The sequence below is a fragment of the Oryctolagus cuniculus genome, chromosome 2, assembly GCF_964237555.1.
Source record: "Oryctolagus cuniculus chromosome 2, mOryCun1.1, whole genome shotgun sequence".
Taxonomy (NCBI): domain Eukaryota; kingdom Metazoa; phylum Chordata; class Mammalia; order Lagomorpha; family Leporidae; genus Oryctolagus; species Oryctolagus cuniculus.
Genome location: NC_091433.1, coordinates 191,588,745 through 191,658,506, shown reverse-complemented (window position 1 = coordinate 191,658,506; position 69,762 = coordinate 191,588,745). Strand labels below are relative to the sequence as shown.

Sequence of the window (69,762 nt, the reverse complement as noted above, 5' to 3'; positions counted from 1 at the left end):
TTGGAAAAAAAGGCATTTATTTATTTGAAAGGCAGACAGACACAGAACTCCCATGTACTGAACCCCTCCTCAAATGCCCACAACAGCGGGGACTGCTGGGTCTGGCTGAAGCTGGGAGCAAAGAACTTGGTCCAGGTTGCCCACCTAGGTGGCCGGGACCCGGTCACTTGGGCCATTACTGTTGCTTTCTGGGGTGCGCAGTGTGGAAGCTGGAGTAGGAGCCAGCACTCTGGTGTGGGACGTGGGCATAATTTTTTTTCAATATTTATTTATTTCACCCAAACTGTGTGAACAAACAGTCAACATCACCAGTTGTCAAGTACAGCATAAAAACTATCTTTTATGTAATACCACTTGGAAGTTGGAGCTCTTATGCATTATTGATGGGACTGTAAAATGGTACAAGGCCCATGGAAGACGATACAGAGCTTCTTCAAGGACTTAAAAATAGAACCACCCTAGGATCCAGTCCCACTGCTGGATGGATATCCAAAATAATAGAAGACAGGGTGTGGAGATGCTTGCCCATCCATGTTCACAGAGCAGTCACAGAAGGCAGGACCAGGAAGCCGCCCGAATGTCCAGTGAGGGAAGAATGGAAAAGCAAAGCGGATGAACAAAAACAGAAACACAGTGGAATATTCTTAAAAAGGAAGAAAATGCTGTCACATAGCTACAGCACAGACGAACGTGGAGGACGGACAAGTGACGCAAGCCCGTGGCAAAGACAAAGGCCATGTGGTCCACTTGCGTGAGGCCTCTCAAGCCAAACTCATAGAAACAGCAGAGCGCTGGTTACCAGCCCCTTAATGGGTCCAGAGGTTCAAGCCTGCAGCGTAAAGTTCTGGAGATCCGTTTCACAGCACGAATGTACTTAACACAGTTGAACTGTCCACTAAGTAATTAAGATGGTACGTTTTTAATTTTTTTAACCTCAGTAAAAGACAAAAACCCACCACTTTTCACATTCACCAGAATGGCAAAATAAAAAAGAGTGGGGATAGCAAGTGTTAAGGCTGTGTGTTGATTGCTGGTGGGGATGTTAATTGGCACAGCCGTTTTAAAACAAAGTCTGACATTATAAAATTTGAGCACACATGTGTTCTGTGACCCAGCAGAGCCTACAAAGACTCACCAGAAATGCGTGCATACGTGTATATGACAAGACACGCATCCGAATGTTCGCAGCAGCGTGTTTCGTTATAGCCCCAAACTGGAAACCGCCCACATGCCCGTCGTCAGTAGAATGGATACATCTGCTGCTGTGTGTGCACGCCCCGAAAATGAACGAACGCCACCGGCAACCCGGATGCAGCCACAAATCTGATGTTGGCGAGAGAAGCCAGACACGAAGAATGCAGGGTGCATGATTCTATTTGTGCCAAGTTCACGAACGGCAAAACCAAACCTGTGCTGTTAGAAGTCAGGACAGCGGTTACTGGCGGGAGGAGCAGGGGCCTTGTGAAGTGCTGCGAAGGCTCTGTCTCTTCACCAGGTCACGGAAACACAGCCTCGCTTACTTTGTGGCAACTCAATTTGACTCTTAAAAGTCTGTGCATCTTTCTGTCTGTGTGCTGTACTTCAATAAAAGGGGGGAAAAACAAGAAAAAGCACTTATCTATTTGAAAGGCAGAGTTACAGGGACAGAAGGAGAGGCAGAGAGAGATCTTCCATCCTCTGGTTCACTCCCTAGATGGCCGCAACAGCCAGAGCTGGGCCAATTGGAAGCCAGGAGCCAGGAGTTTCTTCCAGGTCTCCCACACGGGTGCAGGGATCCAAGCACTTGGGCCATCTTCTGCTGCTTTCCCAGGCTCATTAGCAGGGAGCTGGATCAGAAGTGGAGCAGCCGGGACTTGAACTGGCGCCCAAATGGGATGCCAGTGCGGCAGGTGGCGGCTTCACCCACTTCGCCACAGCGCTGGCCCAGGGGGCGTGGGCGCTTTGACCACTAAGCTACATGCCCGGCCCGAGCCAGCCTTTGACCCCGTGTGCGACAGCCTTGAACTTCCCAGAGCCTCTGTTTCTGACATGCCTCCGACGTGCCGTCAGGCAATGGCGGTTTCCGGGTCGGCTGGACTTGGCTCGCCGAGGACCTCCCAAGTCACCTTGTAGATGCCCCAGGACGGACGCTGACTCCGACTTCACATGCTGCCAATTCCCGTGTTTGTTTACCCAGAGCCCCACTTACATTTCATATTTTCCTCTGACCCCGAGCTCCAAGTAATCTTGATTGGCATTTCAGTTTCAATCAGGAAGGGAGTTTGTTAACTGTGGGACTGGAACACAATGATGATCTAATAACACAGTAATCAGGCCGGTGTAATTATTCCTACTCCTTGTGACTATTTTTTTAAAAATAAACTCTGTAGGCAGTGAGTAATTATATACCGGTAGATGTTTTAGTGGCTTAAAAATTTCCCATTTTCTAATTCTAGGTATCTGGTTAGTGTAATGGGCATTTTTATTCATATGCAATAAAAAAGCCAAGTATTTATGGAAATTAAATATGGTATTGAAGCCACGGCTGTTTTAGCTTGTAATTACCGACTATGATAGCCCTGACAATATCCTTCCTGCTGAACTCCCACGTGAATTCAGCTCCCCCAGACCTGGGGAAAGGCAAGGGGTGAAGAGACCACACTTGGGATGGCTCCGAGCCCTGGCTGTGTCACGTACCGGTTGTGCCGTGCAAGGCTTGGGATTTCTCTAACCTTGATTTTCCCGAGATATAAACCCAAACATCTCCACTGGATTGTCAGGAGCAGGGTGGCCATTGCTGTCTGCTTGTCTTAAGCAGATGTCATGCTAAGTTTTCAAAGTTATAGCAAGCTCTCCACCTCCAGGGACTTGGCCGTCTTTCATCAGTCAGCGTAGCCCATAGCCTGTCGTCTACAAAGCTGAACAGATCCTTCCAAGAGGAGGAGGAACCGCTCTCCTAAAATATTACCATGATGGGTAGAGATTGGTGGAACCACGCACGGGTAAGCTCAGCTTCTGCCGAAAGCCCTAACAAACAGAGACTGTGTCTCACCGGCAGGAAGGGCACAGCCTGTGACCTGAATGTTAACGCACGAGCGGTCCGTGTGTTTAGCCAAAGTGGGAGCGTGGCTGAGAGGTTCGGCACCGTGGTGGGAGGGCGGCATGGCCACAGGGCGAGAGCTCTGGTCCGGGTTCCCCTGGTGGAGATGGGGGAGCCGGGCTGCTGTTCCCCAAGGCTGCCGTCTCCTGTGCCTCCACTCGGGGTCTGCGCACTCCCACCCCCACCAGCATTCCGCTTTGGGGTGTTGCTCGCTTGTGTCCAATGTGCACGGGGCCACGTGAGGGGGCGTGCCCGAGGTGAACCGATGGCGGGGGGGGGGACATGGCAGTGGTGAGAAAAGACACACAGAAGTTTCCATCTACACTAAGTCTCTCTGCCGCTCGTGCTCCGCCCCCCCACAGCCCCCCACCTCCTCCCCCTCATTCTCCCTTTTGGAAATGGTGGAAGAGTTTGTTATTTTCAGAACCCCCCAGCTGTGCTGTTTAGATGACCCCCAGGTCGTGCTGGCCATACCCCAGGCCTCATGGTCAGAGACGGGTCAAGGGGCTCCTTTCCACCAGGCCAGCTAAGGGCGTGGCCCCGGCGGCATCGGCTCCAGAGAGCCCCAAATGGCTGAGCTGATCTGACGCATGGCAGACCCCAGCGTGCTGCCGCTCCTGCTCTCCCTCGCTGAGCCAGAAGTCGGGGTCAGCCTGGTGACTGCGCGCAGGGCAAGCTGATGGAGGGCAGCTTGGGAATTTGGGGAATGCCCCGTGTGCCTCAGAGTGCCAGCGTCCCAGCCGCCGCATGTGGCTGACCGGTGTAGCAACCTCTCCCGGATCTGCGTCTCCTCCTTGTCTGCGGCCGCAGGGACTTCTGTCCCGCACTCTGGGCTTCCGAAGACTTTGCTTTGGCCGCGCTGCCGAGAGAATTCACTTTCTGTTTGCAGCCCCGTTTGTAAAAAGGCAATAACTGACCTCTTAATAGCAGCCGTGGAAGCCCCAGCTGGACAGACCCTTCCTACGTGCTGCGAGAGAGGACTGGGAATCAGAGCTTTATACGCAGAGAGATTCGTGACAAGGATGGGAGCAAAATACAGACATTTCGGGACCATTGGGGCCGGGAGGGTTTCTTAGGTGTTCACCCCCATGGAGGGAAATTCTAAAGGAGAAGGATCTTTCTGGATGCTTCCATCTGACACGGAAACAGAGCCAGAGGGCAGAAGAGTTGTTAACTGTGTAAGAGTTGTGTGCAGGTCAAACACAGGTGTGACAGGGAGAGGATGGCTGGCAGAATCCTAAACGCCACAGCTAACATCCAGAAGTGTGCGGTGCTGCAACCTCCATAGACAAGGCACATCGTCTCTGCACAGTTTCAAACCTCTCCTTTCATTATTTGAAAGACAGACCCAGAGAGAGAGAGAGAGAGAGAGAGAGAGAGAGAGAGAAGCAGGGACAGAGAGGGACACACACAGAGATGGAGACAGAGACGTTTCCACCCCTGGTTGTCTCTCCAGAGGCCTGCAACAGCCAGAGCTGGGCCAGCCAAAGCCTGGAGTGCAGGACTCGGCTGGAGTCGCTCGCTCCCGGGGGCGGCAGGGACTTGAGCAATTGCGCCGTCACCGCTGCCTCCCGGGTGAGCACTAGCAGAATGCTGGAACTGGGAGTGGAGCCGGGGCTCAAACCCAGGCCCTCTGACGCCGTGCTTTGACCACTGCGCCGAAGCCCACCCCCAACGTACCTTTATGTCCAACTTCCCGTGGCCTTTTGGGAGCCCCCTCACATGGAATAGCACAGTGCAGGAAAACTGCAGCGCACTGAAGAATAGGTCAAGGGCAAGGAGGTCACATTCATTGACACAGAACGCTGGTCATGGATGTTAATTGTTGAAAACTGACCTACATTTCAGTCTCATGCAGGGCAAAACCCCAGCATTTGTGTGTGAATGCATGCATGTATGTGTTATGTAGATACATATGTATGCATGTGTGTGTATGTGTGTGTCATGTATCAATGTGTGTATGTGCTGTATTTGAATGTGTGTATGGATGTGTTGTGTATGCATGTGCTGTGTATGTGTGTTATGTATGACTATGTGTGTATGTATGAATGTATAAGTAGGTATTGTGTTTGAATGCGTATGTATGTATGTGTTGTATAGCTATATGTGTATGTTATATATGAATGTGTATGTATGGATGTGTTGTGTATGCATGTGTTATTTGTGAATGTGTATGTATGTATGTGTTGTATTTGAATGCGTGTGTATGTGTGTGTTGTATATGCATGTGTTATGCATGTGTGTTATGTATGAATGTGATGCCTTGTGTATGTGTGTTATGTATGAATGTGTGTGTATGTGTGTGTTATGTATGAATGTGTGTGTATGTGTCTGCTGTATTTGAATGTGTGTATGTGTGTGTTGTATATGATTGTGTGTGGGGGGGTGGAATTTGACAAGTTGACCCCAAAGTCCCTATGGACAAGTATAGCCGAAATAAATTTGAGAAAAGCAAGGTGGGAAAACAAACCCTGCCAGGTAACAGAATCTGGTAAAAACTTCACGTACGCAGGACAAGGTGGTCTTGGGCCAGGGTGTAACAATAAGCCGAGGGGACAGAGCATAGGCACGGAAGCAGAGCGGGCAAATACAGGAAGGTGATTTTGGGCAAATCCAGCAGCGGCGGCTGGTGCGGGGCGTGTGGCGATAAGCATGGCAGCTGACCCACTGTGCCACAACGCCGGAGCCGGCAGCGGGACTGGAACAGGCACTCTCAGATGGGATGCGGGAGTGGCGGGCGGCGGCTCCACTGTCGCGCCCCACGCCGGCCCCATCTCTGGTTCTCACACTGTGGGTGTTTGTGGCACAGGCGGACTTCACAAGCTACACACTTGCTGTCAGCATCCTCCTGCGTCTGCCTCTGTCTCTGATGCCTCTCCTACCTCCTCGGCAGTCACAGGCGGCCACCACTGCGCCTTCTGGGCGGGTCTGGCTGCGCCCCGGAACCGCTCTGTGCTGACTGCGGAGCGGGATCCGCGTGCACACCTTGCACAGTGTTCGCGGTCCGCACAGCTGAGCTGAGGACCTGGTGGTGCCAAGGCCAGCGCGAGACCCGGAGACAGGAAGCAGCACCCTCCGGAGGCCGCCTGCAGCTTCCCCACAACGTCCGAAGCAGGAAGCTGCCCGTGCCCTTCTAGAGCCGCCGGGACCCCTCGGGTGCAGAGTGGTCTCTCCAGGGCAGCGCCTGGCCCTGCTGGGCCCTGGGAGACGCCTCGTCTGACAGATGAATCACCAGAGTTGCGAGGAGGGGACGAGAATGGAACACAGATCCCGTCTTACCTATGGTTGTCAAGGTTACGGAGCCTCGTGTTTCTTAGTAACCACTCCTCCCAAAATAGCCTCCGTTGGTGCCAGCCAGCGACTGCCTCCTGCGTCCCAGGCATCCTGCTCGCTGTTGAGAAGAGGCGGCCCCTTCCTGTGTGCTAAGGTGACGCCAAGCACACACCAGCTTTCCCCGTGTGAGCCGCACCTCCAGTCCACGGAGGAGAAAGTGGGCCTGGGGGGCGGAAGCAGCTCGTCCACTGCTGGTGCCAAGTTCATGGTTAGCTACGTGGGGCAGCGGGTGTCTGGGGTGTGCGAAGCATTGGGCCAGAAAGGAAAGTCAGAGGAAAACGGTTCCGCTGTGGCTCCCACATCTCACGGCCCACAGCCCAGCCGGGAAGCAACCCACGGAGGGCGCTGCCTATGTGGCAGAGGCCACGTGCTGTGGACAGGACCATGCCCCTCTGCCCACACCGAGGGGGCAGGGTCCAGAGGGCAGGGGGGTGTGACCAGTCTCCTCAGGAGGAGGAGCCGGCCCTGAGATGCTGGGGGTCTGGGTGTCCAGCAGGCAGCTGAGAAAGGTCAGGGCTGGAGACGGGACGTGAAAGGGGCAGGTGGTTTAGGGCCATGACGACAGAGGAGAGAGATCTTCTATCTGCTGGCTCATTCCCCAGATGGCCCCAACAGCCAGGGCCTCTGGGTCTCCCACATGGGTACAGGGTTCTAAACCGCTTTCCCAGGCCATTAGCAGGGGGGTAGATGGGAAGTGGAACAACCAGGACTCGAACCAGCGCCCAGGGATGCTGGCATCACAGGTGGTGACTTACCCTCCGGACCACAGCACAGCTCAGAAGAGAGTAGTGGTCTTTGATACTGGTATCGTTACTAAATCATATGGGGAAGAGAGGCCTGGTGACCCTAGAGCACGAGTGACATGGGACCCCTTGTCCAAAGAAGCCTGCCCCTGTCAGTGTCCCCCCGACCCCGGGGCCACCGCGGGGCTCACACTGGGTTCCCTGGGTCATTGGGAGGACAGGCAGAGCGCGCAGCAGGCGGCAGGGGGCTGGCAGGGGGCCTCAGGCCGCCCAGCTCTCCTCTGGACGGGGCACAGCATGCACCGTGTGGAGTGGGATCGGGTCCAGAAGGAAGCAGGAGTGGAGCCAAGCAGCTGCCCGCCACGGGTGACTGGCAGCCGGCAGCCGCCTCACTTGGCCAGGCTCCCCTGGGAAGAAGAAAGCCCCGAGACGGCAGGGAGGGAGTGGGGGATGGGCCCCTCGCTGCAAGAAGTGGGGAGGGGTGGGGGGAGAAGTTAGGGCAATCCGCTGTGGCCCACACAGCCAAAGGACTCCAGTGATGGAGTTTTTAAATGAATAATTGATTTGCGAGGAGGGGAGAGAGAGGGAGAGCGAGCAGTCTCATCCACTGGCTCCCTCCCCTGGTGCCTGCAGCAGCTGGGCTTGGGGAGGGGGCTAAAGGGGAAGCTGGGAATCAGTCCAGGTCTCCCCTGTGGGTGCGGGCAGCCGGTGGAAGACGCCATGGCCGCATCCAGGGTGTGCAGCAGCCGGAAGTCAAAGTCAGGGGCCAGAGCCGGGTCCGAATCCAGGTGCGCCGGCGGGGGTCTTGGTCTTCACCACGAGGCCAAGCACCCGCCGGAGAAACACTCTCCTCGCGGTCAAGTTCACGGGTGTTTAGAAGTCAGGAAGGCACGTGTCTGCAGTGGTTCTGGGATTTCTTTGCTTGGTTCCCAAGCATCTATCAGAGTGAAGGAAGCAAATTCTATTATTAAACCACTTAGAGATTTAGAAGACAATGTGCTTGGGCTTGAATGGTATAATTAGATATTGGGGAAAAACATTTCTAAGAGAATCCCATATAAGTCTTAATGGTTTCCTTTGGTCTCACTTGAAAAAAAAAAGAGAGAGAGAGAGAGATCGCGCCCTGAGCTCAGCGGCTTCGTGCGTTTTGTAGAAAAGCAAAGCACTTCTATTTGCAGCGGGATGCTTTATGCACCATTTCAAAATATAGATCCGAGCCTCCGTTTCTGGCCTCCCGTCTGCTGGGAGGGCTGGGCCGCTCTCTGCGTTTGAAGAAGGCCGTGTGCGCTTGCTTGCAAGAGCTGACGCCTGCCAGAGGCTGCGCCCCTTTCAGTCTTGCCTGAGATTCCTCAAATGTATTTCGAGTTGCATTTTTGTTGCTACAGAAGCGGAGGCTTCAGGAGGCGGGGAGGTTGGGGTGAGGACAGAGATGGGGAGCTCGCAGCAGGGTCTGGAGAGAGCGGGGTTGGGGCTTCCCATCCCGACTCTGCTTGCTCCACTGTTGGATGGAGCTAGGACAGGTGTCAGTCCCCTGAGAGGGCCAGCCGCTCCCCAGGGCCAGGTGCACTGTCCCCAACACGCGGCTGCAAGCCAGCGGGGACTGAATCACACAGTCACCAGGGGCCTGGGGCGGGGCAGGAGCGGAAGTGCACCCTTCTCCCCTCTCTCCTTCCTCCGCCTCCTCCTGCTCCCCCTCCTCCCCCAGCCTTATTTTTGTGTCGCTTCCCTCCATGGCTGCTGTTCAAATAGCTCTCATTATTTAGTTGTCATCTTGCATGTAATTGTTTGCCCATGAATTGATTCGCTTGTTAACAAAATTAGTTCCAACATACGCACTTGCAGTGTACAAAATAGGACGTCTAGCTGTGGCGTTGGCGTGGGACTGGAGACCGAGAAAGGCACTCTGGGTGGCTGGTCACTCAGCAAGTCTGGTGACATCCCCCCCCACCCTCCCACCCCCTGTTCTGGTGCAGATCCTGGCTGAGCAATGCCTGGTGCTCACTGGAGAGCTGGGGGTGGGGGGTAGATTCTTGGCAGGATAGATGTTTTCTGGACAAAATGAGACAGCTGCAGCGGGAGAGGGCTGATGACAGCCAGGGTGCTCATGGGGTCTGCAGGTGGGGACAAGGGATTCTCGAAGTTCCTGGGGGGCACTTGCGCCCCGGACATTCTTTACAAGGAAGTGAAACCATAGTACCTAGCTCTTCTATAAAGCTCTGTGGTGTCCTTGGGAGATATTGAAGCCCCCCCTTCTGTAAAGGACCGAGCAGTGGAAAGCTGGGAGTGGGAGTGCGTGGGCGCTCGCTGGATTCACGGCTGCGCTGTTTTGCGTGGGAAAACCGTGCATTTGCCAGCTGAGGCTGCCGGAGTGAAATGGGTGGCTTCAGCGACGGCGGCTGGTCGGCTCGCGGCTGTCGAGGCTCGGAGCCGGAGGTCAGAGCGCCTGCAGGGCTGGGTTCTCCGAGCCCGCTCCCCTGGCTCCCGGACGGCTGCCTGTGTCTCACGCCGCACAGAGGGAGCTCCCAGGTCTCTTCTGCTGCACCCCTGGGACCTCATCAGACCTTGGCGGTCTCCTTGAAGGCCCTCTCCCCAGTACAGCCACAGGGGGAGGGCACGCAAGTCAGGCCATAGCGCATCTCAAGGTTGGGTCTCCCATTAAGGAATCAGCCTGGCCTGCTGCCTGTGACAGAGCGACTTGGGGCATAGGATCAAGCCCTCCAAGCCCAATTCCTGTTCTGTAGAATGGGATAACAAGGCCGCCCCTCCCGGGGGCTGCTGGGAGATTTCCTGGAGGCAGTGGTCGTGAAGCTCCACCCACCTGCCTCCTGGCGACCCTCCTGGGAGTGAGTCCCTGCCGCCCCCACCTGCTCCCCCGAGGGCACCTCTTGGCCGTTTGTGCTTTGCAGGCCGGAAGGTTGAGCAGCTTTGGGCTGTGCCTCTGCTCCCCGCCCTGGAGTCTGCGACGTTGAGACACACATGCAGCGTGGTCTGGTGGGGGACCTGGCGCTCGTCCTCAGCTCCAGGGACAATGGCAATCCCTGACTTTCAGTGTGGTCGAGATAGACTGAAACACGCAGCAGAGTCGCTGCCCCTTCTTGCCCCGCGGCTCTGCATCAACAGGGAATTCTGAGTGCCTGCTGTGTGCCAGGCACTGGAGAAACCAGAGGGAGAGACGGGCTCAGCCCCTGCTCTCGCGGAACCGAGTGGGAAAAAGGGAGACAACAAGCAGATTCTCACAGAGAACGGTGAGAGCGGGGTTTCCTCTTTTTAAGCTGTGTGCAGAGCGGGAAATGTTTCATCGGGAGGGCCCTCGGCCACCAGCTTGGCCATCAGGGAGGGAGGGATTGTCCCAGGCTCACGCAGCCTGGCAGTGCCACCACTGGGCAACTGGACAAGGACACCCGTCGTGGGTGTTGAGGGAAGGGCAGCTGCTGGCCTGCCTTTCCCTCCTGGCACAGGCTGGACCCAGGCAGCGGTGGCCTGCAGGCCCCGGGCAGGCTCTGAGGGGAGCAGGCTGGAAGACAGTGGCTGGGCTGCTGCCTCCTGTCTGCCAGCCGTGCCCGGGCACCCTGCTCGGCGCTCCGGCATTGGATCTCGCTTAGTTCACCCCCCAAACAAGACCCTGCAAGGGGCCCTGGGTCCCTGTCCTCAGGACGGCACGTGCCCGTTAACATAAGCTAGCAGGTGCCAGAGCCCAGGTCCACTGTGTTGGCTGTGCTGCCCCCCGCCCCGGCCTCTGGGGACCCGTGGCACAGAGCAGGTCGGGTGTGGCTCTGCCCGTGGCTCGAGCCCATGCCCACTGAGTGCGGCCTCGCGGCTTCTGCTGTTGCCAGGAAGGCGACCCCCGGAAGGGCCACCCCCGGGCCTGGCCGGCTCCTCCGTTCCAGGAGAGGTGCCCCAGGTTGGGGCGGCTGGAATTCCTGCCCTAAGTCCCTGGCGCCTCGGCAGATGCCAGCTCAGCTTCCAACTATGCATCTGCTGGAGGCCATGCCCTGTTTTGGCGTCCTCCGGGCAGCCATTCCCGGTCTCCGGGAGTCACGGAGCCACTCTGTAACCCCTCGGGTCTGGCTCACAGTGGGAAGAGAATTCCATGTATAACAAACATGTCTGCAGGAATCCGGGGCCTCCTTTGCTGGCGCCGACTCTGCTCCATGAGGACAGGTGCTTGGGGCTGGGGGCTGCAAGGCACCTGCCGGTCCCAGCTTCTCGGGCGCTTGCTTCCGGCCCTGTGGGTAGCATTGAGAGTTTTGCAGTCTGCAGGTCACACGGGGCGGGTACGGCGATGTGAACCAGCCTGGCTGGGTTTAACCACCTGCTCAGGCCTGGCAGGACCAGGACCGACTCTCGCCTGTGTCCCTTTGGAGCTGTGTGGTCTTGGGAGGGTCACGTGCTCCCTCGGCGCCTTGGTTTCCTCTCCTCTGAGCGGAAGGATCGGAGGGCGATACTCACTGGGCCACGGGAACAAACACAGTGGCAGAGGCCCTGTCTCGTCCTCCTCCTCCCTCCCTCTGCCGCCTGGTGTGAGCTGAGCCGCGCACCCCAGGAAGACACGGGGAAACCCCAACCTCCGGCACTCGTGACCTTATTTGGGTTGGATTTTGCAGAAGCGCTCCAGCCGAGATGGGATCGTCCTGGGTTCAGGTGGGCCCTGCATCCAGCGGCTGGTGGTGTCCTTATAAGGACACAGGGCTTCTGAGGCACACGCACAGGGGCGCAGGCCACGTGAGGACAGAGGCGACGCGCCAAGGATTCCCAGCCTCTGCAGGCACCGAGGCTTCTGTTCAGCCTCAGCGCCATGCGGCCCCGCCGGCACCTGCGTGCCGGGGGACTTCCAGCCCGGGGACCGGGAGGGGCTCCATCTCTGTCGCCAGGGCAGCCAGCACACTGAGCTTCCGAGTCCCTCGCGGATGGGAAAGTTGAGGCTGATGTCTGTCCCTGGGCTGGGTGTGAAGGGACCGTGTGGTGTGGGGGAGGCACTGAGCGGACGCACACATGGACTCAGGTGTGGGGGGCACGAGAAATGTGCTACAGAAAAGCGGGGATCCCCACGCTCAGAGCTGAAGGGGCTCTCCAGCCCATTTCACTGACAGGCAGACTGAGCCCGGGGCAACCTGTGGGCAACAGCTAAAGCTACCAACGCCTTCTGTGACAAAAGGTGTGGGTAAGGGTGGTGAGTGGAGCTCTGGCCAGGGCCCTGCGCCTCTGAGCCTCTCTGTGCCAGGCTCCCAGGTTTCTGCAGTCTGTGGATCTGAAGTGGGTCTCCTCCAGGCAGCTGGGTTGGGGCTTGGATCCACAGTCAGTGCTCCGACAGGGGATTGTTTAATCCGTCCACACCTAACGTTACTGTGGACCCACGTATCATTTATTTATTTATTTATTTAAAGACTTATTTATTTACTTGAAAGTCAGAGTTACACAGAAGAGGTCCCAGTCCACTGATTCACTCCCCAAATGGCTGCAATGGCTGGAACTGAGCTGATCCGAAGCCAGGAGCCAGCAGGTTTTCCGGGTCTCCCACATGGGTGCAGGGGCCCAAGGACTTGGGCCATCCTCCACTGCTTTCCCAGGCCACAGCAGAGAGCTGGATCAGAAATGGAGCAGCCAGGACTCGATCCGCGTCTGTATGGGATGCTGGCACCGCAGGCAGAGGCTTAACCTACTAAGCCATGGCGCCAGCCCCTTATTTTTCCCCAAACGCCCACACCTGCCAGGGCTGGGCCAGGCTGAAGCCAGGAGCCTGGAACTCTTGTCTGGGTCTCTCACATGGGTGGCAGGGGCCCAAGTATTTGAGCCGTCCTGGGGCCTCCCACGGTGCAGGAAGCTGGATTGGATGTTGGGTAGTTGCAACCGAGTGGGGACTTTGCCACTGCACCGGACACCCAGCCCTGGCCTCCAGGCTTCCGATGAGAAGTCAGCTGCTGACCACATTCTCTCGCCGCTGTCAAGTTCCTCCTTGGACTTGGCCTTGAGTGCTTTCCTGTGATGTGTGTGTGGATGTCCGTGTGTCCGTCCTGTGTGGTTTGTTCACCGTCTGAGACGCGTGTGTGGATGTCCGTGTGTCCGTCCTGTGTGGTTTGTTCACCGTCTGAGGCGCGTGTGTGGATGTCCGTGTGTCTGTCCTGTGTGGTTTGTTCACCGTCTGAGGCGCGTGTGTGGATGTCCATGTGTCTGTCCTGTGTGGTTTGTTCACCGTCTGAGGCGCGTGTGTGGATGTCCATGTGTCTGTCCTGTGTGGTTTGTTCACCGTCTGAGGTGCGTAGCTAACGCTGTCCCTCAAGCGTGGGAGTTGGTGGCTGTTGTTTCTTGGAATAGCTCTCCTTCCACACCCTTCCCCTCCCGCACCCTGGCAGCCCCAGTACACGTGGGTCACTGATGCACTTACTAGGGTCCTGTATATTTCGGAGGCTCTGTTTACTTTTCTTCTTTTTTTTCTCTGATCCTCAATCTGCATAATCTCCACTGATCCGTCTTTACATGTGGGCCAACGGGGTGAGAGCAAGGGGTGCGCGCACTTCCGGGTCTCTGTCGTAAGGACGGAGCCTGCCTGCCTGCCGGACCTGGTGGTGGAGAGCCAGTGTTTCCAGACAGTGCTGCAGTCTGGGGGGCGGAGGGAGACCAAGAAACCGCTCCCTAAATGACCGCCAGCCCTGGACCACTGCCCACGTTCAGGCCGTTATGTGGAACAGAACCACAGTTGTGCTTTAAGTCGCTGTATTTTGGGGTCTTTGACACAGCAGTTTCGTCTAACGCCTAAGGTGTGGTTGGATATCTAATTATGTATAATATGATTCTGTGCTGGATTCTGTTTAGAATCTGGACATAGACTGCTAAGACTTATAAGACCTTATAGTAGGGGCTGGCGCTGTGGCACAGCAGATAAAGCTCCACCTGCAGTGCTGGCATCCCATGTGGGCGCCGGTTCGAGACCCGGCTGGTCCATTCCCTATTCAGCTCCCTGCTGTGGCCTGGGAAAGCAGTAGAAGATGGCCCACGTGCTTGGGCCCCTGCACCCGCGTGGGAGACCTGGAAGAAGCTCCTGGCTCCTGGCTTTGGATTGGCACAGCTCTGGCCATTGCGGCCATCTGGGGTGTGGACCAGCAGATGGAAGGCCTCTCTCTCTCTGCTTCTGCCCCTCTGTAACTCTGCCTTTCAAGTACATAAATAAATCTTAAAAAAAAAAGACCTTATAGTAGACATATCTTACCCATATTCTTTGGTCTTGAGTTCCTTTTTACATTTTTAAAGACTTTTTATTTATTTGAAAAGCAGAGAAACACACAGACATAAAAACACAGGGGAGAGACAGATCGATCGATCGATCATCTCATCGGCTGGTTCCCTCTCCAAGTGCTTGCAGCAGGGGCTGGAACAAGTCAAAGCTGAGAGAGCTGGCAACTCCGGTGGGTCTCCCACGTGAGCAGCAGGGACTCAGCCACCACCTGCTGCTGTCCAGGCCGTACCTGAGCAGGAAGTGGACCTGGAGCAGGGCTGTAGCTCACACCAGGCGTTCTGATTCGGGGCTGGGCATCCCGAGTGGAGTCTTAATGACTGTGCCCCATGCCTGCCAGTCCTTTCAGTTCAAACCAGAATAGACTCAGATGCAAGACGGCTGAATAGGGAAAAGACCTAACGCGTTAGACGAGGGGGAAATAGAAGAAACGCTGAGACAGTGCCTTCCCCCGGGGGTGCTGGCGAAGCTCGCAGTGGAAATTCTACAGGAGGAGGAGGGCTGCCGGGAGCAGTGTGGGAGGGGTGGACGTGCAGCAACCAGCAGAGGAACCACACACGGTCCCCGCAGCCGCTGAGAAAGGCCGCTGGAGACACTGCCAAGGGAGGGCCTTGCAGACCGCACTGCCTTTGAGTCTGGCCTCGAGCCCTAGTGGGGGATAGGGCACCTGCATGGTCCAGCAAAAAGAAAGCACGTTTGTCTCGCCCCGTACCCACGCAAGGGTGCCCGGTGGGGATAAGATGCCGTTTGACACAAGTAGAGGCTGCGGTAGCTCTTGTGTGCACCTGTGATCGGGGGTTCCACCAGAGGGAAAAATCCACGTTCCCCACTGACTTTGAGTCTAGCTGGGAGGGATAATAGGGGCTGGGCACCCAGGTAGGACTGAGGGGCCCCCAGACTCTCAACATATCCCAGGCTCCGGGGCTCAAACTTCCAAGGCGGAGGAAGACCACAGGCAGCTGGCTCTGGGAACGTCTCTGCTGTCTCTGTGGACAGGACAAGCTCGCCGGGCAGAGTGGATTGTCTGTGACTGTTGCAGCCTTGGGCTCTGTAACTGTGGGAACTCTGACTGCACCATGAGCTCAGGGTGCAGCTGGGTCTCTGGACAGTCATTGTGCCTGGCGCCAGAGGCTCAGAGCCCCCTGACTGCCTGGGGTGGGTCCCTGCAGGGGGATGCACGTTCACACTGAGGACTGCACAGATCCTTTGTGTGGTTCACACGGCAGCATGGGTGGGTGCTGCACCATTGTGCGCCAGCCCCAGGCATCGGTCACCTTGGAAGAGAGGAGGTGAGGGAGTGATTACGCCAACAGAGGTACTGACCATCCCCCCTGATGACAACAGAGGAGAGCTAGCATGTCTGCCATGGGTGCCATTAACAACAGAGGAGAGCTAGCATGCCCGCCATGGGTGCCATTAACAACAGAGGAGAGCTAGCATGCCTGCCATGGGTGCCATCCTGGATGCTCGCCCCACCCCAGAGCACTGACCAAAGCTCCCGGCCACACCCAGCACACACCTCTGGGTATTCACTGAAAGAGCAGACACTCCACTAAGCCACAGAGGCAGAGTTCAAAGATCAAATCCACCAGAGGAGAAAACCATGCATTTCTACAAATGCCTAGAAATAAATGCAGAAATTCCAGAAACAAGAATGAGGAAGACAACAGGACTCCTCCAAAGGAACGCCCCAACCCTTCAATATTAAAATGTGAAGATGAAGAGATGGATGAAATGCCTGAAAAGGAATGCAGCAGAATGATCCTAGGATTACTCAGAGGCAATGAGAAGCAAATTCATGAGGTACAGAAATCCGTACATGACAGGGAGGAAAAAGTTTTCCATGCAATTGAGATTGCGAAGAGAAATCAAACTGAAATACTAGAAATGAAGAATTCAATATGTCAAATAAAAAATACCATGGAAAGCCTTAACAGCAGACTTGGTGAGGCAGAAGAAAGAATATCTGAACAAGAAGACACATCTTTGAAAACAGACCAAAAGAAAAAAAAAAGGAAAAAAGAAAAAAATTAGAAAAATTAAAAACAATACTCAAGATTTATAGGATTCTATCAAATGACCCAACATATGGGTCTTAGGAGTTCCTAAAGGCGTGGAAAGAGAGAATGGATTAGAAAGCCTATTCAATGAAATAATTATAGAAAACCTCCCTAATTTGGAGAAAGGGACCTCCAAGTTCAGGAAGCACACAGAACTCCTAACAGACATGACCAGAAAAGGTCTCCACCACAACACACTGTGGTCAGACTCTCCACAGTAAAACACAAAGGAAAGATTCTCAAATGTGCGGGAGAGAAACACTGTGTTACTCTCAGAGGATCTCCAGTTAGACTCACAGCTGACTTCTCAGCAGAAGCCCTACAGGCTAGGAGACAATGGAGAGCCATGGTCCAAGTCTTAAACACAAAGCTGTCAACCTAGAACACGGTGCCCTGCAAGTCTCTCCTTTATGGATGAAGGTGGGATACAGACTTTGCGTAACTGAGACCAGGTGGAGAAGCCCTGTGGGGAATGTGGTGGGACAGAGCTGGGGAATCTGGAAGAGTCTGACCCAAGGCCTTGCAGCTTGGAAAACCGACAGCAGGACAAAGCCCTCTCACCTCCAGGAAGGCTGTTCTCAAGACAAGAAGTTCAAAGGGCTTGTTAGCCCGGACGTCCACCCCTCTTGTTGGGTCTGGCCATCTGGTGTAGAACTGCACGTGGCGAATACTGTCTTTAGCTAATGGTCACTGGGCTCGGTGTCAGACAACTGCAGAAATCAGAACTGCAGAGCAGGTCAGAGAGGTGGCATCCTCCTAACTCGGAGAGGACCCCCTCCCCGGGCCCTGCTTTCCTGGAATCTCTGTCTTTGTCTTTCTCTCATCACGCGCCGTCCCCTCTTCACTCTGGAAAGTTGCTCGCAGGTCACGGCACATAACAAACAGGAATGGAACGAATTTGTCACCAAACAGCCTTACAAATGATTCTTAAGGATGTGCTGCACACAGACACACAGAAACAGGGTCCTCACTATGAAAGACGGTGAAAGCAGAAAATCTCCCAGTAAAAGTACAAGGGAAATCCAAAGCAAACAATGGGAATATTTATGGGAAAATGGCAGGGCCAAGTCATTACTTATTAATATTAACCTTGAATGTAAATGGCCTCAACTCTCCAGTTAAAAGATACAGACTGGCTGAATGGATTAAAAAACAAAACCCATCTCTTTGCTGCCTGCAAGAAACGCATCTCACCAGCAAAGATACACACAGTCTGGAAGTGAAAAGATGGAAAAAGATATTCCATGCTAACAGAAAGCAGAAGTGAGCAGCTGTAGCCATCCTAATATCAGACAAAATAGACTTTAACATGAAAACTGTTAAGAGAGACCAAGAAGGGCACTATGGGATGATTTAGGGATCAATTCAACAGGAAGACGTGACTATTATAAATGCATATGCACCCAATAGCAGGGTGCCTGGCTGTTTAAAACACATGTTAATGAATTTAATGGGAGACATAGACTCCAATATGATAGCAATGAGGGACTTCAATACCCCACTTTCATCAATAGAGCAACTAACAAGAAAATCAACAAAGAAACAACAGAGCTTATCTGCACTAGGGACCAAATGGACCTAACGATGTCTACAGAGCCTTTCAGCCTGCAGTTGCAGAATACACACTCCTCTCATCAGCGCGTGGAATTTTCTTTAGAACAGACCACATGCCAGGCCGTAAGGCAAGTCTCAGCAAATTCAAAGAAATCAAAATCATACCATGCATCTTCTCTGACCACAATGGATTTAAGCTGGAAATCAGCAACTCAGGAATCCCTAGAATGTATACAAACACGCGGAGACTGAACGTTGTGCTCCTGAATGAACAGTGAATCCCAGAAGCAATCAAAAGGGGAATCAAAACACTCCTGGAAATGAACGCAGATGACAAACAACAAATCAAAACTTATGGGATTCAACAAAAGCAGTGTTAAGAGCTAAGTTTATAGCAATTGGTGCCTATATCAAGAAATTTTTGGGCCGGTGCTGTGGCATAGTAGGCTAATCCTCTGCCTGCTGTGCTGGCATCCCATATAGGGGCCAATTTGTGTCCCAGCTGTTCCTTGTTGGATCCAGCTCTCTGCTTACGGCCTGGGAAAGCAGTGGAGGATGGCCCAAGTGCTTGGGCCCCTGCACCCACGAGGGAGACCTGGAGGAAGCTCCTGACTCCTGGCTTCAGATCAGCCCAGCTCTGACCATCGTGGCCATTTGGGGAGTGAACCAGTGGAGTTCACTGTGAATCCTGAATGGAGTGCTTGGAGGAGCCTCTGTGCTCCAACTTCCCTGTGACGCAGAACGTGGCGCAGGGTCCTGGCTCCTCACTGTCACCCCCATGACACAGAACGCGGTGCAGGTCCTGGCTCCTCACTGTCACCTCCATGCAGTGGTGAAAGGTCCGAGCAAGGGCTGGGGAGCCAGCGGAGCTGTCAGAGTGGCTGCTGCTGCTGCTGCTGCTGCTGCCGGTGCACCTGGGCCAACAGGGCAAGGCTGTGCCACGTGCCGGGCACCTGCTGCGCTCACTGCAGCAGTCAGCAAACAGCCCCGTGTGCGACCCAGAGGTGGACCACCCGCCACCCACAGGCCCACCCACAGGCCCACAAGCAGCTGTCAGTCCAGGAGGTAAGGCGCCCCTCAAACACTGAGCAACACCCCCCCACCTTGTTGACCCCGGGGGCGTGGGCACTGCAGGGCCAGGGCCCACCCTGCTCCACCTGACCTCATCTTAATTTAGCTAATTGCATCATCCACCAGCTTGTTTCCAAAGAAGGCGGAGCTACTGGGCTTAGAAACTAAATGCAGCCTTGGGGAATGCAGCTCAGCCCTGTCCTTGGAACTCCTTGGAAAATGCTCCCCGCCCCCAGGGCCTCAGACCCATTGGTCAGGGCCACTCCCTGGACCCGTGCCCTGGGGAGGCCTCTGGGCAGGCAGGGAGGTCCCTTGAGGTCCCGGGGAAGGCAGGGAGGCCCAGGAGGGGCACTCAGCGGGAGGCTGCGTTTCCGAACGGCACGGGGGAAGGGTCTGGCCCCTGGCAGGGCAGCGTGCGGGGCTCCTGTTCCTGGGTGCCCTCCCCTCCCTGGCTGTCCCGGGTCCCAGGGGCCGCTGTCGGTCAGCAAGAGAGGAGTGGGTCCAGCCATGTCCCTAATCTCTGTGGCTTTGTCCCACTCACCGCCCGGCTCTGTCCTCTGCAGTCACTCCTGAGCCACCCCTCCCCACAGGCACCCAGAGCCAAGGCGGGGGCGGCCCCTTTGGTTTTATTTTGAGGTTTGTGGAAAGCACCCTAAATAGCCTGCAGGTGTGCAAGCAGGATTTCTCCCCTCACCTGGGCTCACAGCGAGGCACCCGCCTCCGCCTGGGCCGCTCCCTTTGCTGCTTCTGGAGAACAGGTTCGAGGACACCCGCAGCTTCCTCTGACCAGGAAAGGCATGGGTTCAAGGTCAGGGGTGGCCAGGGACCTGCTGTGTGACCTTCCCCAAGCTCTTGAACTCTGTTTCCTCCATCATGTGACAGAGCAGGGATCAGCCTGGGTCTGGCCGCCTGCTGTGGTCTGGGGAGACAGCAGGATCCTAACAGCACTGCGGCTCTTCCCAGGCCTCTAGTCTGCGCCGGGGCTCTGACAGCGGCTGGCACTCCAGTTCCAACGCGCGTCCCGAGCCGTGCGAGCGAGCGTCTGTATTTATAGCTCTCTCCATACAAAAATATGCCGGTTAGTCATGCCCTAATCAGAATGAGTTGGTCTAAATGATCTTCCTTTTCTCTCATTTTAATGGTAAACTTTTGCTAAAAGAAAAAAAAGCAGGGAACAGTCTCTGTGTATAATAACGGTAACACTTAAAGGTTTGAAAGTCACAGTGTTCGAGATGTAACTTTCATAAAATGCAGGTGTTCAGTTTTGTGAAACTTGCTAAAGATAGATACTTGGGAAACACCCCAGGGCCCAGACGGAATATCCCCGCCACCCCCAAAAGTGCCCTCTCACCCCCTTGAAGTCAGTCGCTGCTCCCTCCCCCCTCTGGCCACCATTGGTTCATTTTTTCTGAGTGGCAGGTAAATGAGGTCACACGGTGGCCTGCCTGCCTGACATGGTTCACTCTGTGCGGGTCCCCGGGTCACCGCAGGTGCTCTTTCTGTTGCTGAGTCACTCCTTCCATGGTACCCACGTCGGTGCACCTGCTGATGGACACGGACACGCAGCTGCTTCCGGACTGGAGGCTTTGCAAAACCCAGAGGCCTTCCAAAGGCTCATGGTAAACACCTTCTAGCAAAACAAAACCAAAAACAGTGAATGGATTTCAAAATATTTGCACCAAAATAAACTTATCTTTGAATTCCATTTGCCATGAATTTTCCGAGGTACCCCCTCACCGCTCTCCTGGAGTCTTTACCAGACATGCATTCTCTTTCTCCAGGCGTGGGCGGCTGGGCCGTCTGGCTGGGGTGCGGTTGGGGTTTTCACCTGCTGCCTAACGTCCAGGGTGACCTCCTGGAAGCAGCAGGCGACAGTGGCAAGCCTGAGTGCTCACCGTCGTCAGTGTTTCCCGTGTTTATTCGAATATTAGCTGTTCTTACAGGCAAGCAGTGGGGTCTTGTGGGGTTTAACTGATGTTCTCCTGAAGGCTAATGATGTTGAATATCATCCATGTTTCTTGTTCAGTAAGGCATCTATTCAAAGGTTTTACCCAATTTCAAAATTAGCTTGTTTCCTTGAGTTATGAGAAAGTATTTTGGATATAACTGTAGATCAGATATACGTTTACCAATATTTTCTCCCAACCTGTGGATATTTTTTTCAATTTTTTAGATGCCTTTTTTTTTAAGATTTATTTTTTACATGAGAGGCAGAGTTACAGAGAGAGAGAGAGAGAGAGAGAGAGAGAGAGAGGGAGAGGGAGAGAGAGATCCATCCGCTGGTTCACTCCCCAGATGACTGCAATGTCTAGAGCTGTGCTGATCCAAAGCCAGGAGCCAGGAGCTTCTTCCAGGTCTCCCACGTGGGTGCAGGGGCCCAAGCACTTTGTGGGGGAGGCTGAATCCGGAGAGGCCTAGAGGAACTTCCTGAGCCTGCCTCGAATTGGAAAACCTGACTTTAAGTTTCAAATCCCTGGTGGCAAACACCGCAGCCCCAGGGCGCTCTGCCTAAGGATCCTTCAGGTGGTAGAACAGGAGTGGCTAAGAGCCTTGTGCATCACAACACCCCAGCCCTGCCCGCACCTGTGCCATCCGCTCTGTACCCCAGCTGTATACATACCTCCCTGTACAATACAGTGAGACCCTGCTTCCACTGGGCTCCGCACCCCGCCTGAGTGTCCCCCGGGTTTGGGGAAGGCTGAGTGGCGGGTGGCGCACTTCCCCTCCTCGGTCAAGGCAAGCTGCGGGCAGCCAGCCGAATTCTCCGGTGGTGGCGAGGAACAGTCACCGCAGCACTTGGGCCATCTTCTTCTGCTTTCCCAGGCCATAGCAGAGAGCTGGATGGGAAGAGGAGCAGCCAGGACTCACACTGGCGCCCACTGGGATACTGACCCCGCAGGTGGTGGCTTTACCCACTACACCATAGCACCAGCCCCTCTTAGATGCCTTTCAAAGAGAACTTTTTAATTTGGATGAAATTCAATATATCACTTTTTGCCTTATTTGGGTTACTGCTTTTTGTGTCTTACCTGAGAAAATTTTGCCTGATTCTCAGGTCAGAATGACTTTCTGTGATGTTTTGGTCAGAACTTTATAGGTTCAGCTTTATAGTTAGGCCTGTGATGCATTTCAGCTTCTGTATATGGTGTGAGGCACGGGGTTGACGTTCTTTTTTATTTTTTTTCTTTGAGTATAGACGATTGTTCCTGTACCTCTTGTTGGAAAGATTTGTTTTTCTCCTTAAATTACCTTTGTATTTTTAGTAAGAACCAACATACCATGAGATACGTGATCCTGTTTCTGGATTCTCTCTTCTGTCCCATTGATCTATAAGGTTATTGTCTTCATGTAAGTCTGGAGATCAGAGTGTGGTTTTTCTGCGTGGCTTGAACATGGCTCGTCCCTTCTAAAGCTCGGGTTGCAGTTTAACCACCATGGCGAGTCACTGAGAGTGTGGAAGTGTCAGGCTGTGGGGTGTAGAGGGGCGTCTAAAGGAGGTGGCCAGGCTCAGATGAGGTCACATGGGTGTAGACCCCATGGATGCTGGCGGCTTCATAAGAAGGGACAGAAACACACACACGTTCCCCGTCTCTTGTTTTGTGACTCCCTGCTGCAGGAAGACCCCCACCAGACGTGGGCCCCCAACCTTAGACCTCCCTGGGCTACCAGGAACCTCTTTACACCCTCCTTACCCAACCACGAGCGTTTGTTATAGCAACAGACGAGGGATTGGCACATCTCCACTTTGCTCCTCTCTTGCAACCTTGCTTTGCCCCAGTTCTGCTCCGCTGATCTACTGGTCTATGTTTGCACCCGCACCACCCTGGCTCCCTCCTGCAGCTCCGCTGTCAGCCTTGAAGTGGGTAGCGTCAGTCCCCACACGTCGCTCCTCCTTTCAGGATTGTCTTAGCGCTTCTGGGTCTTCTACCTTTCCCAGTGAACTGTCAGTCAGTTTACGGAAAACGACAGACCGCAGTGCTGGGATCTCGGCTGGGATTGCACTGAAAACCCAGATCCAGTGGGGAGACCCGAAGTCTTCACGCCAGAGCCTTCCTCTCCGTGATCATGGGATGGCTCACCATCTATTTAGTTCTTTTATTTCCTCAATCTACTTGGTTGTTTTCCTTATGTAGATATTATGCATATTTTATTAAATGTATGCCTAGGTATTTCATTTTTGGGGTGCAATATGTAAACTGTGTTGATTTTCATTTGCTTACCTGCTCCGGCCTCTTTCCTGGCTCCTGTGGTCTCAGCACCCCTCGGTTCAGATCCCCCCCCACATTTCCTCACACGTCTCTTCCCACCCCCACCACGTGTCCACGTCTGTCTCTGGGTCCACTTGTCCCCTTGCTGTAAGGACGCCAGTCCTATTGCTTTAGGGCCCATCCTAATGAGCTCGTCTCCACTGGATCCAATCTGCAAAGACTCATTTCCAAGTCAGGCCACTTTCTGAGCTACTAGGGGTTAGGACTTCCGCAGATCTTACTTGGGCAACACAATTCAGTCCTTAACACTCTTGGTCTTGGGGTATGTGGCCACATCACCTTTCTAAATTTATTTTCTTACCTGCAAAACTAGGATAATTGTCATCTTTCCAGAATCATTAGGACTGTTAAATTAGGTACCGCAGATAAAGAAACTACACCACCATCAAAGACCACCCCTCCCCTGCATTGTCCAGATGCCGGAAGCCTCTCTCCCTTGTTTGGGGATCTTTCCTAGCGGCTGAGCCGCTGTCCTAAGTGGCATGCAGGGGTTGTGGAGAGAGGAATGGAGCGATGTCGGATGCAGAGCCACTTCCGGCCTGGGGGCGCCAGACGGAGTTTATGCGGTGAAACTCCCCTTGATGTCCAGCGTGAGTCCGGGTGCTGAGGCTGGGGAAGACGTCAGATGGAACAAGGAAGCTAGGGCCATTCGGACAGGAGTGGGCCGGGGCCTCTTTTACAGTACAAAATGAACTTCTTGGGGAAAGTGTGAAGTGAGAGATCGTTTCCAATCCTGTTTCCACTTACTCCACCCTAAGCTCCACTCTCCGTCCTGTAGGCTCCTGTGCGATTACTGTGGCGGGAGGGAGAGTGCCCACTGCGTGCCCAGCACCTTCCCTCCCATTGTCAGCCCCGTTCAGTCGACTTGGGAGTTTGCTGATGAGAAATCTGATGAGAAATCAAGGCTGCTGAGCGTGCAGCGGGGCCTTGAACCTGGGTCTCACTTCCCAGTGCTTTGGGGCCAGTGGGCCGGCTTTTGTGCCCAGCACGCTGCTCTGTGGGGTCTCTGCGTTGTCTCCTTCTGTGTACGCGTTTGAGGGCCTCAAGTGCAGAACCTCATCAGATGCAGTCAGGTCTTGGCTGTGGTGTCTAGCAGAGGTGCATGCTGGGAGGGCTTGCCCAATGTCCGGTGGCGCAGTTAGAGGTGGGGGTGGGGGTGGGTAGATGAACAGATGCAGCAATCAGCATCCTCCCGGTGAGGGTTCTGCCACCAGCCTGTGCAGCCATCCTGGGCCGCCCCAGGAGCCCCAGGCCACGGGCGGGGACCAAGCTCTTCCCTGTAGAAGGGGACTGAGCGGAAGGACAATGAGGGGGAGAGAAACGGATTCCTTGGGAACGCCCTCCTCTCTGACCTGAAGCCGTGCTGGTGCGGTCCCAGCCCCCGAGCCTGCCGTGCCGTGCTCTGGCTCCGGCTCTTTCCCAGGCTTGCTGGGGCAGCGAGGGCTCAGTGCGGGTCGCCGTTGAGAAATCTTTCTGAAGCCGACGGGGCTTCTGTAGGAGGGAGGCACACTTTTTAGCCTTTGTCCCTAGTTACAGCGATTTGAGCCCTGAGCCGTGTTCATTTCAAAGTCAATGTACCCCAGGAGCTGAGCGAGCTCAGCGCCCGAAAGCTGATGGTGTCATTTTTGCAAAAGCCAGACACTGCGTACATCTACCTCACTTCCATTCTAAAAGCGTCAAAACCAGGGTCCTTTGTGAGGCTGGTTATCTGCTGCAGACAAGCAGCCAAACGCTCAGGGAGAGCCGGGCTCTGTCAGTCTGTGTGGCTGATGGTTTTGGGCATCCCCTTAGCTTAGCCCCCGGCGCGCCCTGCACTGCCCGCAGGCTTTGCCTCCAGCATTTCTCAGGAGCCTTGGACTTGCGGGTTTTGTCTCTGTTGGAGGGGTTCCCTCCCAGTGGTGCTGGCTGTATCGCATGCTTGCTTTGCCTGCTGGGTTTTTCTGTGTTCACACACTCTTTCCTCCTGGAGGGCAGGGTCTTGTCTTACACTTTCCTGTGGGCCCCTCGCCGTCTTGCAAGGAGAGTTCCGGGAGAGCTTGCGGGTGGAGGGTGCGTGCATGTGTGTGCAAGCGTAGAAGCACACGCGTGCCGGTCCCAGGGATGGAAGAGTTAAGGAGGCAGCCCCCTGGGAGGCAATCAGCCGACAATTTGTAAGCCCAGCTGCTTGGGGGTGGTGTGGGCGGTTGATGCCAGGACAAAGTCAGCAATTATCATGGAAGAGAATTTATAAGGGGAATCTTGTAGGGGATCAGCCGGGATGACGTTTTCCTCTAACCCCCAAACTCCAGTTTCCTGCCCTGGTTCCCCAGAGAGGGAGAGGGACTGGTTTACACAGAAGGGGAGAGACTCCATACTCAAGGGCAGGAAAAGACAGCGCCGCTGAGAACACCCATCAGCGGGTGGACCACGTGGAAGGGTGGATGGCTTCCGGGGCCAGCAGTGCATGGGACCCCGCCCTGGGTTCCTGTTCGCAGTGTCTCTCCTGCATGGTCACCGTGGTGTGCAAGCCCGCCCTTTCTGTCCGATGGTGTTGTGTTCCCTGCTAGCGACTTGCCCATCCCAGGAAGATCCGCGGGGAGTGTCCCAGGGTCCAAGCGGACACGGATAGGACAGAGCTCTCTGCCCTGGTCCCGGGCGCTGCCGGGACACCCTCCCTTGCAGCCAGTCCTGCCAGGGTGAGTTGCTGCGGCCAAGCCGTCGTCCAACTCCAGGGTTTAGCTCCTCTCCTGGATGTACCTTAAATTAGAATTTCAGTCTCCTCCTGGCAATAAAGGCAGATTCTTTATACCTAAAATCCAACTCCAGAGTCTGTTAGTTGTCATTTTTGCTAAGATGTCATTTGTGTTTTGTGTTTTTTCCTTTGAAAGGCAAGCACACAGGATATGGTGGCTGACTACTCAGGCTGCCACCACAAAATATCATAGGCTCGGGGCTTACAGAACAGGAAAGGGGGCCGACACTATGGTGTTGCGGGTTAACCTGCCACCTGTAACACCAGCATCCCTTATGGGCGCTGGTTCGAGTCCTGGCCGTTCCACTTCCCATCCAGTCCCCTACCAATGTGCCTGGGAAGGCAGCAGAGTGACCAGGTCCTTGGACCCCGGCACCCACATGGGAGACCCAGATGAAGCTCCTGGCTCGGGGCTTTGCCCTGGCCCAACCCTGGTTGTTGTGGCCATTTGGGGAGTGAGTCAGCAGAGAGAAGACCCTTCTCTCTCCCTTTCTCCCTCTCTCTGTGTAGCTCTGCCTTTCAAATAAATAAATCTTTTAAAACAGAGAGAGAACAGGAATCTATTCTCTCATGGTTTTGGGGCCGGAAGGTGAAGGTTCCTGCTGACTGGGTCTCTGGTGAGGACCTTCCTCTTCCTCGCTGTCCTCACACGGCCGTTCGCACTCTGCTTATAAAGATGTCAATTCTACCACATTAACCTGAATTATGTCCTTAGATCCCCCGCCCACCACCAAGTTCACTACAGAGGGGTTAGGGTGTCAAGGTATGAGTGGTGGTTTTTTTTTTGGGGGGTGCACATTCTGTCCCCTGGGACTCGCGGTTGGCGTTTTGGGCCCCAGCAGTGCACAGGGCTCAGGCATCAGGAAGCAGAGACCTCGTTTGACAGACTGGGAAACGTGGGGCAGTGACATAGCCAGCGGAAGCCAGAACGGGCTGCGTCTGCTTAGGGTGGAGGTGACACACGTGCAGGTCATCAGGGAGACTCCCAGATGCACTCCTGTTTCGCCAGGTCCGTGCTCCCCCGAATCTGGCGGACAGCGTGCCGGCAAGGGTCCAGGGTCGCCGAGCGGAAGTCGGAGCCCCCGACTGATGTGTTTCAGCATCAGTTCTTCCACACCGAAGCCTGCATGTCTCGCCGCCCATCCTCTGGATGGCGCACAGCACCTGCAGCCGGTCTGCGTGAAACCCAGGCTCCCGCGAAGCACGCAGAGCAGGTCTGGGGCCTGCGGATGATGGGCACGGAGCACTCTCACTCTCACAGCTCAGCCACTGCCCCCGTTTCTGTGGAAGGAGGGGGAGGAAGTCAGTGTGCAGGAGGCTGGTGAGTCGGGGGCTCCCTCCAGTAGCCTGCTCCTGGCGGGTCGTGGGCGCCCCCAAGGCAGAGCGGAGCCCCTCTGTTTACTGGGGGTGGGGAGCCTGAGACACCCCCCCCCCCCGACTCCAGGCACTTCCCACCCGCAGCCCGCCGAGCCCTCTGCAGCTGATTCTCTCAGACCCAGGGTGTGACTGACACCTGCCACAGTCGCGGCCGGCTGAGACGGGATCCCACGCTCTTCACACACACAGTCGTTTCTCAAAGAGGCATTTGCTTTCTCGGGAGAAAATGTATGACGTGGGGTTTTAACAAGCGAGTGAGTTTACAGAGTGGAGGGGCAGGCGGCCTGTGTCGGCGAAGGCCTGAGTGGATGTGTTTGATTTCAGCGAGCGGCCCGCCGCGTGCCCGGGAGCTGGGCGAGCTCGTTATGTTCTGAAACGGCCCCACGCAGCAGTGCCCAGGCTGGGGGGGACATTGACCCTGCTCCCCTGGGCCCCAGACACTCTCTGGGGGTGGGAGCCACTTCTTGGCTAACACTTGCTTTGGGGGCTGGCACTGTTACTCAGCACGGTAGACCAGTTGCCACCTGCGACATTAGCATCCCCTATGAGCACTGGTTCAAGTCCCGGCTACTCTGCTGCCCATCCAGGTCCCTGCTGGGGCACTTGGGAAGGCAGAAGAAGATGGCCCAAGTCCTTGGGAGCGCTGGATGGAGTGCCAGGCTCCTGGCTTCAGCCTGGCCCAACCCCAGCCATTGTGGCCATTTGGGGAGTGAACCAGCAGATGGAAGACCTGTCTCTCTGTCTCTACCAATCTCTGTAACTCTGACTTTTAAATAAGTCTTAGGAAAACAAAAGCCCAGTAGCTTTTATCGCCATAGTAATCGCAGATGAAGCCCTACAGGGGGTCAGGGGTGGCTCTGTTTGTGACAGGTTGTTCCAGGGGCTCTGCGGTCAGGGAGGTGTCCGGCGTGGACGAGTTGCTAAGATCCGGGTGTTGTGGGGCATCGCGGCTCATGTCACAGAGCTTTGGTTGCGATCCTGAAAGATGCCCAAACTGCGCATGCGCGGAGGGGCTGGGCGTTAGGGATGAGGGCGAGCACGGCGTCCCTTTTGGAGTCTGAAGAACTCGGCATTCACTGCCTCCTTTGCTTCCCACAGCAGCGTTGCACGTCGTTGCTACCCTGATGCGTCCAGCTCATCCATCCATGTGCACACTCAGAGGGGGTAAATGATTGGCGCGTTAAGGGGAGGGACAGACACCCAGGGCCACACATTTTCCCAGACACGACCCCTGCGTTCTCCCGCCTGGGAGGTTTGGGTGGGAAAGGTGACCCGTGTGGGGAGCGACCCGGACTGGACTGAGTTACTGGAATTAAGACTTATTCTATGCATCTGCTCTCCCACAATATGGCGCTGGGAGAGGAGAAAACAGCTTCTACGCAGCTGCCTCTTGCCAACTTGAGTGATGACCTCCAGGAGCTGATCCTGCTCCTGATTGGAGGAGAGCAGCGTACTCGGCGTGTGGGCAGCCGAGTTGGGATTGGCGGAAGAGGACTATAAGGGAGGAGAGAGACAGCATGCACCAGGAACATCTAAGGGGAACATCTAAGAGGAACACCTGTGCAGCCCCCCAGAGAGCCGGCCGGCGGTGTGCCGCTCCCCTGCGGAAGTGGGGAAAGTGGCCAGGGGGAACCGCCCTTCCACGGAGGTGGAAGGGACGGCAGCCAACCCGGGAAGAACCAGCAGCAAACCCGGGGAGGGCCGAGCAGACGAAAGAACAGCGCAGGGTCCTGTGTCGTTCCTCCACGAAGACGGGGAGCGACAGACCCGAGCCTTGTAAGGACTCCAGTCACGCTGCACCAGGCTCCACCAGGATTCATCGGCCATCTTAACTTGGCTACACCAGCAAAGACCCTGCTTCTAAGTGGGGGTGCCAGCTGCCGCCACGGCACACTATTAATCAAGAGGTTGGTGTTGCCACCAACGGTCCTGGCACCTGTCACACTGTCAAGCAGATCACAGCCGTGCCACTGCCCATGCAGCCCAGCCCAGGGCGTGAACGGAAGCCTGTGCTGTGGGCGCTGCCTCGCTGAGGACAGCGGGTGGGAGGGAGGGAGGGGGCTCCACCCAGGCGGTCACAGACCTGCACCTGCCTTTTCCTCGAAGGTGAGTGCTTAGAACACGGGCTTTGGCTTTCTCTCAGCTCAGAGTCAGATGTTTCAGGAAGGATGAGCGCTGTTGTCCGTCCAGGGAAGCCAGGTTGGGTGAGGAGCAGGGGACAGGCGGTGAGAGGAGAGAGGAGGGGAAGCACATAGAAAGGCCTGGTCTCTGGAGCAGCCATGTCAGACATCGGGCAGGGGGCGGTGAGGAGGGGCCAGTGTCGTTACCCTCCTGCCCCTTGTTGCGGGGAGCTCACCTCGGTGATTCACTCCTCCACAGCGCTGGGTTGAGTCAGAGCCCTGAGCAGCCACCAGGAAGACAGAGCCCTGCACCGCGCCCCATTCACACCCTACAGGAAACAGGAGGAAGAGCCAGGTCACCTGTGCCTGCAGGAGCAGCCAGCAGCTTCCCTGGTGGCTTCCCCTGGCCACTGTGCTGGGGCAAGTTCAGGCATTGTGGGCTGGGCTGGCTATAGGTGCACAGGCTGCTGCCGGCTGGGCGGGGCTGGCCAAGTATGTGCAGTGCCCATCTAGGTCGCCCACCTGGAGGAGGTGTAGCGAGGCTCTAACAGGTGGACACTCTGGCTGCAGCCCTACAGTTGGCCTTGAGCTGGACACTGGGCAAACCTGGAGGCACAGATCTGGGTTGATTCGGTCTCTACATGTCTCGACTCATCAGTTGTGGATTTCAATGACCAGCCAAGGCTGGGCTTCCGGTCTGGCCATCCTGGCCCAGTCCTGCTGGGCTTCCCAACCTAGAGCCTGCTGCAGGCTGGTGGGGCTTGGCGGGGGCTGCCCTTGGCTGACTGATGCTTCCTGTCACAGGCATTGTCCCTGGTAAGCCTCTGGCACCTGCTGGCTCCTCTCCGCCCCAGAGATCGGGGCCCCTTGCCTGCACTGGGACGGCTATGCCCTCCATCAGGCCTGGTGGAAAGACGGAGATAGCGACCAGACCAGGGCAGACAGGGCAGGTTGGGAGCCCGGGCCGGGAGGAGTTCTCAGCAGAACTGGCTCCAGCCTTCTCTCTCCTGAGCAGGCTCTCATTTTTCATATCGGACAGGCTGAGAGTTTTCCAAACTGCAAGCTCTCTTTCCCTTTTGACGAGCAGCTCCAGCTGAAATCCCTTCTCTTCCCGCGCTACACCAGAAGCACTCGAGCGGGACCGGGCCATACCTTCCGCTGCAGGCAAGCAGTTCCAGCCGGCTGGTCCCCGGGACCTGAACACAGTGCAGCCCGGTTCCCGGCCACTTAATGACAGGAATCGCCTCTCCGTGATTTCCAGTCCCCTCTTCCGTCTGAGCCCTTTCCCACCGGCCCCTCTGCCAGCCCTCTGTCCGCAGCCACTGAGGCGCCCTCGAAGCGGATCCAGGCTTCCTCCAGGCTCTCTCACAAGCGTGCAGGGCTGGGATGTGTGTTTGTGGCTTCAAAGTGGTTTTGGTGAAGGCACTGGCTGGTGAGGCCAGGGAGGCTGCCAGAGCCACAGCAGAAAGCCCCACGGCTGAGGGGGTGGTGCTCGTCTGAGGACCCGGCACCCACCACTCTCCCCGCGCTGCGTGCCGGCCCTGCAGGCCCCCCAGGAAGCGTGGCCAAGGACAGGAGCCCCTGCGTGGGCAAAGCAGGTCCTCGGCCACCTGCCCATTGCACAGTGAGAGACTCCGTCCCCGGCGCCTCCTGTCTTTGCTCCGACTTCGGCCCTGCCTCGATGCTGCCCTTCCCTGGGCCCTCAGCCCCCACCTGTGTAGGTTTTTGCCATTCGCGTCTTTCCCAGCGAGGGCCACCTCCACCCTGACTCTCCACACCGCACCTGGGTTTCCGAGTGCCTGTGAGTGCTGCTCCCACCCCGCCTGCCTTCCGGGGAGAACAGACAGTGGCCTTGGAGCCAGCGTGGGCTTCAAATGGGGGGGGGGGGGCGATTTTGTCCCTTTCGCACCGCCTGAACAGTGAGAACTGTGTTCTTTGCCCGGGCTGCCCTGGGGCAGATTGGTTGGGGTGAACTACTTCCGGCCACGGGGTCTCATTGTTCGGAACCCTTCTTATACTTCCAGATCCTTCTCTGCCTGTTTCCACAGGCACAGCCCCGTCCTCCCCAGAAGTCCTCCTGCCCCACCCAGCACAGCTGCTCAGGATCCACCGAGGAACGGAGTGAGAGCCCTCACCGTGTGCAGAGCAGGGCAGCCTGGTTCCGACATGCACCAGTGGTCACGGCTGTAACCGAGGGTTGGAAGAGGAAGCACAGGCCGCGTCTGGATTCTCTGTCATGCTTCCTTCCCCTGTGCCCCGGTACCAGTGTGGGCGGAGGATTCGGTTTCCAAGTCCCAGGCTTCTAAGGCTAACCATCTATTTTGGCTAACAGAGTGGAGAAGGCACTTTTTTTTTTTTTTTTCAAAAAAATTATTTATTTATTTGAGAGATAGAGCCACAGACAGAGAGAGGTCTTCCATCTATTGGTTCACTTGCTAAATGGCCATAATGGCTGGAACTGTGCCTATCCGAAGCCAGGAGCCAGGAGCTTCCTCCGGGTCTCCCACACAGGTATAGGGGCCCAAGGACTTGGGCCATCTTCCACTGCTTTCTCAGGCCATAGCAGAGTGGGGTTGGAAGAGGAGCAGCCAGGACTCAAACCAGTGCCCAGAAGGGATGCCGGCACCGCAGGCAGAGGCTTAGCCCCCTATGCCACAGCACTAGCCCTGACACTTTTTAAAAATCAATGTTACCCCTTCTTTCCCGCTTTCTGCTTTTGGGTTGGGTCCCCTGAGGACCGCTGTAGGGAAGTAGCCAGGTCGCCATCACAGTGACATTTGCCTTCTGGGTCCGCTGGTGCTGCAGTCTTGGGAAGCTCGCTCGGACCCTGCCTCTGTTTGACTGGAAGCGAGAATTCGGGACGTCTCAGCCTGGGGCCCTGGCTCCTTGCCGGCTTCGATTCAGCCGATTCCGGGTTTTAAGCCTTGTTGTCATGATCGCATGTCCTTGTACCAGGTTGGTGATGGGATGCAGAAAGCGGCCACCCAAATCGGGTTAAGCCGTAAAGAGGTGCGCTGGATCCCTACCCAGAAAATCTAGACGTGGTTGAGAAGGCCTCAGGCTCGGCTTGACCTAGGTGTGTGCGTCCCCCTGTCCTGCCCGGGCTGTCTCACCTGACAGCCGACCGTCATGAAACCTGCTTCCTCATCCATACCCAGGGGACACCAAGAGCCTCGCTCCTCTTTGCCAGGAGCCCTTGGGTCCTGTGCACCCCCTGTCACCGAGTGGCTTGACGCCATGGGCCACTGGCCTTTCTCCAGACCCCGCCAGAGACGAGACTGATGGTTGTGCCGAGGGAGTGAGGGTGCGATGGCTTAGGCTGGTCGGGACCATTGTGAAGGTGGGGGTGACACGAGCTCACCGACCCCACAGTCCCCACCCACCGGTGGGGCAAGGAGGGGGCGTGAAGGCTGGAGAGGCAGTGAGACACACACACACACACACACACACACACACAGATCCCTCCCATCTACTGGTTCACTCCCTAAACGCCTTCAACAGCCCAGGCCAGACCAAGCTGAAACCAGGAAGCTGGAACTGAGTCCAGGTCTCCCCCCGGGTGTCAGGGCCCGAGTACCTGAGCCGTCACCTGCTGCCTGCCAGAGTGCGCATCAGCAGGAAGCCTGCACTGGGAGCAGAGCTGAGACTCAAACCCAGCCCCAGCAGGGTCCATCCACTGAGCCACGTGCCTGCCCCACAGCGTGCTTCCTCTGTCAGTCAGAGTAACCACCTGCTACAGACCGGGCGATCTGCTACAGACCCAGGGATCTACTACAGACCCAGTGACCCGCTACAGACCCAGTGACCTGCTACAGACCCAGGGATCTACTACAGACCCAGTGACCTGCTACAGACCGGGCGATCTGCTTATAGACAGAGTGATCTGCTACAGACCGAGTGATCTACTACAGACCCAGTGACCCACTACAGACCCAATGATCTGCTACAGACCCAGTGACCTGCTATAGACCCAGTGACCTGCTACAGACCCAGCGATCTACTACAGACCCAGTGATCTACTACAGACCCAGTGATCTACTGCAGACCCAGGGATCTACTACAGACCCAGTGACCTGCTACAGACCCAGTGACCTGCTACAGACCCAGTGATCTACTACAGACCCAGTGACCTGCTACAGACCCAGCGATCTACTACAGACCCAGTGATCTGCTACAGACCCAGTGATCTACTACAGACCCAGTGATCTGCTACAGACCCAGTGATCTACTACAGACCCAGTGACCTGCTACAGACCCAGCGATCTACTACAGACCCAGTGATCTGCTACAGACCCAGCGATCTACTACAGACCCAGTGATCTGCTACAGACCCAGTGATCTACTACAGACCCAGTGACCTGCTACAGACCCAGTGATCTGCTACAGACCCAGTGATCTACTACAGACCCAGTGACCTGCTACAGACCCAGTGATCTACTATAGACCCAGTGACCTGCTACAGACCGAGTGATCTGCTTATAGACTGAGTGATCTGCTACAGACTGAGTGATCGACTATAGATTGAGTGATCGACTATAGATTGAGTGATCTGCTACAGATCCATCTTGCAGATGAGGCCACAGAGACCCCCAAGAGGCACGATGACTTGTCAGGGTCGCCCAGCCAGCACACTGCAGTTTCCTGACTGCGGTCCGGCCTGCCTGGCTAGAGGGTGCCTCCTGCTCTCAGGAAGGGGCCTCTTCCTGCCAAGCTTGAGTGCTGCACCACCCCCATCCCCTGGACATCAGGAGCCCCCCATCACTGGAGGCAACCAAGCTGAGGTAGGGGCTGCCTGGAGAGATGTCTCCTTGGGTTGAAAGTCGGCTAAGTGGCTAAGTGGAGATGGAGAGGGCTCTCTGCACGCCCCGGAGTCGGCGAGCAAGGGCGGCCGTGACCATGGCGGGAAGGAAGCGTGGTTCCCTGCGGGCTCTGTGGCGCAGCCCGTGTGAGGCCGGGGACGCACGAACCCTGCACATCTGCTGATGTGGGGGGATCCCCGGAGGCCCGCCCCGTCGTGGTCACTCTCCTGCACAGCCACATTCCACAGATGACAGTAAGTACCGCGTCCTGCCTGGCCTCCGCTTTCTCCCAAACATCCTCAGATGGCCTTTACTCCCACCTCCTTCTTCCTCTCCACTCCACCCACGCCCTGCTCTGCCCAGGTTCAGTTCCAGCCCACACCGTTTCCGCCTTCAGCCTCAAGCAGATGTGGAACTGGGGCACCGAGAACCAAGCATCTCTCAAAGGCTCCCGGGCCCTGTGTGTGCCAGCGCGGGGAGCTGAGCCCCAGCACACAGCCCTCTGTTGAATGACGGGGTTGACACAGAGGGCTCCTAGGTGCCGGTTCGGTTCCCTGTGCCCTGTGCTGAGCAGGGCGCTGGATTTCTTATGTGGCAGCTGATGTGCGTGAGAAATGCCAGACTTGAGCACACACCACCAGACGTGTTTCTTCTAAATATTTATTTATTTATTTGAAAGGCACAGTTACAGAGAGAGAGGGAGAGACAGAGATCTTCTATCTGCTAGTTCACTCCCCAAATGGCCACAATGGCCGGGGCTGGACCAGGCTGAAGCCTGGAGCCTGGAGCTTCCTCTGGGTCTCCCAGGTGGGTGCAGGGCTCAAGCACTTGGGCCAACTTCTGCTGCCTTCCCAGGTGCATTAGCAGGGAGCTGGATCAGAAGTGGAGCAGCCAGGACTTGAACTGGCATCTATATGGGATGCCAGTGCCGCAGGCAGCAGCTTTACCCACTATGCCACAGCGCCAGTTCCAATTTGTCTTACAGTCATTAGTTCCTTACTTTGTTTTAAAAAATAATAACCCAAGTGCCCACCAATGGAAGAATGCGTAAGTAAAAGTGGCATATGTGGATGACAGAATACCATTCAGCTGTCATTTACAGCAACGTGGATAAGGCTGGGGACAAACACCGCCTGATCTGGTCTGTGGCACCTGAACGAGGCAAACTCCTGGGCCCGGGCAGTGGAGCGGGTAGTGGTCAGGGGCTGCGAGCTCTGCCGGACCAGAGGGGTGCACCCTGGTGGTTTATTGCCCAGCGTGCTGACTGCAGCTAGTAAGGGCCAGTTTCAAACAGCTAAGCGATTACATTTTCAGTGTTCCCGGTGGAGGGAGGGGCATGTTAATCCACTTGATTTGATCCTGCACAATGTATACAGGTGTTGAAACATCACGTCCTACCTCAGGAACATTGACACAAGTGTATGTCAGTTAGAAACAAAACAAAAAATGATAAACTGTGTATTTAGAGCACTTTGGTTTGCAGTAACGTTGACCATAAAGCACACAGGGCTTGAAAAATTCCCTGCCTTCTCCAACTCCCCCCACCCCCCACAGCTTCCCCCAGCGTCAGCACCCCCCATCCGAATGGGGCATTTTCCACCGAACGAAGCTACAGTGACACCTTAGGGGTCACTCCTGCTGTTGTACATTTTACGGGTTTTGACAAATGTGTGATGACACCTACTGGGGCACTTCAAAAGCTTCGTGGAAAATGGAGTTAAAGGATGTTGATTTTGGGGCTGGCACTGTGGCACAGTGAGTTAAGCCGCTGCCTGCGGTGCCGGGAAACCATATGGGCGCTGGTTCAAGTCCCGGCTGCTCTGCTTTCAGTCCAGCTCCTTGCTAATGCTCCTGGGAAAGCAGCAGACGATGGCCCAAGTGTTTGGGTCCCTGCCACTCAGGTGGGAGACCCAGAAGAAGCTCCTGGCTCCAGCCTGGCTCAGCTCTGGCCATTGAGGCCATTTGGGAAGTAAACCAGAGAATGGAAGATTCTCTTTCTCTCTCTCTCTCTCTCTCTAATTCTGACTTACAAATAAATAAGTAAACGAATCTTTAAATAAGATGTTAACTCAGATGCAAAAAAAATTCTGAAGTTATTATAAGGGTGTTTGAAGCATTTGTGGAAAGACATACATATTATGAGAGAAACTGTAAGCAGATTTCAAAGTTTTTCACACCAGAACACACTTAAGTTTTAATTCCATTTCCCACGGATACTCCCCCACCCCCACCCCCCCACTGTTAGGGCGCCGTGAACGGAAGTTCCACGCCCCAGCAAGCCCCCTCCCTGCCTGCTCCCTGCCCGGGCTCTCTTCCCACGCCCCCCTGGGTTTGCTTTTTCTAGAATGTCTTAGCTGGGCTCATACAGAATGTGCTTTTCCGATTGGCGCTTTGACTTCGTCAAATGCATTTACGCTTCCTCCGTCTCTTTTCACGCCTTGATAGCAAATTTCTTTTTAGCACTGAGTGATGCCCGCTGTCTGATGCATCCGCTTCTCCGTTCACCCACTGAAGGGCACCTCGGTGGCTTCCGAGTTTTGACAATTATGAATCAAACTGATGTAAGCCTCAGTGTTCAGGGTTTTGTGCGGAAATAGACACTTCACTCATTTAAGTAAGTTCTAAGGAGCGCGATTGATGGATCCTATGGTAAAAGTCGATTTAGTTCTGTACGAAACCAACGTGGCTCCCCCCACCCCGGCTTTGACTGCCCACCAGCAGAGAGTGAGGGCTCCTGTGGCCCCACGGCCTCCCCAGCATCTGATGGTGTCGCCGTTCTGGGGCAGGTGTGCGTCTTACTGCTTTAATTCCCAGTTCTCCAGGGAGGAATAACATTGGATATCTTTTCATATGCTTACCTGCCATTTTTGTATCTTCTTCTTCCTTTTTTTTTTTTTTTTTTTGACAGGCAGAATTAGACAGTGAGAGAGACAGAGAGAAAGGTCTTCCTTCAGTTGGTTCAGCCCCCAAATGGCCGCTATGGCTGGCGCTGCGGTGATCTGAAGCCAGGAGCCAGGTGCTTCCTCCTGGTCTCCCATGCGGGTGCAGGGCCCAAGCACTTGGGCCATCCTCCACTGCCTTCCCGGGCCACAGCAGAGAGCTGGCCTGGAAGAGGAGCAACCGGGACAGAATCCAGCACCCCAACCGGGACTAGAACCTGGGGTACCAGCGCCGCAGGCAGAGGATTAGCCTAGTGGGCCATGGCACCTTTGGTAAGGGTTCTTCCCAAGTATTCGGCCCGATTTTTAACCCTGTGGTTTGTTTTCTGACTCTTTGGAGTTAAGAGTTCTTACATTTTGGATGCACTGTTTTAATCAGATGTTTCTTTTGCAAATGTTTTGTTGTGATCCGTGATCTGCCTTCTCATTTTCTTGACAGTGTCTTTCTTGGGGCAGAAGTCTCAGCCCGAGGGGAGGCCGGATGGTGCATTTTTTCCTTCTAAGGATGGCGCTTTTTGTGTCATATCTAAGAAGTCACCACAGGGAAGTCCGCCTGGATTTCCTCTTCTGTTATCTTCTGGGAGTTTTACAGTCTTGCATTTGAGGTTTGAGTCCACGACCCATTGACCCATTTTGAATGACCTTTCAGGAAGCAGATACCAGATTCACGTTTTTGCACATGAATGTCCAATTGTTCACCCTCTGTTGAAAAGACTCTTTGCTTCCTGGAGGCTGCCTATCTTTGATCAGAGGTCGCCTGACTGTGTGTAGGCGGCTCTGCTTCTAGCCGTGCACTCTGCCCCATGGAGCCATTTGCTCGTTCTGCCCAAACCGCGGGCTCGACCACTACAGTTTTGTCGAAAGTCCTGCAGTGAGAGCGTCTCTGACCAGCCAGATCTCTCCTCCATAGCCTTCCCGCCGCGTGTGCGCTGAACCAGCTCCCTCAGTTCAGAAGAGAACACTAAGAAGAAAAAGAAAAAAACTTTAGTCTTTTTAATCCCAGTAAAATCAGCATGAGTTCTCCTTGGAAATTTCTGAACAATTTTGTTAAGGTGTCATCAACGTGCAACAAACTATGTATTTTTTTAAAGATTTATTTATTTATTTGAAAGGCAGAACTACAGAGAGACAGAGGCAGAGAGGAGGAGGAGGAGGAGGAGGAGGGGAGAGAGAGAGAGAGAGAGAGAGAGAGAGAGAGAGAGAGAGAGGTCTTCCATCCGCTGGTTCACTCCCTAGATGACCACAACGGTCAGAGCTGCACTGATCAAAAGCCAGGAGCTTCTTCCTGATCTCCCATGTGGGTGCAGGGGCCCAAGGACTTGGACATCTTCCACTGCTTTCCCCAGCCATAGCAGAGAGCAGGATCGGAACTGGGGCAGCTGGGACTTGAACCCATGTGGGATGCTGGCGCTGCAGGCTGGGGCTTTATCCCGCTGCACCACAGCGCCGGCACAAAACTCTGTCTATTTAAAGTGGACAGTTTCACTTATCGACGTAGATAAAGCTGCAGACCCACGGGCACAGCTGTGGTCAGGGAAAGCAATCCATCCCCCACCCCCAAGTGATCCTTCCTCTCTGGCCGCCTTCTCCCATCACGGGCAACACGGATGTGTCTTCGCTCACTGCGCGGCAGCCCCTTCTCCCACCACAGGAAGCCAATTTCCTAACATTTTGTGGAAGTGCAAATGTTCCCTTTCTCCAGCTTCTTCCACCCAGCAGAGTCACCTTGCGATCCACCCGGCCGCCTCGGACATTTCTGGATAAGACCTATGCTTTCAATTTGGTAGATAACTAAGGGTGGGATGGTTGGGTCATGTGCAGTGTGTCTAAGTTTTAAGAAATCACCTGTTTTCCAAGTTGTTGTAGGGTGTTACATTCCCACCAGCAGTGTAGAAGGAGTATCACTGCTCACCTCCTCACCTACTTTTATTATTATTATTATTATTAGAGCGACCCTAGTGCAAAGTGGTGTCCCATGAATGGTTTGGGTTCCCATCTTCTTTACTGTTCATGGTGAGTCTCTCCATGTGCTTACTGGCCGTTTGCATGTCCTCTCCTCTCGTGGTGTTTTCGGGGGGCTATTTGTCTTTGTGGGGGTTTGTATTTGCTCTGAACACAGCTCCTGATGAGACCTATGATTTGCAAGCATGATCTTTCATACTGTGAGCTCTCCTCTCACTTTCTTGATAGTCTCCTTTGTCATAGAAGGTTTTAAACTTATCTATTCTTTCCCTTTTGGTTGCTTGTGTTTTTAGTGTCATCTTGGAGACATTAATTGCTAGATATACAACCGCAAAGATCTTACCCTTATTTATTTCCAGGAATTTCAAAGTTTTATCTTTTATTTTTAAATATTTATTTATTTATTTGAAAGGCAGAGTTACAGAGAGAGGGAGAGAGAGACAGAGACAGAGACGGAGAGACAGCGAGAGAGAGAGAGTGAGAGAGAGAGAGAGAGAGAGAGACATGTCTTCCATCCACTGGTTCATTTCCCAAATGGCAGCAATAGCTGGAGTCGGGCTGATCTGAAGCCAGGATCCAGGAGCTTCCTCCAGGTCTCCCACATGGGTGCAGGTGCCCAAGGACTTGGGCCATCTTCCACAGCTTTCCCAGGCCGTAGCAGAGAGCTGAATCAGAAGAGGAGCAGCCGGGACACGAACCAGCACCCATATGGGATGCCGGCACTGCAGGCAGCGACTTTACCTGCTACGTCACAGCGCCAGCCCTAGAACTTCATAGTTCTGTCTCTTTCATTTAGGTCTTTGATCTATTTCGGGTAAGTTTGTATACGGTGTGAGGTAGGGATTCCGGGTCACTCGTTTGCGCGACCGGTGCCACAGCACCTTTTGTTAAAGGACGATTCTTTCTTCATTGAGCTGCTGTGGCATTCTCTTGGAAAACCAACTGACCCTACATGTGACGGCTCATTTCTGAACTCAGTTCTACCCCATTTATCCGTTCGTCTCTCCTCATGCCAGCCCCGCACCATCTTGATTGCTGTAGTATTGTAATGAGTGAGGATAATTTACTCAACTTTGTTAGGTTTTTGCCTCTACGTTTTTGGTAGTGTTCTGTGGTTTTCTTGCAATGCCGGTGTCTGGGTTTGGTATCAAGTCAGTGCTGCCTCAGAATGGAGTTGGGGGAGTGTTTTCTCCTCCTCTACTTTCTGTGAGAGTTTGCATAGGGTTTGTGTTATTTCTTTCTTAAAAGCTTGGTCGAGGGGCTGGAGCTGTGGCACAGCAGGGTGAGCCACCGTCTGCAGTGCTAGCATGGTATCTGGGTGCTGGTTCGAGTCCTGGCTGCTCCACTTCCAATCTGGCTCCCTGCTAACATGCCTGGGAAAGCACAGCAGGAGGCCCAGGTGCTTGGGCCCTGTCCCCACCTAGGGAGACCGAAAGGGAAGGTGCTTTGAAGCAGCTGCATTCGTGGTCATTTGTTGCACATCAACAGGAAACTCAGACCACAGATAGTTCTAACCCTTGGGAACAGGGCAGTGCCGGGCTTGCTGTCACGTCATCCCTCAGCACCCCGGAGCAGGGCGGGGTGGGGGGCGAATGCTGGAGCCCCTGAGGATACTAAAGCCCACTCAAGCCCCTTCTCTGAGGCCGAGTGGTGTTCGCACAAACCCCAGGTCCTTCAGATCATCGCTAGACTACTTACACCTGATACGAGGGCGATGCCCTGCAAACAGTCGCGGTGCTCTTTTGTTCAGGAACAACGGCGGGAGGAAACCGGCCTCGGTCGGCACAGGCACACTGTTTACTCTGAGTAGCTTCGTTCTGGCACTGGTGGCTCCACGTGGGCAGAGACCATGGCTACAGCGGGCCAACTGTGTGTATTAATTTCCCAGCTAAATTAAAGGAGAATGCTAAAGGACTTGTTCTCTTCGCCAGCTGTTCTGTTTCACCTTCCCAGGGTGCTTTACCAAGAAGCACAAAAGCGGACAGAGACACTGGCTCCCACTCCCCTCCACTCCCCTCCACTCCGAGGCCCTGAAGCTGGGATGGCCTGGGTCTGCTCTCCACCCGCCTTTTATTTCGCTTGCGAAAGTGTGGACAATTCAGTCTGAGGCCCAGGGCGGGTGCCACTGGCAGCGCCCAGGGCAGCCTCAGCCTGCAGAGCCCCGACCCGACCTCTGCCTGTCCATCGGGGGCAGGTGGCATGCCCACCACACACATACACACACACACAAACACACACACACACACACACACGGTCCTCCACCCACCACCTGGCCATGAGTCATGGCAGAATGGTGCCTGCCGTGAGGATGGGGGCCAGGGAGGCGGCGCCGACTGTGCCCCCGCCCCCACCATCTACCCCTCCTTTTCTGCACCCGTCCAGCCTCTAGTCATTTAGCAAGCCTGCTCCCACTCAACATTTTGCTTCTTCCTCTAAGACGTCAGGATGCAGAGGGTAACCACCTCAGCCCTAGAAAAGGAAGCTTAGGAGCTGGGGTAAAAGCCCCAAAGTTTCCAGACTGTTCCACTTCCCATCCTCCTCCTGCTACCCCGTTTCCTACCCAGCAACGCCCCTTCCTGCTGCTGCCGTCCTGGCCTGCCAGGGGCCAGTCTGAGGGACAGGAGTAGGTGGGCTGAGCCTCTGTCCATCAGTTCCTCTCGGTGGGTGGGTGGGGGGCGGCTGGGGCAGGCAGCTCGCAGGTGCTGATGGGTGCACTCTGCACATAATGAGATGCAAATTTCCGATGGGGTGCAGATATGAATATTAATGAGAGGTATTATTAAAATCAGCAAAACACAAAGAAGCCCTAGCTGAGCAGGACTGATGATTCCATAAAAAGGGCCTGGATTACAGCCTGCGTCGCTCGCTCCCTGTCTAGACAGATCGCTTAGACACATGTGCGGGTTTTAATCAGCGCCGTGGAAATGGAGCCTTCTGCAGCCCCAAGCGTTATTGTTCAGCAACAAACGCACTCGATCAAGAGGAGCGCGGCTCCGGTGATCGGCTTCCCACGATGCCTGCGTCGACTCCGGGGGTCTTTGCCATCCCCTCGGCTCCGGTGATCGGCTTCCCACGATGCCTGCGTCGACTCCGGGGGTCTTTGCCATCCCCGTTTAAATGAAAAGCGCCCAGGAGGCAAAATCGCCGCTGCTTTCTTGCGTCTCCTACGAGGCTCCTGCTCCCAGCCCCTCCCCCGCGAGCCAGAGGATGTATAATTTTGTAGACGTCAGATGAAGGGCTGGAGGCATCACAGCAAGACACTTTCCGTTTTTAGCCAGAAAGTTCCGACTTTTTTTTTTTTTTTTGGCAGGTTTAACCCTTTAGGAAATTCTTGATGGATCCAGGCTGCCGGCTTGGCTTTCGCAACGCTGGCTTTCAGGTGGGAGAGAACACGTGTTGTGTTGCTCTAACCTCTGCAGTCCTGGTTGGATCCTCCCCAAATCCCAGCGAGGTCTTTGGGGTCAGAGCAGCGGGGTCTGGGCCCGTGCGGCAGTGGGGAGGGGAGACGGGCAGCCTCTCCCGGGCTGGGGCTGCCACCAGCAGGTGCTGGGGGCTGGGCAGCAGAAGCCACGCCCCTGCTCGTCCCAGGGCTCCGAGCTGCAGGCCGGAGATGAAGGTGCTTTGTTTGGGGGCCTCATTCTCTGGCCGCTTCTCTCCAGGTGCTGCAGGTGGGAGACAGGCGTCTCCCCTCCCCTCTTCTTGGAGGTCCCGTCCTCTTGGCCTCGTGTGACCTGAGGTGCGGTGCTGAACTCCCTACCTCCAAATACAATTCATATAGGGGCTTAGGGCTTCAATGTATGGATATGGGGGGGTATAAAGAGCACCCAGTCCAGAACAGAGACTGTACTAGAGGCCGGGGAGCTGGACAAGGAGGCTGTGTCCACTCCAGCCAAGTGAACGGACCTGGGCTGGGAGGATGAGCGGGTTCGGTGGGTAAGGAGTGGGGCCTTCTGGGCTCTGGTCCGTGTGATTCACAGGGCTCTGTCCATGTCCGGCCCGCTTCCCTCCACCCAGCAGTTGGCTGCCGGGCGCTGAGCTGGCCACTGTCACAGAGAGGAATAGGCCGGAGCATGCTGGGGTGGGGACGAGGACATGAGACTGGCCCTGCGCTGTGGGACAGCAGAGAGCTGCGTGGGACCCTGAAGAAGAGCTTGGGCAAGTGGGGCAACTGAGCCCCGGGGTGGGGGCGGCGCTGCAGCCTGCGGGCCCTTTGCACAGAGCAGGTGGAGGCCAGTGTGGTGCCGGCTGCTGTCTGCCCCTGCGTGAGCAGCTGCCCTCCTCTCCACACTGCTCCTCCTGGACCTGCACAGGACCGGCCACAGGGGCTGTGACAAGACGCGCTTGTCCGACAGTGGAATGCTATGCAGCTGTGAAAAGGCAGGAGGGGCCGGTGCCGTGGCTCACTAGGCTAATCCTCTGCCTTGCGGCGCTGGCACACCGGGTTCTAGTCCCGATCGGGGCCCTGGATTCTGTCCCGGTTGCTCCTCTACCAGGCCAGCTCTCTGCTGTGGCCCGGGAGTGCAGTGGAGGATGGCCCAAGATCCATCCAACCCCATGGGAAACCAGGAGAAGCACCTTCGGATCAGCGTGGCTGCCATTGGAGGGTGAACCAACGGCAAAGGAAGACCTTTCTCTCTGTCTCTCTCTCTCACTGTCCACTCTGCCTGTAAAAAAAAAAAAAAAAAAAAAAAAAAAAAAAAAAGGCAGGAGGTACCATGCAGACCTTGAACCGGATGGCCTGTCCACAGCGACAGTGGAAACCAGCGCCAAGGGCCACCCACAAGAGGATCCAGATGTGCGAGAAGTATCCAGACAGACAAGTCTGCAGGCAGGAAGCAGACTCGTGGCTGCCGGCTCTGGGAGAGCTTGGGGGGTCGTGGCTAAAGGTGTGGGGTCGATTTGATGAGCATACTCTGAAATCAGCCACTGGGGCTGGTTACAAAACCGCAAATCCACCAGGAGCACTGGTTTGTTCACTGACGTGGCTCCGGGACAGGAATGTGAATTCTACCCCCGCAGGGCCATTGCAGATCAGATCTCTGCTCCTCAGCCACTCACAGCCCGTGGCTGCCGTGCGGGGCAGTGCTCAGGCCGGGTGCCCTGTCAGCTGGGCGAGGGGTCCCTGGTCTGTTGAGCCTTGTGCTGTCTGCTCCCCGATCTCCCCCTCCCTCGGCCCAATACCCATCTCCCATCCTGGGGTCTGCTTTGCTGTCCCCACAGCTGAAACGTGTGTTCTGTGACCACAGCCTCTGTCTCATCTTCCACTCTGTCTTGAGAGCACAGGACGGAGCCTGGACGTCAGCGAGGGCCAGTCACATCCTCCGTGCACCGAGATGTGTCAGCCCCTCTCTCCTCCCGGCTGCCCTTGCTACGGCTGTGTCCTTGCCCCACAGGTGGAAAACTGGGCAGGTGCGCCGGTATTTGAGGGCTGCCATGGCAAAGCGCCACACACCGGCTGGTCTCACACAACAGCCATGAGTTCTCTCACAGTTCTGGAAGACAGAAGGCCAAAATCAAGGCGCCCTCAGCCTCTGCCGCCTCCTGGGGCCTTTCCCGTGGGTCCGGTAGTGACATGCTGTCCTGGTTCCTTGGCGCGTGCCAGCATCGCGGCCGCCTCCACCTCCACTGTCCCATCATGGCCCCTGTGTGTCTTTGGCTCTCATCAGGAGCCCAGGGATGGGATTTAGGGCACATCCTACCCCAGCGTGATCTCATCTTTACTTAAAGCCTCAAAGACCCAATTTCCAAATAGGTTACATTCACAAGTACTGGGGTTAGAACTTTGAACCTGTTTTTTTCCTTTTCCTAAAAGATTTATTTTATGTGTTTGAAAGGCAGGGTTACAGAGAGAGAGAGAGAGAGAGAGAGAGAGAGAGAGAGACAGAGATCTACCCACTGGTTCACACCCCAGATGGCTGCAATGGCCAGGACTGGGCCAGGCGGAAGCCAGGAGCCAGGAGCTTCATCCAGGTCCCCACATGAGTGCATGGGCCCAACCTCTTGGGCCACCTCCTGCTGCTTTCCCAGGCCATTAGAGGGAGCTGCATTGGAAGTGGGGCACCCAGAACTCTAGCCGGTGCTCATAGGGATGCCAGCATTGCAGGTGGTGGTTTGACCTGCTGTGCCACAACGCCAGCCCTGAGCCTATATTTTCTTTTTTTATTTGGTGGGGAGCACTCTCCCGCCCAAGGGAGCACTTTCAGCTAGCAGCCTCACACCATCAATAAATGGCAGATCTTGGCGAGGCCCCCACGCACAGCCGTTCTCTTCCCCGCCCCATCAACCGACAACCATGCGTGAACGCACAGAAGTCCACGTCACCCACCCATTTTACAGCCAGGGAAACTGAGGGCGCAAGCGGGCCAGCCTTCTGCTTCCCTCCCCCCTCCCCTGGGAGAGCAGGTGCACCCGCCTCACACCTCCCCCACCCAGCCTCTGATGCAGGAGGCTCCCTGCCCTGAGCAAGCTCTCCCGACCCCCGCAGCCGGGGCTGTCCACCCGTGCAGCCTCTGCGGCTGGCCCTGTCCCTGGCGTTCTGCCGGCAGGCACCTGCTGTGGGCATCTTCCCGGCTGCCCCTGGGGGCTGGGATTTTCTGAATGGACTTGCTGGGGCCGGAGGCCAGCCACACTGGTTTTTTTTTGTTGTTGTTTTTCATGTCTGATACGCTGATATTTTCTGTCCTGTCCGATCTCTCTAACAAAACGCCTGTTAGCACTCACTACAGGGATTTCACCAGCAACTACCGAGCGGTGATGGGAAGAGGTGGGCCTGTTTCCCACTCACCCCGACGGTCTTGGGCCTGCTGGCCCCACCTCCTGTGTGTCCCTCCTCGGCCAAGGCAGGTAACCCACATCCGACGGCCAGGCTCCCACCAAGCGCCGGCTCTGCCACAGCCCCGAGCCTCAGGGTGCCTCAGCTCTGGGTTTGTCTGTCTGACGTCCTTTCTCTCGGGACCCAATATTGTATCACCACTTCTCATTTTCTGTATTCTTGATGTTCTAGCAGGTGTGGCCTCCAGGACGGGAGAGCGCGCCCCTCCCAAGAGTCCCACGCTCAGAGGCAGCAGAGGGCTGGGCTGGGAGCCCGGCTTTTGTGCACAAGCTGACCAAGCCCACCATCTCCTTATCAAGTAGTCACAGAGCGAGCTGAACTCTCCCTTGCCCTCAGCCACACCAGGGCCGGTACCAGACAGCCAGAGGCCACGCCTCCGTCCAGAGCCTGCCAGGCTCGGGCCAAGGAGCCCATCCTTAACCACTCCTCTGTGCACCTGGCCTTGCCCGTGGATCCCTCGCTGCAGGCTCCGGCCTCCTCCGCCCCCCTCCGGCAGGGATTCCTGGCCCGTCCCCTTCCCTGGGAGCTTGTGAGTCTGGGCCAGCACTCAGTCTCCTCCACCAGACTCACGCCCCAGACTCTCCTCTGCAAGTGTCCAGGTTCCGGCTGCACCTTGTGATGGCGCCAAGGGGTGCTGGAGGGCTCTGCCTGTCCTCCGAGGAGCCCTACAAGGTGCCTCCAATGCAAACCGAAGCCAAGCCAGCGCTGGCCTTGTGAGCAAAAGCGGCCACCTCCACCTTCCAACCAGACGGCCACACCTCAGCGCCCCCTGCGGGGAAGCTAGGGAAGTCGCATTGCCTGCACATAGCCTCAGCTGTAATTGTTACTTACGAAGCCTGTTCTCTACCGGGCAATGAATCCGATGCCCACAGCCAGGGTGGGTTGGGCACGTGGGTTCCATCCGGGCTCAACAAATGCTTGGTTAAGTAACTGCATGGATGGGTGTCTTTTAGCCCACTACGCTCAGACTGACATGCAACTTGAACTTCACCCTGCAGGTGCAAGGGAGCAACTAAAGACGTGAAGGGAGGTAGCTAAGGGCTGGCAGATGAGCCTGGGGGAGCCAGGTGTGGCGAGCCCGGCTGAGCCTGAAGGAACAGGTCTCAGCTCCCAGCAGGACCTGGCTCAAACACCGGCCCTCCTGGTGAACTTGGCAGGTTACTTGACATCTTGTTTCCCAGAGATCTGAGAAGAAGGCAAAGCACGCTGGGAACACTTGGTGTTCCGAGGCGCAGTGCCTGGGAGCAAATGTGAGTGGCCGCTATTACTCACTTTCTGAGCCCCCGGCTCTGGCTCTGCGGCAACGTGCCACAGGCGGAGCCTAAACGGAGTGAACAAAGCTTGTAAAAAGAAATTTCGCCAAACAACACTTAACTTTGCATGACAGATTCTACTATGTTCAGGTGTATGCATCTCATTCAAGGAAACAAACACTCTCAGAGACCCAGTCAATTGATTTTGCCATCCAAATACTGGCGTGACCTTAAGTTAAAAAAAAAAAATAAAAACAAAAAACAAAAACCTCAGCTTACAGAATGCATTGTTAAATAGACTTTATTTTTTAATTTTTAAAAGATTTTATTTATTTGAGAGATAGAGTTACAGATAGAGAGAGGTAAAAACAGAGAAAAGTCTCCCATCCGCTGGTTCACTCCACAAATGGCCACAATGGCTGGAGCTGAGCTGATCCCAAGCCAGGAGCCAGGAGCTTGTTCTGGGTCTTCCAAGCAGGTGCAGGAGCCCAAAGACTTGGGCCATCTTCCACTGCCTTCCCAGGCCACAGCAGAGAGCTGGATCGGGAGAGGAGCAACAGGACATGAACTGGTGCCCATACGCTGGTGCCGCAGGCGGAGGCTTGCTATGCCACAGCGCTGGCTCCTGGACTTTATTTTTTAGAGAAGATCTAGGTTCACAGCAATACCACAGAAAGCGTTCACCTATCCCACTCCACAGCGCCCCCACCATGTGGTGCCCGGATCACGGCGGATGCAGGGGCTGCACCTGTTCTGACCCATCCTTGTGGGCAGAAGATGTAGTCTGCACAAGGGAGCACTCGGGGACGGCGCTGTGGCACAGCGGGTTAATGCGCCGGTTCGAGTCCCGGCTGCTCCTCTTCCGATCCAGCTCTCTGCTATGCCCTGGGAAAGCAGTAGAAGATGCCCAGGTCCTTGGGCCCCTGCATCCGCGTGGGAGACCGGGAAGAAGCTCCTGGCTCCTGGCTTCGGATCAGCGGTGAACCATCAGATGGAAGACCTCTGCTTCTCTCTGTGTAACTCTGACTTTCAAATAATAAATAAATAAATAAATCTTAAAAAAAAAGGGGGAGCACTCGTGTTCATGCCGCACACCAGGGGGGTTGTGCAAACGCACAGCCACACCAATCCACTCCTGTAGGGGCCCGGCAGGGTAGGTTTGTTGCCCTAAAAATCCTCCGCTCGGTATTCATCCTGCCCCCACCCCCACCCCGGAATATTTTTTTAACAAGTGCCCAGACCACAGAGGATGCCAATAAAGTGCAGCTTTGATGCTTAAGACAGGACAGGAGCAGACAGCTGCTGGGGGGGGGGGGGGGGCGGGGGGCGCTGCAATGGTTCAGACGGTGGGGCAGGAAGACAGGCTGGGACACCGCGCCGGACCTCGGGGAGCCAGGAACGGACGGACTGCAAGGACCTCACGGCGTGAGTCGATCCCGCCCAGCTGCAGGGCTCAGCCAGCCCGGGCCGCAGGAGGGCTGCGGACGAAGGTGGCCAAGCTGGGCTTTCTCCCTTCGCCCTGTGACCCGGGCAAGTCCCTTCTGCTCTTCCAGGAGGCCGGACCGGGTGCGCTCGCAGGACAAGGTCCGGGGCCAGAGAGAGAAGCCACCAGCAGGGCAGCGTTCGGGGTTGACCAGGCCAGCACAGGAGGGAGCAGCGCGCTCACAGGGGCGTCCTCCGGCGGCGCGCGGCTTCCTGCCCCCAGCTAGGGGCGGCCGCGTGCCTTCCCCTCCCACCTCCTCCAAACAGCCGCCCAAGAGCAGCTGGGCAGCGCGGCCGGCTCCGAAGCCCGGGTCCTGCCCCCGCGCCCGGGGCGGGGGCAGCTGCGCGCGTCTGCCCGCGGTTAACGGCGCGCGTGCCGTGCAGAATCTCACCAGAAGAGGGTACAGTTTGCAAAGCGTTTGACGTCAGGCTGGGATCCCTATTGTGTTTAGAAACGGCTCGGGCAAGGCGAGCTCAAGTTCGCTCTCCGCACACGCGCTCGGCGGACGGCGCGGGTCCGGAGGCGGCCCCGGACCTGCCCGCCGCCGCCCGTGCGCCCACGAGGGCACCCGGCTCCCGCAGGACGCCGAACCTGGGCGGAGGATCGCCACGCCGGGGAGCCGAGGGTGAGTGCCCCGGGTGAGTCCGGTGCGGCGAGAGCCCCCCGCGGCGCGCCAGGCGCCCCAGGCCCGCCCGCAGCCCCGCGGCCGAGCGCATGCCTCCCCCGCGGCGCGCGCCCGCCGGCGGCCGCCCGCTCTGAGCACCCTTCCCGGCATCGGGATCCGGCCGGGAGGTCCCCGAGGGCGGCGCACCGGGGCGCCCCGCCCGACCCCCACCCCCAGCGGCGGCGGCGGCGGCGGCGGCAGGGCGCGCGGAGCCCGGGCTGCGAGGGCTCGCGCCGCGGGAGGATGGACGGGTCGGCGGAGCGCAGCCTCCCGGAGCCGAGCAGCCAGGACTCGGCGGCCGGCGGCGACATGGAGATCGTAGTCAACGTAGGGGGCGTGCGGCAGGTGCTGTGCGGAGACCTGCTCAGCCAGTACCCCGAGACGCGGCTGGCCGAGCTGGTTAACTGCCTGGCGGGGGGCTACGACGCCATCTTCTCGCTGTGCGACGACTACGACCCCGGCAAGCGCGAGTTCTACTTCGACCGCGACCCGGACGCGTTCAAGTGCGTCATCGAGGTGTACTACTTCGGGGAGGTTCACATGAAGAAAGGTATCTGCCCCATCTGCTTCAAGAGCGAGATGGACTTCTGGAAGGTGGACCTGCGCTTCCTGGACGACTGCTGCAAGAGCCACCTGAGCGAGCGGCGCGAGGAGCTGGAGGAGATCGCGCGCCGCGTGCGCCTCATCCTGGACGACCTGGGCGTGGACGCGGCCGAGGGCCGCTGGCGCGGCTGCCAGAAGCGCGTCTGGAAGTTCCTGGAGAAGCCCGAGTCGTCGCGCCCGGCGCGCGTGGTGGCCGTGCTGTCCTTTCTGCTCATCCTCGTCTCGTCCGTGGTCATGTGCATGGGCACCATCCCCGAGCTGCAGGTGCTGGACGCCGAGGGCAACCGCGTGGAGCACCCGACGCTGGAGAGCGTGGAGACGGCGTGCATCGGCTGGTTCACGCTGGAGTACCTGCTGCGCCTCTTCTCGTCGCCCAACAAGCTGCACTTCGTCCTGTCCTTTATGAACATCGTGGACGTGCTGGCCATCCTGCCCTTCTACGTGAGCCTCACGCTCACGCACCTGGGCGCGCGCATGATGGAGCTGACCAACGTGCAGCAGGCCGTGCAGGCGCTGCGGATCATGCGCGTCGCGCGCATCTTCAAGCTGGCGCGCCACTCCTCGGGCCTGCAGACGCTCACCTACGCGCTCAAGCGCAGCTTCAAGGAGCTGGGGCTGCTGCTCATGTACCTGGCCGTGGGCATCTTCGTCTTCTCGGCGCTCGGCTACACCATGGAGCAGAGCCACCCGGAGACGCTGTTCAAGAGCATCCCCCAGTCCTTCTGGTGGGCCATCATCACCATGACTACGGTGGGCTACGGGGACATCTACCCCAAGACCACGCTGGGCAAGCTCAACGCGGCCATCAGCTTCCTGTGCGGCGTCATCGCCATCGCGCTGCCCATCCACCCCATCATCAACAACTTCGTCCGCTACTACAACAAGCAGCGCGTCCTGGAGACGGCCGCCAAGCACGAGCTGGAGCTCATGGAACTCAACTCCAGCGGGGCCACCGCCGAGGGCAAGGCCGGGGGCTCCCGCAGCGACCTGGACATCCTGCCGCCTCCGGAGCCGCCCGGGAAGGAGGGGCCGAGCTGGGGCAGCCGGCTGAAGCTCTCCCACAGCGACACTTTCATCCCCCTCCTGACCGAGGAGAAGCACCACAGGACCCGGCTCCAGAGCTGCAAGTGACCGAGAGGCCCCGGGCCGTGGACGGACGGATGGACCGAGTGGCAGGTGTGTCCGCGGCTGCCCTTGAGGGGCTGCCCTGGGTCCCCCCTCAGCCTCTCCCAGACGTTCTCTCGAGGCCTCCCGGGGCCCATCTGACCGGGCTGGGAAAGACGCCTGTGTGTGCCGGCTGTCCAGGAGCCGGGAGAGGGGTGCAGGAGCCACAGGGTAGCGTGGGCGAGCCGAGTAGCCTGGCTGGGCGGGAGCGTGCACCCGCTTCTGTATCTCCTTGAATAAAGCCTCCTGCCCCGTGCACCCTTCCGCGTTGTGGGTTCTGTCTCAGGCCGGCTGTTGCCCCCTGGCGGGGCTCAGGCATGGCGAAGTGGCCGGCCAAGGGGTAGGTGTGCCGCCCAGGACGACTATTTTTAGTTGAGACCTAATTAAAGAGGAGCTGCAGGCAGGGTTCAGGGCCGGGGCTGCGGGCCACATTCCCGGAGGCTCTGGGCAGGCGACTCCCTCCTTCTGTGTCCTTGTGGGGAAAAGCCTGCTCCCGGAGCTCTCCCAGGAGGGGGAGGGTGTCCCGCAGCCACGGAGCAGCGGCACCTCTGTTGAGCTGTCACTGGCGCAGGGCCCTTTTCATTCCTTTGTCTTCCTTCCAGCAACCCTGCAAGACGTGCCCCCATCTTACAGACGATGAAACCGAGGCCCGGGGTCACACGGAGCAGGGATCCGCTCCCAGGCCTGGTGGACCCAAGCCTTCCCATCCCCCATGATAGGGGCTTCCACCTGGGCTCAGGAGCGCTGGGTCTGCAGAAGCAGGAGCGGTCCCTGTGCCCCAGGCCAGCCTGCCTTCCATCCTCTGCCTTGGGGGGAATCGACAGAGAGGACAGACCAGAGCATGGCCCGGGCGGGGGGCGGGGGGCGGGGGTTTGGTGCCAGCCAGTCCGACAGCCCCCCAGCAGTCAGACACACACTGGGTGTGTAGGGAGATCCGAGCACTCCCCTCGCCATTCCCAGACACTGCGGCCGCCGTCCCGCTAATTAACCTCTCTGATCCTGGTTCTGCTCCTGTCTTACTGGGGTCCCGAGCACGGCACTGGGCACTAAGTCCGTGCCCAGTCAATTTGGCTGTCTGCATAGCTCTGCACTGGCGGGGAGGGAGCCCTGCTGCCCGCTCCGTCCTCCCAGCTCTGCCCTGGGCGTGCGGCAGGGGGCAGGGCGTGCCACCCTTAGTCGAGGGCCCAGAGCTGGCCCCTGCTTTCCGCTTTCAGTGACCCCCAGAGCTCTGCTGAGGCAGCTGGTGCAGAGGGAGGAGCCTGTGGTGCAAGTGGGTGGTGCCCTCCCATGGCCTCCTGGGCCGTTTCCCCTGGGGGGGACCTGGGTTTTCGAAGTCTTGGCTGCAGGTGCTACATTGCAGGGGTCTGGGAGGGGCCGGTCTTGGGAGGCAGTTGAGGTACTCCTGTGGGGTGTGGGGAAATGACCAGATGGGGCCAGTAAATGGATGGGTGGTGTGGCCAGCATGTTGGTGGCCTCCCTACAACCCTCCAGCCCCCCCGCCCCTCCAGAACCTTGAAGGCCCTGGGCCTTTCTACCCTGGGCCATACTGTGTGCCCCTCCGGGAAAGGGCTGGTTCCCATGACCACGGGAGGCAGAGGAATGAGGGGGTGGGGGTGGGGCTGAGTTCAGGGAGGGGAGGGTTGCATAGCGTCCAGTGGAGACACAGGGAGCTGTTGTGGGGGGTGGTCTATGTGTTCCTGGGCTCAGGGGGTTACTGAAGGTGTGGGAGTGCCTCTCTTTGCTCCCCTTGCCCTGGGGGTCCTTGGGGATCCCCATAGCCTGTTCCCTGGGAAGGGGGGAGCTGAGGGACTGGGGGGCAGGCTGCCGGGTCTCCATCCAGGGCAGGGGGGACGGCTGCAGATTCAGCACTGTCTGGGAGCTCACTGCATGCACCCATTGCAAGGAGGGGGAGACTGAGCGTCAGAGAGGCATGAGCAGTCTCTCTGAGCTGCATTGGATGGGATCCTGGCCCCAGGCAAGCTCAGCGTGTGACAAAGAATCCGTCTAGGGTGACAGGCTCTGCCACGGGGGGGCTGGCGGGGGCTGTGAGAGCCGGGAGAGCGGGGATCTTTCTGGGACAAGGTACTTGAACTTCACTGTACCTTAGAACCATCCTGGGAGCCTTCCAAACTCCCCGTGTCCAGCCTGCACCCCCGAGCCGTTAGCCACAGTCTCTGGGGATGACACCCAAACATCAGTGGTATTTTTTTTAACTTTCAGTGCAGTGAGTCATCTGGAAGCTTATTCGCATGTAGATTCTGAGTCTGCAGCTCTGGGTGGGCCCTGGCACCCAGCTCTGGATGGGGCCGACGCGTCTGGTCCCCAGTCCCCACGCGTCTGGTCCCCAGTCCCTACGCAGAGCCGCAGTCCGGGTTCCTGGTTGGAAATGATTGCAAACATTGACAGCATTTTGCTGTGCCTGGAAAGTACACCGCATTGAGAGGCCAGTGCCCGCGGGGACAGTCTCACCAGAATAGAGCCGTGTCCATCTACCTGTGGCCGGACGGTCGGTGGTGGCTGTAGCACACAGACCTGAGTAGCTGAGATGGAGAGCGTGTGGCCTCAGAGCTGGAATGCCTGGCTCTCTGGCCGGGGCTGCAGGAGAGGGTGGCCAAGGCAGGGCTCGGCAGGTGAGCTGGGAGCTGTCCCCAGGAGGAGACACCAGCTCCAGCCTCAGGGAGGGCGTGGCACCGAGGGATGCCTGCAGAGAGGCCTCCCGCTCTGTCCCCTGCCCTGTCCCAGGGCACGAAGCTGCCTCCTCCTCCCTTGAGAAACCCAGGTCCTGCTTCCCCACAGCGGGTTAGTGCCACCCGGCTCCTGCTCTCTGTCGGCTTCGTCCGCTCCTTCCCGCCGTCTGGTGCCAGCCCCCAGCCTGGGGCCCCCTGGTCACATGTTTGTCTCCAGCTTGGGCGCATCTCCCAGGCTTCGTGGAACCTGCTCATGTCGGTCGAGAGAGAAAGAAAGACCCGTGCCTGGGGGCTGCGAGTGTGCAGGTTAAAAGGAAAGCGAGGTGTTTTCCGGTGTACCCCGCCATTGTTCAGACAGGAAAACTAGGGCCCTGAGCCCTGGACACTTGCATGAGGGGCATTCGTGGGCAGCCTGGAGGTCACAGCCTGTGTCAGGTCCACCTTGTCCAGCTTCTCATAGTGCTGGGAACACATGGCAAAGGCCGTTTCAAAAACAGGCAGTGTGAGTTCAAGCTGTGTGTGTGTGTGCGTGTATGCATGCATCTGCCTGTGTGTGTTTGCCTGTGCATTTACACGTGTTCATATGTTGGCATGTGTGCATGTGTGTTTACATGTGTGCATGTATCTGCCTGTGTGTTTGCCCGTGCATTTACACGTGTTCATGTTAGCATGTGTGCATGTGTGTTTACATGTGTGCGTGTATCTGCCTGTGTGTTTGCCCGTGCATTTACACGTGTTCATATGTTAGCATGTGTGTTTACATGTGTGCATGTGCTTTGTATGTGTGTTTTCATGGGTGCATGTGTTTGCCTGTGCATGTACGTGTGTGCATGTGTCTATGTGTATGTGTGTGTGTGTGTAAAAACAAATCAGCCCCTGAGCCCTAAGTGAAGGGTGCGGGCAGACAGTTCCAGTTTAGCCTCACTGCATGCGGTGAACTTGTTTGCCTCAGCTTCACAGTTGGGGAAACTGAGGCCCACGGCTGGTGGCTGTGCACTGATTGGCTGTGCAGAGCTCAGGACCCCTCTTCACAACCCTGGGAGGGGTCTAGAGACACCCCGTAGATCAAGGAAAATCAGAGAAAGTTCTGGAAATGTCAGGACCTGGGCTTCCTCACCACGTCCAGTGATGAACCCAGCGGGGGGCGGTAAGACATCTGCCCGGCCTCGGCCTCCTGTACTGGGCCCGCTTGCCCACGCCGGGCTCATCCAGAGCCAGGCCAGGCATGGCATGCAGTGAGGCCCGCCCCTGCCTCCCTCGCCCTGCGGGGAAGGGGCCGCCCACCTGTGCTGCGGGTGACCCACCCACCCCCAGCACCCATACCCAAGACCTCAGACGGAAGCGGCCACCAGCGGCTTTCTCGGCTCACAAGGGCGCAGGGCCGCGTGACCGGCTGGTGTGGGTACCCACAGGAAGACACAGCCGGAGTGGGGAGGCAGGGCTCCGTCCCTCCTCTGGCTAACAGTTCGCCATGGCCAGCCAGCCAGCCAGACTCACTGCTGCTGCAGTCGCCACGTGTTTCCCTCTCCCCACGCCCCACCGGCCAGGGAGGTGATTGTCCCACTTGGTGGGGGGGGGGCGTGGGCTGTGGTCCCAAGGCTGCAAAGAGGCGCAGCGTGGGCTCTGCAGCCCTGTGTGTCTCTCTTCCCAGAGCAGTGAGACCCTCCTCTCCAGCTTGGCCTGAGTCACTTCTCGGCACAGGCATGGCTGCAGGTGACAGGCGGGCGCTCATGGGCACCTGCCAAATGCTGCCTGTCTTCCACGGACACAAAATACTGAGCCCAGTTGGCCAGGCTTGGCTGGGAAACCCGGGGCGGGGCTTGCTCTCTGCGCAGCCCAGACCCAGGAGAGGTGCAAACGCTGACACCTGTGGGCAGGGCTCTGCTGGGGCGGCGCTGGCGAGCTGTTAGACGCCAGGGGCTGCGTCCTGGTCGTCTCGCTCCTTGCTGGGTTTCACAGGGTGGGTTTCACGGGGAGCCCCGGGCAGCCCACTTCCTGGGTAACTGGAGCCTTGGGGAGCTGCCGCTGCTGCCCACAGCTGGTCCTAGTGGGTGTGGGAGGTGCCAGCCAGAGCTGTCTCCCTTCCTGTCAGCGGCTCCCAGCCTCCAGGCCGAGTGCACACGGCAAGGCTCAGCTCTGCACAGCTCAGCTCCACGGCTCCTCCGGGCCTCGCCTGCCTCTGCCCCTCAGCAGATGGGGCACCTGCCTGCCTCCTGTCATCCCTGTTACCCTCTCCCCAAATCTGCAGGAGCTGCGAGAGCTGACGTTCCGTCCCAGAAACACTGCTGCCTGCAGACTGCGGGGCGTCCCGTGGGGGCGTCCAGGGTCGACTCACGCACTCCACGTGGAGGAAGCCGTCCATATCCCTCATAGCTCGCTGCTGGCAGAAGCCAAGCTGTGCCTATAGCCAGCGCGGGGCAGAGTGGCTGCACCGAGTCCCCGGCCGTCCACGCTGCCTTTGCTTGGCGCTGCTCAGCTGGGGCAGTGAGCAGAGGTGTGGCGGGAGCCCAGGGAGGATAGGCAGGTGTCTGGGTCTCGGATGTGTCTCCTGGCACCCAGAGCTGCGCCCAGTGCGTGGTTGTGAGGGGCAGGTGTTGGGGAGCCGATTTCTCATGCACTCCGTACGGCACTGAGCCACGGGTCCTCGCGTCTCCTGCCGTGACCTGGCCCTTCGGTCCTGCCTGTGGCCCTGTGGAGACCACGCCGCCCCTCGGGCCCCATGCCCAGCCCAGCATGAGAAGAGGCCTCTCTAAATGCCTGCGTGGAACACTTGAGCACCTAACTGGGTCCTTGGGGAGGAGGCGCCGAGATGTCTCAGCCACGGGAGGTCGAATGTGGCGATGACAGCCAGTTAGCCTCTGCGCGGCTGGGATGGCCTCCACGCAGCCCCCTCCTTGGTCCCGGCCCAGGGAGACGGGGAGGGGAAGTGTGGGGCAGCCTGGGACCCTACTCTCCGGCCCATGGGCGCCCCGTGGCGTCACAGGACGGCCTCTGCATGTCCCTGAGCCCTGCTGGGGGAATGCCAGACCTGGGTATTTTCTTCCTTTCTTTGTATAAGATGTTCTTTCACAAAGACCCTTTTCTTAAACACGTAAAAGCCCCCAGAGGAATGAAATGGATGCTGTGATGACATCAAAATCCCAGCGAGCAAGCTAGGAGGTTCCCGGCTGCCCGCGGGCTCTTACTGATTATGGCCTTGGGCTGCGCCTTTGAAATGCAAGTGTCAGACGGCAGGTGCATTTGCCCCAGGACTTGCAAGGGCCGCAGGAAGGAAGCAGCCCCTTCCTCCTTCCCCGGGATGCTCAGGTGTTCCTGAGGCCCCCCTCCCCCGCCCCCCCCTCCCCCGCCCAGCCCCAGTCTGTGGCCAGTGCTGATGCCTGGGTGGGGGTGGTGTCCCTGCCGTGGCCTCTGGTTGCCTCCTGGTCTGTGAGGTTTGGCTTGGATGACCGCCCATGGGGACTGGAGGACAGGGGGACAGGGGCCACTGTCCCCAGCACGTGGTACACACCGAGGGGTCCCAGAGCAGAGGAGAGGCTGCCGAGCCTGGCCACAGGCCACAGGCCACGCTGCCATTGCACTGCTGGGGCCCGGGAGGGGGGGTGGCTGTATTTTGTCCATATTTGCCGCCCCTCCTCTGGGGCCTCTCACCCCTTGGATTTGGTCTGATCCAGCCCTACCTGTTGCAGGCATTGGGGGGGGGGGGGGTGAGCCAGCAGATGCGAGTTCTTTGTCTCCCTCTCAAGTAAATAAAATAAAAAGAAGTGCAGATTGAACAAGTAAGCTTTCCTGTGTCCTTGGGGTGAGGGCCAGGCTCCCTGGCATCCCTTGGAGGCCTCTGGGGTGAGGCTGTGCAGGTCCCCCTGCTCCACCCTCACCTGGGGCACCCACTGGGAAACCCGGGCCTCACTGGCTCAAGGCTAAGGGCCAAGGGCTTCAGGCTGGGCTTGCTCCAGGAGCCCCAGCTCGACCTCCTCCACACGTGGGCCCAGTCTCCAGCTGGGGTAGAGGTGGCAGCCATAGGTGCTGCCTCCTTGTCTTCCTGTGCCTGCATCAGAGTCAAGGAAGCCTTCCCAGAAGCCCCAGCAGGTAGCGACAGGGGCCATGGCCAAGGCTGCCCCCAGAGTGACCGGCAGCCAGGGATCTGGGAAACCCCTGGGGTGAGTCCCAGGCCCTCCCTCTGCCCCTGCCTCCTGCCTTAGGGCGCGTGGACAGCCGCGAGGGAATCCTGGGGCAGCTCACAAGGAACAGCCTGTCTCTGGCTGGCCTGCACCGTCAGAAGATGCTCCGGGGCACCTGAACCCCACACGGCAGGGGCTGCCTGCTGCCTAAAGCCTTCCATAGCTCCCCATTGCCCTGAGCGCATTCAGAGCATCTCCCGGGTTTCACTGCCCCACCGCCCTCTCCAGCCCTGCACGCAGCCACGCCCACTGGAGGAGGGGCATCAGTTTCTCTAGGAGCACCTAGACCCCAGAATGCGCTGTGGCTGGGGCTGCCCCTGCCCTGGGGGGAGTTCGGCAGCCCCCTCAACACCCCCAAAGTGCCCCTCCCCCTGCTCCTCTTGGCACAGCCAGCATCTGTGGAGGAGTGGTCCCTGGAGGCAGGACCATGGGGCTGAGAACCGCTTTCCTGTGGCCCCACGTCCCCTCCTCCATCTCCTCCCCTCCCTTGTCCATCACTGCTGGGCCCCCTTCCCTCTGGACAAGGATCCCTCTGCCTGCTGGGGTGCAGCCTCCCTGGGCATCCTGGGGGGCCGGCCGGGCAGGTGCATAGATGGGAAGTGGATTCCCAGAGGGGCGAGTGGCGGTGCAAGGCCTGAGCCTGGACTCGGCTGGCCTCCCAGCTGCTGTCCCCAGTGCCTTGCTCTGACCTCGGAGAGTCAGTCCTGACTGGATCGGCCCGGTGTGCTGTAGCCACTGGACAGAATCTTACCTGGCCACGAAAACCAGCTGCGCCCTGCCACCTGCCGCAGCGGGCACGGAGCTGGCCACAGAGGTGAGTCCGTTTGTCTGAAATGTCCAGGATGGCAAATCTGCTCCTCTTCCGATCCAGCTCTCTGCTGTGGCCTGGGAAAGCAGTGGAAGATGCCCCAAGTGCTTGGGCCCCTGCACCCACACGGGAGACCAGCAAGAAGCTCCTGGCTCCAGATCAGCCCAGCTTTGGCCGTTGCAGCCATTTGGAGAGTGAACCAGCAGATGGAAGACCTCTCTCTCTCTCTCTCTCTCTCTCTCTCTCTCTCTCTCTCTGTCTCCATCTCTCTCTATAACTCTTTCAAATAAATAAAATAAATCTTAAAAAAAAAAGTTTCTCTCTGCAGATTTTGCAACAGGACATTGGACTGCCCCGGATCCCTAACCCTCCCTCACGTCTGTGTGAGCTCTACCGCTTGCTCTCCCCTCACCGGAAAGAACACCTGGCTGGGTTTTCTCCATGCTCTGTCCTGCCGCAGGACTTTTGCACATGCTGCTGCCTCAGTGGAATTGTTCTTCTCTCTGCTGTTTAATCTTTTTACCCCCTTTAGATTTCAGCCTAATCATTCTCTCTTTTCCTCGGCCCCTTTCCTAGGTCCAGTCCCCAAAAGCTGTGCCAAGTGCTTCTCTGCTGACACTCATCACATTGGGATGTCACTTTTATTTATGATTAATTACTATCTGTCTCCCACATAGACTGGCAGCTCTTTAAAAAAATCCACATATTGATGTTCTTTGACAGACAGGCAGACAGGCAGAGGCAGAGAGACCCCATTGCTGGTTCACTCCTCACCTGCCTTCAACAATCAGGGCTGGGACAGGCTGGAGCCGGGCTCCCAGAACTCAACCCAGGTCTCCCACGTGGGGGCAGGGACCCGACTACTTGAGCTGTCACCTGTGCCTCCCAGGCTGTGCAACACCAGGAAGCTGGACCGGGGACTCGAGCCAGGCACTCTGACACGGGAAGAAGGTGTCCCGAGCGGTATCGTAACCACTGTGGCAAACACCTGGCCCAGATGTCAGCCCCTGGAGGACAGGGTCTGGGCTTGCTTCCCGTGGACCCCAGAAAGCTGCACCCGGTCCGAGGCACACACAGCAGGTGCTGGATAAATCCCGCGGGGGAGGAGAGGCAGCACTGCCCCTGCTAATCCCAGCGGCCCCGTCTCTGCCCAGCCCATTTAGACCTCTCGATTCTTCTCGCTCCCCACACTATGTCTCCCACCACATCGACGTGATCGGGGTCTCGACTTCTGCTGCTTTCCCTGTTCCTCGGACCCACTCCCTCAGTCCCCTCATTTGCACTGAAAACTGTTTTTAAAATTCAAGCTTGCAAAAAGTGTTCAAAAATTTCACGGAAAAAGCTATGCATTTAAACTATTTTGTGCACCAAAATAAGTCTGACTTTTAATTGCATTTTCCGTGATCTGTTTGAAGTATTTGGCACATTACACAGCTTTGAAACATGCACACTCTGTTCTGTGACTGTCGTTCTTCTGTGCTTTGAAATCGGCTGGTTCTAAACAAATTTAAACCAAACCCAGCGCTTTTAATCCTAGGATTATTTATTTAACTATGAAGATGATTTAACTGCGCGTCAGTGCAGTCACAGAAATCAGACCTGAGGCTGCGGTGAAGGAGGCAGTGCATCATTCTTAACAAATTTGTAGTTTTTAAAAAAGTTTTGTTTATTTGAAAGGCAGAGTGATAGAGAGAGACAGAGACAGACAGAGATCTTTTATCTACTGGTTCACTCTGCAAACGGCTGCAACAGCCGAAGCCAGGCACCTGGAGCTCCGTCTGGGTCTCCCACACAGGTGCAGGGGCCCAAGCACTCTGGCCATCCTCTGCTGCTTTCCCGGGTGCATCAGCAGGGAGCTGAACAGGACTCACAATGGCGCTCCGACGTGGGCGCAGACGTCACGTGCAGTGGCCGAGTGCACGGTGCTGCAGCGCCGGCCCCAGATCCCGGGTGTCTTGAGTTGCTCTCTCTTCGGTACTAGGATCCCCCGCTCCCTGGTTACAGCGTTTGTGAAAGAGGAATGTGCTGTTCCTCTTGGAGGCACTCTTTCCGGAACCTTCTATCGTCCTGACTGGGTCAGCATCGGCCGCTCTCCAGGTGTCTGCCTGGTCCTCCTGCGACTTTTCTCCTCGTGGCCTCCTGGGTTTGGTGTGCAGCCGCTCAGCCCCTGGGCTAAGCCATGCTCTTCCCTGGACTCGCTTCTGGTTGTGCTGGAGACACATCCTTTGGTGTCTCTCTCAGGGCAGTCTGCGGATGGTCACCGGCCTTTCCCCTCACAGGGGACCCACAGGCTGATGGGAGAACCCGGCTGGGCGCCTTCTGTAAGGTGTCTGGCGTGTAACAACTCTTCCCAGGCAGACAAATCAATTATTGGGGTTTTATTGGGGTTCCGCTCCCGGGTGAGGTTCCCCGGTCCCAACAGAGCAACAGAGCAGGGGCCGGGGAAGTCGCACGTCAGAGATTGAGAGGGCTCCTTTTATAGATTCAGGGCATGGGGGTTAAAGGTTGAGGCGGGTCTGATCCTCACTGGTTGACCTTTAGGCACCCGCAGGGACCTTGACAAGGACTTTCTTCCCTGGAAGTACAGGTAGGGACTTTCCATTCCCGGAAGTGTAGGCCTTCCTCCTTGCGGATCCCAAAGCTACCATCCCGACCTTTTGATGGTAGGAAAGGAGGCGACGATGAGTCTCTGGCTACTTCCTGCTGACTGGGGACGTCGTCTACAGGGGCCCGCTGTGGGTATCTTGGGGCTCCGCAGGGACAGGCATGTATGGATGGAGAAGCATCTGGTTGACCGCCTGGTTGCTGAAGGCCTTGGTTTGGCACAAGTTCCACTCTGGCAGCTTTTAGGATTTCTCTGCATCTTTGGAGTTCTGAAATTCTTTCACAACACGAAATTTCACCTAGGAAGTGAGCTTTTCCCACGCGACATTTGGTATCGATCTCCAACGTGAGCACTCCAGTCTTCTTTTAGCCCAGAGAAATTACTTCTATTATTACTCTGTCTCCCCCATTTCCACTGGTTTTCCACCCAAGAACTCTTAGAAAATGAGCCCCTTCATCTGATTGTCCCGTTCTTTCTGGAATGGCGACTCTTCAGTTTCCAAGAAAGCTGTGTTTTCTGACTGGTTCTGGTGCCGCCTGATTCTTCTCCCACGCAGAGGAGCCTCGGGGAGCAGGAGGCAGTGAGGTTCTGGGGAGCCTGGCCCTGGGGGCTCTGCACTGAGCGTGGGGTCTTCCCAGTGTCTGAGCCAGAGGCCTGCGTGGCAGAGGCAGAGCTGTGGGCCCCGAAGACCACCTCCCAGGGCACTGACCAGCAGCGAGATCTTGGCTTTCGGGGCTGGCACGGTGGCACAGCAGGCTAAGCGTCTGCCTGTGATGCCGGCATCCCATATGGGCGCTGGTTTGAGACCCAGCTGCTCCACTTCTGATCCAGCAGCTGATCTGCTAGGGCCTGGGAAAGCAGTAGAAGATGGCCCGAGTGCTTAAGCCCCTGCACCCACGTGGGAGACCCAGAAGAAGCTCCTGGCTCCTGGCTTCAGACTGGCCCAGCTGCAGCCATCCAGGGGGTGAGCCAGTGGATGGAAGACCTCTCTCCCTCCTCCTCCTTCTCTCTCTGTACTGCCTTCCAAGCAAACAAGTAAATCTTTAAAGAAAAATAAAATAGGCTCCTGGGGCCTCAGCTTTGGCACCTGCCCATGGGAGGAGATGACTGGAGACGACTGGAACCCTTGCTCTCAGGCTGATGGGGAGGAGGAGGCAGGGCTCCCGGCCGGCTCCTGGGTCTGCACTTTGGGCACAAGTGTGCGTCACTGCACAAAGCCTGCCCGTGTGCTGCTGCCTCTCACCAGGGCCATCGCCTCTGCTCTTCCACACCCCGGGGCCGAGTGCATGGACCAGGCTGAGTCACCTCCGGGGGGCTTCCCCTGCCTGTTCACATCTGGGCAGTCAGGACTGCATGGGGCTTGAGCTGCATGGACGCCATCCCGCAGGGCCCACCTCACCCCCCATAGCCCAGGTCCCAGGGCAGGTGCAGATACGCACCCCTGTCCCTGGGCCCCCTCGCCCCGGCGCTCTGGGCATACCCTGATTTTAACAGTCTCCCTGGGGTTAACCACGCTGGTGTGTGTGTGGTCTTTCCTGCTTCTCGCGGGCCGGAGCGGGATTGTGCGTGGCTGCGGACCCAGAGCCTCGTGCTCGGGGCGGAAGAATGGCTGAACAAACGAATGAGAGCCTGAGCAAATGGGCAGGTGGACGCCCGGCAACCGCGGCTGACAGCGAGCGGCGCAGTGAGGGAGCGGACCCGGCCACGGCCACGAGCGAGGGGTGCCGGAGCGGATGGATGCGTCAGCCGCTGGGAGCGCGGACGCACTCGCCGGAGCCAGCTGCAGAGGCAAGGGAAGAAGCCGCCCCCTCAGAGGGCAGGGGTCGGCTCCCTCCTCCTCCGCAGCCCCTGAAAGTTCCGGGCTGGGGTCGAGGGAGCCAGCGTGAGTCACCGGATGCAGCGAGCGCCAGCAGATGTCACCGCGCGCGCGGCAGGGTGGGTGCCGGGAAACCATGGCAACCAAGCCCCCTCTCCCGCTGAGGCGCCCAGGGACACGGGAGAATCCCCGTGCTTGTGTGTGGGAAACTTGAGGCCCGAGGTGCGGCTCCGACCTCTCTCTCCCGCCCCTTTCTGTCGGATTCTTTCCCATCAAACCCTCCCACGGTCTCTGAAACCATGCGCATCTGAGAATCCACGCAGGGGCCCAGCAGTGCCCTCTCTGAGCCCCGGTTTTCATTCACTGATGCCGAGACGACCCCTGGCCACACAGCGCTGATGAGATGATGGATCGCAGGTATTTTGTGCATGCAGTGTTCCGAAATGTTCCTATTTTTGGCTCCACCCACTCCTCACGCCCTCCACCACTCTACCAGCAGCACTCACGAGCCGGGCGCTGCAGGACAGCACCTGCCGGGGGCTCCTGGCCCGGCGAGGGGCCCCTGCCAGCAGGCGGAGTCTCTGCTTCTTCCTGCTCCTCCCCCAGAGGGCGCATCTCCTCATCCCACAGTGCCTGGCCACGTGCTACGCAGTGGAGCCAACAGGAAGAAGGATCCAGCACCAGGGTCTGCCCTCTGGCAGCTCCCAGCGAGGGGGAGAGGCAGCCACACCGGGGAGGAGGTGACACAAAGCCCTCCGGCTGCCACGTGCCTCCACAGGCCCCAGAGGGGACGGGGTGGGGAACTCCACTCTGGGGTGGGAGAGGCCACGCGGAGTTGGGGAGGGGTCCCGGAGGGCAAGCCAGGGCAGGCAGGAAGTGCTGAGGCGCCCCCGTGAGTGATGGGGAAGACAAGGAATGAGCATTGAGGAGCACCGAGGGAGAACTGGGCAGACTGCGGAGCGAGGATGCGCCCAGACCTCACAGGCCACAGCTCGCTGCCAGTGCTGCCCGGTCATCGCTGCCGAGTTTCACCGTGGGGACGCCAGCGGTGACAGCGGGGCTCACCCGTCCTTCACCGCACCTGCTGTGACCCACACGTCGCACGGTCAGCCTGCACTTGGCTTCATCCGCAGCCACGGCAGAGTCCCTCCCGTCTCTGTGCCTCAGAGAAATGAAGGCACCTGCAGCAGCCAACGCAGGTCTGGGCGACCACAAAGCTGTGGTCTCCACGGGAGAGGGGCCCGGGGTCCCAGGTGAGGCCTCTGGGCATCGTGAGGCCTGGGGAGCGGGTGGACAGGGGCCATGGGGGAGGGGACGTCCCTGGTCTGCTCCCACACTCTGCGGAGTCCCTCCCCCCCCCTCACGGCTCCACTTTCCCTGATGGTCCCACTGTCCTCTGCGTTTCTCCTGCAATGAGTCCTAACATCAGGCTTGGGTGATACGCGCTGTGGTCACTCTGTGTTCGCCCAAGGCCAGGGGCACCTGCTGTGGTTTGAGTGTCCCCAACAAAGTGCATGGTGAAATTTAATCCCCGTGGGAGGTCTGAAGAGGTAGGCCAGGGATGGGGGGCTTTAGGAGGTGAATGGGGTGGGCGCGCTTGCCTCGTGTGTGGATCGGTGGGTTCCCGGTTGTCTCAGGCTCTGCTGTGGGAGCCGCGGGGCTCTGTGCTGTGCTCCCCTCTCACCGCAGGACAGCCTGCTCCAGAGCCCCCGCCAACAAGGAGCCGGGCACCTGCAAGTCCTCCACCTCACAAGCCCAGCTTCCAGGGCTGGGGGCAGAAGGAGCTTCCTGCTTTATGAATGGCTCGGGCTCTGGCATTCAGCCCAAGACTGCACCACGGCTGGTGGGGGGGACTGCCAGCCTGTGCCCTGGAACAGCCGGGGGACAGCCGGGGGACAGCTGAGGACAGCCGGAAAGGCCCAAGGCGCGAGATGCGGGACTCCAGTCAGACACGCAGACAGGTGCAAGTTGGACTCCCCTTGGAAACACCAAAAGGATGCTCGGTCTCTCTCTCCTTGAACCCCACATCTCACAACCCAGCCATGTGAGCTCCCACAGAGGAAGGGCCCCGGCCACTGTCCCTGTGCTTTGGCCTCCTGGACGTAGCCAGGTGTCAGGAGGAAGAAGACATTTCTAAGACTACAGAAGCTGGGCTGGTGGATGGCGTGGATGGCTGTGGATGGCTGTGGATGGCCGTGGATGGCCGTGGATGGCTGTGGATGGCCATGGATGGCTGTGGATGGCTGTGGATGGCCATGGATGGGCCGTGGATGACTGTGGATGGCCATGGACGGGCCGTGATGGCTGTGGATGGGCGTGGATGGGTGTAGATGTGCCATGGATGGGCCGTGAATGGGCCGTGGATGGCCGTGGATGGCCGTGGATGGCCTTGGATGGCCTTGGATGGGCCATGGATGGCTGTGGATGGCTGTGAGTGGCTGTGGGTGGCTGTGAGACTCCGGATCTAATGTCACCTGCTGAGGGCTCGGGCAGCAGGGGTGGAAGGACCTCCCCTCTCCCTAACCTGGGGGCCAGCAGCAGCAGAGTGGAGTCGGGTGTTGTGGGGTGGTGTGAAGGGAGCCCCTGGCTATTTCCGTGACATGTGGGGCAACTGACCCCGCCTCTGCAGCCAGGTGCCCCCTGGGGAGGGATTGGGATGGGGACACTTCCCCGAATCTGACCATCACCCTCGTGAGGGGTGGTCTTAGCCAAAAGAAATTTATTTCCTACCCCTGGCCAGAGAGGCCTCCAGCGAGACGGAGGTGGTCTTGGGAAATAAAGCGCGCTACAGCCCCTCAACCTGTGCCGTCCTGTGCTCACGTCTCCCCCCAGGTGCAAGGCCCATGTTCGATGCCCAGCTCTGCCACTGACAGCGGTGCCACCCTGGTCACGTCGTGAGTCCCGATCTCTGAACTGGAGCTCAGTGGAACCTCGTGGGGCACCTGCTCATTCAGGTGTGTGCTTCTCAGATCCTTATCACCGGCCATCCTCCATATTACCACCTGGCCAGTCCCCTCCCCCGCCCGCTCCCTCCTGCACCTCACACTCCTCTGCCTGGGGGGCCAACCCCAGCCCGCAGCCCCAGGGGCCTGCCAGGGTGGCTGTCGCATGGCAGTTGCTAACAGCGGTGCTGGCCAGACCCCACCACCACCACCACCAAGCCCTCGCACTGGGATCTGGGTTTTGTAGGCGACCGCTGATCTGAGAGTTCTCCCTCTGTGTGTATTTCACTCACACTCCAGCGGGCCCAAAGCAAGCTGGACGCATAAATCGCTCAAAGAAAATTGTAGGTTGAAAATACTCACGGGACGTGATGCTGAGCCCTGGCCGGGGTGGGGGGAGGAGGGGGCTGCAGGGCTGGGGCAAGAGGCGTCCCAGTCCACTGTCCACCTCCCCCGACTCAGCCTGCTGTGACCCTGAAGGAGCACAGAGGTGTTTCAAAGGCTGACACTGGGTCTCCCCTCTCCCCGCACCCCTGCAGCTGGCACACACACACACTCGTGCATGTGCAAATGGACACGTGCATGTGCACACTCCAGCCCGAGGGACAAGGGATCCACTACGGTGGAGCTGGGTGCAGAGACCGGAGGAGGGGACAGGACAAGGCTGGGGAGGCCCTCACTGAGGGACAGGGCAGGGTCTGAGCTGTGAGGGGCACACCACATCCTGGCTGCCCCGGCAGGTGAGGCCGTTCTGCCTAGGACGGTTCATCTCCTGGCGCTGAGCCCAAGGCTTGGAGCTCAGTAAGGGCTCGGGGATGTTTGTTGAATGAGCAAATGCCAACAGTTCCATTTCTTCTGGAAACCAAGACCCACAGGATCCCCCCCGGGTTGGCCACGTAGAGAACCAGGGGCTGCGAACAGCCTGCTGGGAACCCAAGGCTCATGTTGGCTAAGAAGTGGCAGTCAGGGCTCAGGCAGCGAAGGAGCTGGAAGGTCATGTCTGCGGGTCATTGGAGTGGGCTGGGAAGGGCCATTCCCGAGAACCTGTGCCACGCGTGGGCCAAGTCTCTCTCTGGAGCTATGGCTGGTTTGGAGAGTCCGGTCCCGGCGGGTGGCCCCGGCCAATGTAACAAAGGGTGAGGGCCAGCAGGTGGCGCTGTGACACGCCCCTGCGGACCCGGAGGTGACCTGGCTGGAGCGCAGGACCTGCGGGAGGGGAGCACTCCCGTTCCCCAGGCCGATGCTGGTTCTCCACACGGCTGCCCTGAGCGAGGCCCGAGCCCTGTGAACCAGGCCCAGCTGCAGCCCGCATTCCCTCTGCGGGCGGACGTGGACTGGACGGACGTTCCCCGGGGGCTGCACGGCTGGACACGCACAGCCACACCCTGCTTAGCCTGCCCTGTGCGAAGACCTGGGGAAGGTAGGGGCGAAACAGGAGGGCGCCTACTCGTCCCAAGGCTGCCTGCTGGGAGGAAAGCAGACCGCTCGCCCTCAGACGCCAGACTCTGGCGCCCCTGTGCTCGCCGTGCCCTGCCGCGGCCACCGGGTGCCACCCGGAAGTCACTTGTGGGGTCAGAAGCCAGGGTCCCCCAGGCTCTGCCACAAGGCACGAGCCTCAGAGGAGACCACAGAGTGGGAAGATGTGGCACAGAGGCGGCCAACTCCCGTGACGGTAAAGCATGCAACGGATGGGCAGCAGCCCGCGGCCCTGACAGCAGCCTCGCTTCCGGCGTCGTCACTTCCGGCGGCGCCATTTCCCATTGCCCTCGCCTAGTAACGGTGACCCCAGGCTGATAGTGGTCCTGGGCAGGCGCCCACCGTGCCGCCCCCCGCCCGGGCTGGCACCCGAGGCGTGTCCCCGACACGTCTCCCGGCTCAGGGCTGGTGATGGGTCCGAGGCTCGCTCAGCCTGGCTGCGCGGTTGCCGATGGGGGCGCAAAGGCCGCAGACTGAGGGGTCCTCCCGGTCAGACCACGGGAGGAGGGTGTCTGCGGCCCCAGGGGTGACCCACGTGCGGCTTCCGCGGGAGACAAAGCCCGCAGCCTTTCCACCTTGAGGACAGACTATTTCCAAGCCATCTTAATGTTTGTTTTTATTTATTTGAAAGGCAGAGAGTCAGTGACAGACAGATCTGCCCGCTGGCTCGCTCCCCAAATGTCCACACGAGCTGGGGCTGTGCCAGGCGCGAGCCAGAAGCCAGGAACTCAGTCTGGCGCTCCCACATGGGTGGCACGGACCCAGTTGCTGGAGCCACCACCTGCCGCCTCCCGGGATGCACAGTAGCAGGAAGCCGAAGCCGGGGGCGGAGCCAGAACCCACGCGCTCGCTGACAGCGATGCGCGCGTCCCCATGGCCTCTTCACCGCTCTGCCAGACGCCCACCGCAAGCCCTGCTTCAGAGATTCTGAAATGCATATTTATGATCTGCAGTAGCAGCTAGAAACACCAACTGTCGGGAGAGATCAATGGGGACTGAATCACTCCGGGGGGAGTGGATGACAAAGTCATCTTGTTGGATTCTGGGGTTTTGACAAGTGGAGCGCTGGTCCCTGTGGCCCGCGACACGGATTCTGAATGCCCTAAGGAGCCGCCCCGGCGGGGCGCCTGTCCACACACATGGTGGGAGCTCCTTGTCTGTAGATGGCGGGAGCCGCTGCCTAACTCACGCATGGTTCTTCCTTCTGCACCTGAACTGGAGGTGCAGCCCGCGCCGGCCCTGCGGGCTCTCCCCAGCTCGTGCAAGGGCCATGGGGGGCCCTCTGCAGGGGGATGTGGGGGTGCTGGGGGGCTCGGGGCAGCTGGCTCAGAGCCTCCGACATTGTTCTTCGTGGTAGCTGGACTCACACTTACACAAATTAACCTCACTCCTGCAGGAGCAAATAAAACTGAATTCAACCACACGAGGACCACGGGCTGTCATGAGTACTTTGGAGGGGACATCCTGGCATGTACGGCTCACATAGAGGGTGCAGACGATAGGCGTGGTCTGAGAGACGGGAGGGGCCGGGAGGGTGAAGCTGAGGGCCGCGGGGAGCCCCCGCCTTGCCGGACTCTGCACCGCTGCCTGCTGTGTCCCCACTACACCCTCTAGGGCGCGGGTTCCTGTCCCCGCCTTCACATGCAGGAATTCTCCAGAGTCCTGGCAAGATTGAGATTCACACCTAGAAGCTTCTCTCCCACAAGGAGACGGCTTCATGGGGAAACCTCTAAAGGGACCCCGGTGGGAGGGGCAGCTCTTGCCCCTCTCGGCTCCCCCTGGGGAGGAGCGGGTGGCCAGGGCTGGCTTTGCAGGTGCCTAGGGCCTCACCAGCCGGCGGTGCTTGGTGCCGGCCTCTGTGCCGCAGACAGAGCTCTCGGCACGCAGCGGCTCCTCCATCAAACCTCAAGTTGGGCAGAAGACGTCCTTAAAGGTTGTTTTCTCAGTGATTTCCCTGGCTGTGAGCAAACCTCATTAGTAATTAGTT

General features: G+C 57.6%; 1 protein-coding gene and 1 long non-coding RNA gene across 2 annotated transcripts; both read left to right on the top strand.

Annotated features, from left to right (window-relative positions):
- Positions 1-49,154: 49,154 nt before the first annotated feature.
- Positions 49,155-51,519, top strand: KCNF1 (potassium voltage-gated channel modifier subfamily F member 1). Its single transcript, XM_002722391.5, has one exon. It carries the CDS (start codon positions 49,740-49,742, stop codon positions 51,228-51,230), a length of 1,491 nt encoding a protein of 496 aa, XP_002722437.1. The 5' UTR covers positions 49,155-49,739; the 3' UTR covers positions 51,231-51,519.
- A 12,424-nt stretch (positions 51,520-63,943) lies between these two features.
- LOC103345478 (uncharacterized) lies at positions 63,944-65,584 on the top strand. The gene is made up of 3 exons (XR_007912291.2): positions 63,944-64,610; positions 64,787-64,907; positions 65,047-65,584. It is a non-coding gene; the product is annotated as an uncharacterized lncRNA (long non-coding RNA).
- The last annotated feature ends 4,178 nt before the right edge of the window (positions 65,585-69,762 follow it).

What these genes read in the sequence shown, in the direction of transcription:
- KCNF1 (XM_002722391.5), top strand. Translation starts at nt 49,740, where the DNA reads ATGGACGGGTCGGCGGAGCGCAGCCTCCCGGAGCCGAGCAGCCAGGAC.